This window comes from Pogoniulus pusillus, chromosome 1, assembly GCF_015220805.1.
Source record: "Pogoniulus pusillus isolate bPogPus1 chromosome 1, bPogPus1.pri, whole genome shotgun sequence".
NCBI classification, from domain to species: Eukaryota; Metazoa; Chordata; class Aves; order Piciformes; family Lybiidae; genus Pogoniulus; species Pogoniulus pusillus.
Window position 1 is genome coordinate 21,372,418 of NC_087264.1, and position 50,810 is coordinate 21,423,227.

The window sequence follows — 50,810 nt, forward strand, 5'->3', positions numbered from 1 at the left end:
TCAATGAATTGCTTATAAATCATCTCAATCAAGAACCCCACTTGTATGGATTTACAAATTTGGGGAATAAATACAGTCACCATCCTGTAACAGCAGCATTCCCCTTCCTCTTTTCTGACAACCTATGCCTAAAACCCAGTCCCCTCCTACCTGGGCAGCTGGAGAGTATGAAGAGCACTTAGGAAGGGTGTCGACCTGGCAGTCCACAGGAGAGGTCACATCGATGCATACAAGCACCCTAAAGGAGGGCACAGGGAAGATAAACCCAAGACTCTTGTCAGCACAGCACAGTGGCAGAGCAAGAGGCAGTGGGCACACACTGAAACACAGAAAGCTCCTTCTGAACATTGTTTCACTGTAAGCACTACTGAACACTGGCACAGGCTGCCCAGAGAGGTTGTGGATTCTCCCCGCTTTGAGCTACACAAGAGCCTGGCAAGCTCTGGGCAGCCCTCTTTCAGCAGGAGCTGGTAGATCAGATGATCTCCAGAAATACTTTCCAGCCTTCCCTATTCTGCTTCCAACAGCAACCAAATACTACCTTCCCACCACACAGTGAAGCATTTGACACAACAGCCTCCGTCTGGGGGAGGTGGAGGTCAGCCTTTAGTTACCTGTCTGCATGCTGCTTAAAGCAATTGCAGAGTGAAGCAATCCCTGTAGCCAGGTGGGGTTGGGCTCTTCTGCCAGGCACCCAGCAACAGAACAAGGGGAAACAGTCTCAAGCTGTGCCAGGGGAGGTCTAGGCTGGATGTTAGGAGGAAGTTGTTGTCAGAGAGAGTGATTGGCATTGGAATGGGCTGCCCAGGGAGGTGGTGGAGTCACCGTCCCTGGAGGTGTTGAAGCTTGGCTGGGGCACTTAGTGCCATAGTCTGGTTGTTTGGCTAGGGCTGGGTGATAGGCTGGATGAGCTTGGAGGTCTTTTCCACCCTGGTTGATTCTATGATTCTATTTTAGTTGCACTCAGAGATGGTTCAGGCATACTGTAATGAAGGGATTTATTGTGATCATGTTTAGGTCACTCCCTGGAGCGAGTCCAGGGAAGGGCAACAAAGCTGGTGAAGGATCTGGGGAACAGCTCTGGTGAAGAGCAGCTGAACGAGTTGCTCAGTCTGGAAAAAAGGCAGCTGAAGGAACACTTGGCTTTCAACAACTTAGAACTTAGAATCCCCCAGGCTGGAAAAGACCTCCAAGATCATTCACTCCAACCTAGCACCCAGCCCTGTGCAATCAACCAGACCATGGCACTAAGTGCCCCAGTCAGGCTTTGCTTCAACACCTCCAGGGATGGTGATTCCACCACCTCCCTGAGCAGCCCATTCCAACTCCCTTTCTAGAATTCATTATGGCCCCCTAAAGCAGCCTCTGCCTTATAAGCCACAGAGATTTCCATAGGGATGGAGTGGGGAAAGAGACAGCTTCAGGGCAACACCAACGATGGGAGACAGAAGCTGTCAAATGCTCCTTGGGCAGGGCTGCCAAATCATTTCAGTATTTATCTGTCTAAAACCATTCATACCCATGTCCAAATCAACTTGCTAGGCTGCAGCCCAACCACTCAGTTTCACACTTTGGGCTTTCAGGTGCTCAGACACTGCAAAGGAAAGCAGGAAATACACTTCCAGGATAAGATGAGGTACTGTCTGCACTGCTTGCAGCCCACTAAAGGTTGCCAGCGAGCTGGCAAAAAACCTCGGGCAGTAAATAAAAAGTCAACTCCAAAGCACTGCACCTAGTAAAAATTTAATATAATAAAACAAATTGAAAATGGCAACATTCACAATTAGAGTGGAAAAAAATATAAGGCAGCCATTCATGGAATGATTTTGTGTACAAATGGTTTGGAAAAACAGACATGAAAATTACAGTTCCATAATACATGGAGTCAGGTAAACAGCAATGACCACTCAATGTTTTTCCCTGGAAAGCCAAGGCTGCTAATAAATGTAGTAAAAGGACAGGAAGAAATAAAGAGATCTATTTTTAAGAAGAAGTTAGAGGTGAACAGGAATCTGAAATTAATCATAAAGAATCTGAAATTCATCATAAACTTCACAACCTCCTCCACATCACTCCTCCTCCTTCTGCCCCCAGAAGAATTCAGTTCCCTTCTCTTCCGAGTTGCAGCACAGGGCTGGAAAGGAGCAGCAGAAATATTTATTCCCATGACATCCCTCTTGCATTCTAGAGAGCTGGCATCACATGGACACATCTGCTACAGTCAGAAGCTTCTTGAAGGCTCTGAACTAGTTTATGAGCAACAGAGTAGTTTCCTGGGGCTGCTGGATGTTAGGCCTTTTGCACAATCCGCCTGGACATGGCTCTTGGAAGCCAAGAGTGGGTGTCTAACAGCTGGCCAGCTGACATGCCACCACTAGCAAAACTCCCTCTCTTGGTGTGACAACTCTGCTGTCCTCACTTCAGTTAATGTCAGTGCAGCTTCTGCATCTGTCTTCAGGTACAAAAAGAGAAACATTTTTCCTCTTTATATAATGAAGAGTAAAGGATCAGTAGGGTAAGTACCTGAACACACTGGGATCGATAGAAACAGCTTTTGCCCAATTCCTCTGGTCAGTTAGGAAATCAGTAACTCAAAATGGAGCTGAAGAGAGAAATCATCAATTTCCTAGAGATTTTCTGGACTTCCTAGGCATTTCCTTCCTACAGAAGAAAAGGAGGACATGCCTGGCACGTGGTTGAAGTGTTACTTGCTAGACCTGCTGCCACCCATCCTGCAGTTAAAGTGGCAGAGGTGGCTGTTACAGAGAGAGACAAAGGAATCTGCACCAAGGTCCCCTGAGGAGTAGAAAATGATACCAGATGGCCCTGACTAGATGCACTGCTTGGATTTACTGTGACAGATGGGGAGATAGGTGGGGAAAAAATGCAATGATAAAATGAAGCATTTATTTAAAACTCATTAAAACACTCAGCTTCAAGAAGATAATCCCTCTATGTGGAACTAACAACTTGGAAAGGTTTAAATCATTCACAGTTTTCTGTTTTCCTTACATGTAGCTAAGCACTTCCTTAAGTCACTGCAGTTTCAGCTACAGAAATGAAAACAATGGTTCAGCACAGAAATAAAAGGCAGCCAAAAGAAAATTCTGCTGCTCCCTAAATGCATGGGGGGAAAAAAGCAATCAAATCACAGAGGTCTTCTACCGCTTAAGTGCCAAAAAGTATGTTACCAGGATCTGTGCCAATTTGAAGTTGCCAGTGCTTTCGCTTAAAATCCCTCACCTGCTGGTATTAACTGGGCCTCTACAGCTTAATGAATCATTAAACTGAGCATTACCATTTCTGGTGGCTTTGCTTAGAAATCAGAAACATAATCTGAGGGCCATGAGAAAAGAAAGACAAGATCACCTCTCAGCAGTGACACCCCTGCTGGCAGTGAAAGGCTGGTTGCCACTGTCTCTTGGGTAGGAAACCAGCTCCTCCAGACCTTGAAGCTCTGCTCCATTTTTCTATAACTGGGGGAGGCTTCTCCAAGTCGCTGAATGTATAAATGAGAACTGTCTGGTTTACTTCTCTTCCCAACATGAACGGTGTAAGGAGGCCAGCATGCAGCCAAGAAGCAGGACTGAGATTCAGCTGGGAGTTGCTGAGCATCTAACCAATACCCTTACTTGGATTGAGTGATCCAGCTGCTGAGGCTGGGAGCTGCTGCTGGGGCCAGGTTCCTTTGCAGTGTCCTGTGTGCTGTGCTCTGAAGCTCAGTACGGTGATATGAGTGCTTTGGGGACTGGAGGGCACGGCTGATGAGGAGAGGCTGAGGGAGCTGGGAATTTTTAGTCTGGAGAAGACTGAGAGGGGATCTGATAAATGTTTATAAGTATCTGAGGGCTGGGGGTCAGGAGGGGGGGACAGGCTCTGCTCACTGCTCCCTGGGATAGGACAAGGAGCAATGGGTGTAAGTTGCAGCAAAAGAGATTCCACCTCAACACAAGGGGGAACTTCTTTCCTAGAAGAGTCCCAGAGCACTGGCACAGGCTGCCCAGAGAGGTTGTGGAGTCTCATTCCCTGGAGACACTCAAGGCCTGTCTGGATGTGTTCCTCTGTGATGTGTGCTAAATTGTGTGGTCCTGCTCTGGCAGGGGCATTGGACTCGATGATCTCCTTGGGTCCCTTCCAAACCCTAATACCCTGTGAGCCTTCATACTCATTGACCCAGAGAAGAGGGCACTATGCACAGGCTCCAGCACTGGAACAGAAGGCATGGAATGGGACTTCACCTGTGCACCCCCCTGAACTGTTCCTATTGCTCGAGGCTGAAGCAGTCAGCATGCCAGAGGAACCAGTGGGATGAGGTGGACCTGCAAGTGACTGATGAGAGTTTCAATTAAAAAACCCAATCCAACCCAAATCTTAACAGTTTTACACAATGGAAGAGTCTGGTGTTGCACTAAGCTTGTTCCTGCTTCTGCTGCAGATACTGCAAACCAATCCAGTTTTTGGAAACAGTTGTGGGAAGATTAAACCAGGTAAACCAGTGAGATTATCAAAGAAGGTAGCTAAGGGGAAATCAGGAAGGACACTGGGAGCTCTGGTGTAAACAACTCTGCCTACCACTCACACTAAGTAACTTGTATCACTGTACTAGTTGGTTATGCACATTGCGGGGGGGAAAAAAAGGTGTGTGTAGGAGAGGATCTCACCCACACCACAAATCTTAACCAAAACTTAATTAACTTTTGAAGGTCTAAAGCAAAACAAGCTTGTTTTACCCCGATATGCTAATTTCACCTGCAAAGAACATCCTCAGAAAAGAAGATTTGTATTCATCTTGCATCGATTTGATCTAGTAGAACACAAGTGAAGAAGCAATCCTGGGGATCACCACGAAGTTCAATCCAGAGATACACTTGTATTGTTATAAAGCTAACAGACAAAGTAATCCAAGCTAGTCCAAGAGTCAGGCCCTACCCATTAAGGAACTAGTAAACAAAGAGGATAATGACAAAAGCATAAAGGAGTTAAGAGGCACAACGGCCTGTGTAGCACAAGCAATAAACCCCAGACACACCCATTCAAATCAAAGCAAGGAGCACTTCAGTTAAAAAGATATTTCAAGCCTGGAAAAAAAATGAATCAAAAGGAAAAATATAGTTGGCAATGTTACCTTTAAAAAGTGCTGGCAGAGTACAGCTTTAACATGGGTATAGCACTGAAATATTTTCCCCCTCAAGAAAGGATTCTATGTCAAACATTCCTGACTTTTCAATGCATTACAGCTATCAAATTACATGTCAAATGAAATTACCTTTTGCTTGAGCCAAATGGTGCCTGACAAGAGAAGGAAGTGCCTCTGAAAGGGAGGGATCTGTTAGCACTCTCCCGCAGTGAGAAGCATCAGCAGCCGGCAATAAGTCCTCCAGCAGACTCACCAAAACTAACATTCACCACCGAGAGGCAAATGCACAATTCCCCAATTCCTAAGAAGTCCAAGGGAAGCTCACCAGTTTAGGGTTTTTGGTCGTTGTTGTCATTCAGAACTGCTTTAGAAACACTTTACCTGCAGTACAGATATTTAACTAAATATCTTGTTTTGTTAGCCTTTTATTTAATGGGGAAAAAAAAAACCCAACCGAACACAATCCCAAAAAACCAATTGCATCACTGCTGAGTTCAGAAGTTCAAACGTTTGACAATGAGCTAGTCAAGTTCACTGGTCCCTCAACAGCTTTCTCCATCAGATTTCTACTCCTCAGAGCCCAGCAGAGCTTGATTTCAAAGGACACTATGAGCACCTCGCTCACAGTGTGATCCCAGAACCTGCTAGCTACTGGCTGCTAACATTTTTTTGTGCCTGTGCTTTACTGACCTGGCAGAAGACCACCTCCCAGGAAATACTGCCTTTTAAAAATGTATCTACAACTGCACAAACAACCAAACACTATTTTCCTTGCTTCTACCCTTTGTATTAAACAATGGAATATGCTGCAAAATTCATTTGTACTTTTTTTTCTTACCAGCTGATTTCCTACTCTAATCCTACACTTTGCCTACATCTTTTCTTTCCCATCTGTGACGCTCCTGTAACAATAACAGTGTTGTCCAGAGTTCCAAGTGTAGCCCATTTCTGCAATACAGTTAGAGAGAAACATCACAAGGAGCAGTAGTGTTGTCAGGACAACATAGAACCGATGGGGGAGAGTCCCCTTCTTCATTAGTAAGACTTCAAAAGACTTCAACCTCTCTCAAGGCAGCCATTCTTTGTTCATCTGTGAAAGCTGAATTGCAGGATACTTTGGTGGTTGCTATTTCATGATGAGTCTCTTAAGTTCTTCCCTGCTCACCTTTCTTAAACTCCACATCTCATCTTCCCTGAGAATAGGGCCAGAAGTAACAATTAAAATAGCAAATGTCTTCAGAAAAGAAAGTTACACAGAATTTATGTCTGGCTGTCAAAGCACTAAAAAAAGCTTGCCCAGTATTCCTCATTTTGCAATCAAGGCTTCCTCTGAACTCCATGAAGTGGATGGTGTGGATAATGGTGTAAGAGACAATGATAAAGGGAGCAGCTGGCATTGTACTGCTCATCTCAGACTGAGGAGAAGAGTGAAGTCGGAGCCTTCAGTGATGGTGTCCAATGGACAAAACGAGAGGAATAAGGCATCCTGCTACAAGGGCTGCCACCTCCAGACGACTGAGTCCTTTCCCTCCACTTGATTCAGATCTGTGGCTATGAGCAATTCCTCCTACTTCTGGGAGGACATGAACTGTGGCAACATAAAGAAAAGTCCCAGCAGAAAAGAGCATAGCAACTCCAGTGGCATTGACTTCTGAAAGGGCCTCTTTACTGCTCTGAAATCAAAACAACAAAAAGAAGAAAGCAAAAAAGAATTACAGTAAGAAGTTCTCCAATCAATAGCAGAAATATTCTCTAAGTGTCTGGACACGGCAGGATTTCCAGCAACTCTCCTTCCTTCACAATGACAATGGTTTCATCTGTTGTTTTGTCTTGCACTTTATGTGTAGCAACCGGCGTTCTAAAGTTGATGTTGGGGTCAGAATGGCACCTCTCAATCCTAGTTAGGTCAGTTCAGACCTCTAGGATCTCTTGCAGATGGGAAAATTAAGAGTCTGGACAGAAGCATCTTGTTTGACCATCTCACAGGAACGTACAAGAGGTGAAAATGACAAAAATGTGCTTCAAAAAAAGAGAAGTTCAGATGGCAAAGCAATGAATTTCAGAAAGGACACTCAAGAGTGGTGGGGGTTTTTTAGGGCTGTTCAGTTGGGCACTAGACACTAGTGGTTAGTGTTTGGTTGTAGGGGTTTTTTTTTTGGAGAGAGTGGTGGGTGGTTCCTCCCCCTTTTTCTAAGCAAAGAGTTCAACTACAATGCTAGCCTTTAAATATCTGGTCCCCTGCTAGTCAGGGCAAGATCTACCAAGTAAGTCTCAAACGATTACTCATTCAATATTGTGGGTTGATGATTTGTACGTACAACTCAACACCCAAAACTATTCCAGAATTTCTACCTAAGCTTCATAAAGAAAAGCATCTTCTGGATCAAAAGTGAGCAGCTCTTCACATTCTAGTATTAAGATCATGCTACACATCAAGCATGGTGAAATGAAGACTCTTTCATAGAACTTTCAAAACGTTTCTTGAACAATTTCCAGCTCTGCTGTGGTGTGAGACCTCTGCTGTGGTCATTTTTCAAGAGCAGAGACACACATTCTGCTCCAGAACTACTCCCCCTCGTTGTGACAGCCCTTACACTTTATCAAGTCTCTGCTTTCTCTGAAGTATCAAACGAGCTCTCAGTGAGTCCACACCAAGAGAATGCCCAAACAGCAAACTCTCATTTCTATTTATACACCAAACCCTTTTTTGCTGTCCCCTGCACTGCAATATCAATTTAACTCCTTTCCAGCAAGTAGAGGGATTATTGGCCCTTAGATTTACTTAATCTTCCTTCTCATGCCCTGAGTTTTGTGAGGTTGTATGTTAGAATCTTTACACACTCTTCTAACCCTGTTGATTCTATGATTCTGAGACACTAGTCTGTCACCAGCATGGAGCACAGCAGTTGGAAATCCTGAAGTATCACAAGGCCTTTGAGAAGCAAAACCATTTGATTTGGACAGAGATGATAAATTCATGTGCAGAGGTCCATTTCACAGGCCATTTGTTGTACAGAGGCAAGACAAGGCATGCTTTAACAAGTATGAGAGGCAAAAAGGCTGCTGTAGTCAAGGACTCAAGTTCTGACAGAGTGTGAAAAAGACTCTGAACAGAAAGGATCAATTTTGGGATGGTGGGGAAAACTAAAAACCAGTATTTTTTACCTGCATGTTGAAACAAGAGTGAAACAAAAATTGCTTGGTTACACAGTTGGATACAACCTGGAAGTGAATCGTTCTCAGCGTATGTCATGGAGGGTAGCAAGGCCCTTTAGCAGGCCCCTGTTGTGCATGCTACAGTGTCTCACATTGAACAGCAGAAAGGAGAAAAGACAGAAATCAGCCTTCAAAGAAAGCTAAACTGAACTCTATAGTTGAGGAGTTGTAGATGAGGTTCTGAGGGGCAGCATGGCTCAGGTTTTGTTTCACATAGTCACATATTGCTACCTCTTTTACCAATGCTTTTATGAATCTCCATCCTGCTAAATTTTTCAAGGAGTTTGGAATTATGCCCTATGAAACTCATGTAATACTCCTCTTGCCAAACTCCACCTCTAAGTGGGCACAGGGAAATGAGACACCTACCTTGCTCAGCCCTAAGTATGTCACCATGGACATAACAGGTGCTGCTAATGCAAAGACCAGCAAGTGTTTTCTAATGCGATTCCGCTCCAGCCCAGCGTGCATCAAGAAGGAAACCAGGCCAAAGGCAGCTGGTGCCTGCAAAAAAACAATAGTCATTGGTAATACAATACCTTCTGAAGTCCCCCAGCAATCTGAGATCAAGTTGAAATACAACTTACTACAGTGAAATGCACCAAGCTGGAAGAAATTCAGGGAAAGCACTAATAACAGTTGCAGTTAACCCAGATCAGTAGAGCTCTGCAAGCTGCCCTACCTTAATACCAGTACCTAAAGGAAACTCGTGTTAGAATCATAGAATCAGTCAGGGTTGGAAGGGACCACACGGATCATCTAGTTCCAACCTCCCTGCCATGGGCAGGGACACCCTACCCTAGATCAGGCTGGCCAGAGTTCTGACTTAATAGCCATGTTCTGGCTATCCAGAGTACATGTAACCATTTGTGTAACCATTATAAACATTAACATGTTGATTCTGATAAGAGTCTCTCTCTCCATTAGCTTCTGCAATTCTGGTTTTTGTCACCCTGACAGCATTACATCTCCTTAGGACAGTTTCTTTACCTACAGCAGAAAAATTCTATTGCTAGCACAGAGAGGCTTCTTTGGGGTTTTTGTTTCTGGGTTAATTTTGTTTGTCTGTGGGTTAATTTAACAACAAACAATGCACCACCACACTAGCTTCAGAGAAAGGCAGTGCTCATGTCAATGGCACTACACAGCTCCACACTGCATCATGAAGGAAACCTGAGACCTTCAGTAATCTGCCTGCTTTAATAGCTCTTTAAAGAACAAGACTTTTCTGGATGACAGCTTACCTTGTGCAACATAATTGCAACAAACACTATCAACTGGACGCTGGTCTGAGAAGTAGAAGCGGCTGCACCCAACGCAACACCGTCAGCTGAAAGAGCAGTGCACACTCATGGATTATTCCTCATCACTTCCAGCTGTCCCACCCCTTCAGCAGCTGACCACATGAAAAACACATTGACTGCAAAGTCCCATTACTCAAAATGCCATTAACAATCCCAGACCAAAACACAAGTCACTTCATCACAGAATCACAGAACTGGCCAGGTTGGAAGAGACCTCCAAGCTCATCCAGGCCAACCCAGCACCCAGCCCTAGCCAAACAACCAGACCATGGCACTAAGTGCCCCAGACAGGCTTGGCTTCGACACCTCCAGGGACAGCAACTCCACCACCTCCCTGGGCAGCCCATTCCAATGCCAATCACTCTCTCTGACAACAACTTCCTAACAACATCCAGCCTAGACCTCCCCTGGCACAGCTTGAGACTGTGTCCTCTTGTTCTGTTGCTGGGTGCCTGGCAGAAGAGACCAACCCCACCTGGCTGCAGTCGCCTTTTAGGTAGATGTAGACAGCAATAAGGTCTGCCCTGAGCCTTCTCTTCTGCAGGCTGCACACCCCCAGCTCCCTCAGTCTCTCCTCTTCCTTTTGCTTGTTAAGCCACATCAATTTCAAGATATCAGACGACCCTCAACAGGTCACGTCTCCTACTTCCCAAGATCATAAAAACCAGACAATCTATTCCCTCCTGACACATCCTAATACATTAGAAGCAGGTAACAATATCTCTTATTTTTGACTTCTACAGAAGTGTCTTCTTGCCTAATTTTTAAAACCTGGTTTAGATTCTAAGCACTGAAAATAATGTTTCATTGCAATCCTTTAATTTCCCAATATCAATACCATTGTAAATACTGCTTGTAAATGAAATGGGAAATAGATATTGTATTAACCCTTAGTATACATACACAATTTTAACGAAGGAATATCTTGTAGATAAACATCTTATGGCATACATACAGTAGCCTTTTATAACATATTTATACTACACATACGTAGTGAAAATTACAACACATCACCAACACGTGCATAAATTTCTCAGTCTTCACAAGTTAGTCCAAATGCATTTCACTCAAATCTTTCCCCTTCATCCTATCATGTCCTTCTTTCAGAAGTTCTTAAACAACATATCAGAGGCCAACTAACAAGGAAAATCTAAAGTGTTTCATGCTACTTATTAAATGTATTAGCATTTATTGAACTTTAATAGCTAAAACAGCCAAAAGAACTGAAGAGGCAGGGACTGGTGAGTCTCCTCCTCTACTGCACTCTGCTGAGACCCCACCTGGAGTACTGCATCCAGTTCTGGAGCCTCATTACAAGAGGAATGTGGAGATGCTGAAGCGTGTCCAGAGCAGGGCCAGGAGAATGCTCAAAGGGCTGCAGCAGCTCTGCTGTGAGCACAGACTGAAAGAGTTGGGGCTCTGCAGGCTGGAGCAGAGGAGGCCCCCAGGTGACCTTCTTGTGGCCTTCCAGCATCTGAAGGGGGCCTAATAAAAACCTGGGGAGGGACTTTTTAGGCTGTCAGGGAGTGCCAGGACTGGGGGGAATGGAGCAAAGTTGGAGGTGGGTAGGTTCAGACTGGATGTTAGGAAGAAGTTGAGCATGAGAGTGGTGAGAGGCTGGAATGGGTTGCCCAGGGAGGTGGCTGAGGCCCCATGGCTGGAGGTGTTTAAGGCCAGGCTGGCTGAGGCTGTGTGCAGCCTGCTCTAGGGTAGGGTGTCCCTGCCCATAGCAGGGGAGTTGGAACTGGCTGATCCTTGTGCTCCCTTCTAAGTCTGACTGATTCAGTTATTCTATGGCTGAGCATTGCACTATTCTTCTGATGGGAAAAAAGACTGAAAATGCCCAAATAAAACAGCATGGAACAATCTAAGCACTGCAGTACATATTCCCAGTAACTTCTGGGAAGGATTCTTAATTTCCTTTGTCCTGCCTTTAAAATTTATTTTTTACTCTGTTTAAAAAAACCAACAACCCACGTTCAAACCCAAGCCCAAGTGATTCCAACACCCTGAAAGATCATAGAATGGTTTAGGTTGGAAAGGACTTCAGAACTCATCCAGTTCCAACCCCCCCATCATAGGCAGGGACACCTCCCACTCATCCAACCTGGCTTTGAACAGCTCCAGGGAAGGAGCATCCACAACCTCCCTGGGCAACCTGTGCCAGTGTCTCACCACCCTCACTGGAACCCTCACCTTTCCTAACACCGAGTTTGAAATCTCCCCTCTACTGGTTTAAACCCATTTCCCTCATCCTGTCATTACAAGGCCTTGTCAATAGTCCCTCCCCAGCCTTCCTGGAGGCCCCTTTCAGATACTGGAAGGCCACTCCAAGGTCTCCTCAAAGCCTTCTCTTCTCCAGGCTGAAGAACCCCAGCTCTTACAGCCTGTCCTCAGAGCAGAGCTGCTGCAGCTCTCTCAGCATCTTGGTGGGCTCCTCTGGACTGGCTCCAACACTTCCATGTCCTTCTTGTGCTGGGGGCTCCAGAACTACACACAGGACTGCAGGTGGGGTGTGAGGAGAGCAAAGCCAAGGGGCAGAATCCCCTCCCTTGCCCTGCTGCCCACACTGCTCTTGCTGCAGCTCAGCACAGGGTTGCTGTCTGGGCTGCACTCACACTGAAGGCTCATCTTGAGCTTTTCACCACCCCAGAACTGCAGGGCCCACTCCTCAGCCTGTATCTGTGCTGGGGATTGCCAAGATAAGACACACAGCAAAACAAGTCCTTGTCAGATGCTAATCATAGGTCACACATTACCTGCAGCATGGACTACCAGTCCCAGCGTTGTGGTGATTTTGGAGTTGCCTGATCTTGCAGCTTCTGGATCTGAAACAGTCATAAGGAAAGTCAGGATAAAGAAAACATATTCATAAATCATGCTGGAAGGAAAAAAATCACTGCATGTCTATATCAGCTGCTTAGGCAATTACATCAGAAACTAGCATCTTCTGTATTTCATAGACTCAACCAGGTTGGAAGAGACCTCCAACATCATCCAGTCCAACCTAGCACCCAGCCCTAGCCAAGCAACCAGACCATGGCACTAAGTGCCCCAGACAGGCTTGGCTTCAACACCTCCAGGCACGGCGACTCCACCACCTCCCTGGGCAGCCCATTTCAATGCCAATCACTCTCTCTGACAACAACTTCCTCCTAACATCCATCTTACACCTCCCCTGGTACAGCTTGAGATTCTGACCCCTTCTTCTGTTGCCTGGCAGAAGAGCCCAACCCCACCTGGCTACAGCCTCCCTTCAGGTAGCTGTAGACAGCAATGAGGTCTGCCCTGAGCCTCCTCTTCTGCAGGCTGCACACCCCCAGCTCCCTCAGCCTCTCCTCACAGGGCTCTGCTCCAGGCCCCTCCCTAGCCTTGTTGCCCTTCTCTGGACACCTTCCAGCACCTCAACATCTCACTTGTATTGAGTGGCCCTAGATTTACTGTAAAACAGTTTGATCATAGAATGGTTTAGTTTGGAATGGACCTCAAGGATCTTCCAGTTCCAACATCCTGCCATACACAGAGACACTTCCCACTAGAACAGGTTGCTCAAGGCCTCATCCAACCTGGCCTTGAACACCTCCAGAGAGGGAGCTGATACCTAACACCTTCACATCACCTGAAGTTCTGCCAGCAAACTACTGACATCATCATAAAGAATTCTTTGCAGTTTACAGGATGAGTGATTTAGGCAGAAGCAGTTGCTTTTCTTGGTGTCCTGAAACCAAATGCTCAAGTTCCGTGCTACCTAGGAGAAGAAAATCTCACTTTACACCCCCTGAATCCAGAGCTGCTCCAAGAGTCAGGATGATTTTTTTCCCCACAAAGCTCTGTGCTGGCATTTTCCTTCAGGTGACACTCTGGGGAAGTCTGTGGCATCAGTTGTCTGGCAGTTCCTCATAAACAGTCAATTCTACTTGTCATGGCAGCACTCACAGGGAACTCCCTCCAACATTACACTCCACAGAGGACAAATGCAAGCACTGCTGCCTGAGGTCCAGTGCTTTGACTGCAATGCTTTTGCCAACTGTCTGAGGACAGTTTCAGACTAGCTCATTATACAGAGCATCAGGGTAATATCCACCACTAGGAGCTGTGTAACTGGTAGTGAAGCTGCCACAAAGAATCTCAGCAATGAATAGGGCAGGTGGGCCCTACACAAATATAGAAACACCTTATTTGATATATGAGGAGAGGAAATGGCCTGAAATTGTGCCAGGGGAGGTTTATGGTGGAGATTAGAAGAATCTTCTTGACCAAAAGCATTCTCAAACCCTAGCACAGGCTGCCCAGGGAGTGGTGGAGTCCCCACGCCTGGGGGTGTTCAAGAAATGTGTGGCTAAGGCACTTGGGGATATAGTTTATATGCCATGGTGGTGATGGGTTGAAAATTGGACTGGATGACCTTAAGGGTCTTTTCCAACCCAAACTTTTATATATATATATTTGTATGCATATATCACAGGATATTAGGGGTTAGAAGGGACCCAAGGGGATCATCGAGTCCAACTCCCCTGCCAGAGTAGGATCACACAATTTAGCACAGATCACAGAGGAACAAATCCAGACAGGCCTTGAAAGCCTCCAGGGAAGTAGACTCCACAACATTTTATGTCCATATATATAAACTGTTTAATTCCAAACAGTTGAAGAGACATTATTTAACTATACTAATGGTCAGTAAGCTGACTGAAACTGCACTTAGCCAATTACTTTATATCTGCACTGCCACCAGAACAGAAAGTCAGGTCCTTTGCTTTCCTCCTGCCTGTCTCTCAAGCCTCCAGTCTTTATGCCAAGGCACCCATACAGCTGCCCAGTGGGTCAAATCAGGAAGTGAGCTGGCTAAGACAAAAGTATTTTCTTCTGAATGAAGGGGAGCCTATTTGAGCAATAAGCTGCATAAAGTATATCAGGATGATTGCAATAATACACTAATATCAAACAGAACATCTGAATATATTTGTTTTGGATTGACCAGAACTAAACACACTCAAGGAGAGTTTCACCACACCTGACTTCATACTTCCATTCTGATCTGCAGAATTTTTCTAGTTTAGACATAGCAAAATCGATCCACTTGGGAGATAAAGAAACTACAAGATGTTGGTTCTAATGAAACAGTGTTTTACTTCAGCAGCTTTCAAAAGCATTACAAAAACACTACTACATGTCCTGTAAGAGGTACAGGCCAGATAAAACTGTACTTACTACTCTAAGGTAGAGTATGTACCTTTAACACAGACCATAGTCAATTTCCTCCTGGTATTTGCTCCGATTAGACATAGGAAAGTGTTACAACCTCTGCAGACCAAAGATTCTCCTGGCAGTTGCTCACCTCCATCCCCCTGTCATGTTCACTGTCACAGTTTCCTTTGAACAGCTCTGTAAATCAGTGAGCCACGGCTGTGACACAGTTTATTCTCCTCAAGTGCACACAGGTGACAGTCTCTGCACTGGCCTCACATCTGTCCCTCACACTAACACTATACAAGCATTTATGCAGTTATAGAATGAACTGCCAAGGATCCAGCCAGGGCATATCTCCTCTCCTTTGTATGTGTTTTACTTTTTCTTCATGATCAATTCCTTAATTTTAAGGGCCAGATTCCACCATCAGAGGAGATAACATGGGAGAAAATGAGTAGCCAGAGGCAATAAAACACCTTTTCAGATAATGAAACACCTTTGGTGCATTTCAAGCTAGAATCTGAGCATGCAGATGCAGGCAAGAAATAAAGGCAACTGTAGGCATTTTTAGAGTCTTCTGATTAAACTGAGAAACCTTTGGACTAAGCAGGAAGTGTTTTGAAGTAAGTGAGGTCCTAGACTACTGTGGGAGTCTGGCTGTGCCCTTACAGAAGACCAGAGCTTACACCTAGCAACTTCTGCAGTCTTAAGTTAACTTTCTGTTCTTTACAGATTTTACCTACATGCATGAAAATTAAACAAGAATAACAAAGAAAGACAAGACAAACCTGAATTTTTTTGGAAAGCCAAAGAAATCCCCTATGGGTGATACTGTAAACCAGGTAATAACTCATGTGTCAAGTCACCCTCCACCCCCACACCACAGGTGCTCCTAGTTATTTGGAATCATAGAATCAGTCAGGGTTGGAAGGGACCACAAGGATCATCTAGCTCCAATCCCCCTGCCATGGGCAGGGACACCCTACCCTAGAGCAGGCTGCCCACAGCCTCAGCCAGCCTGGCCTTAAACACCTCCAGCCATGGGGCCTCAACCACCTCTCTGGGCAACCCATTCCAGCCTCTCAGCATTCTCAGGCTGAACAACTTCCTCCTCATGTCCAGCTTGAATCTCCCCACCTTCAGCTTTGCTCCATTCCCCCTGGCCCTGTCACTCCCTGAGAGCCTAAAAAGCCTCTCCCCAGCTTTTTTGTAGTCCCCCTTCAGATACTGAAAGGCCACAGTGAGGTCACCTTAGAGCCTTCTCTTCTGCAGACTGCACAGCCCCAGCTCTTTCAGTCTGTCCTTATAAGAGAGGTGCTCCAGCCTCCTGATCATCCTCATAGCCCAAAGCGACCTCTCAACTTAGGATCAATTCCAGGAGAGATTTCCAACATAAACATTTCACACAGATCCTGCCTTATGTTTGTAAAGCACCTACTGAAACTCTGAACACAACTGGTCAAATTACATCCCAGTAACAACTGAGATTTAAACAACTAATTAAGATTAATTAGCAAACCTGCCTGAAGTGAATACTTACCATCTGTAGAGTGCACATGAGAGCTGCCTATCTGATCCACCAAGAGCATGAAGACAAAGCCAAGGACAAGAGATACACCAATGTAGGCATGCAACCTGGAGTGGTCATGGCCATACTCGGGTACCGCTGGCATTTCTGCTACCTTCTCAGACTCCATCACATGCTGCACCTCACTTGCTGGGTGATGCTTCCCTGCAACACACAAGCAAACAAATCAGGAGACAGAAGACTAGACATGACATGGGCATTTTCCTCTTCAATTCTGTATCTCAAAGCATCAATCACTAATTCATAGAATCAAGCAGGTTGGAAGAAACCTCCAAGCTCATCCAGTCCAACCCAGCACCCAGCCCTACCCAATCAACCAGACCATGGCACTAAGTGCCTCATCCAGGCTTTACTTCAACACCTTCAGGGACGGCAAGTCCACCACTTCCCTGGGCAGCCCATTCCAATGCCAATCACTCTCTCTGCCAACAACTTCAGGTGATTTACTTTACTTGAATCAAGCACATTAATGTTTTAATTATATCAACTACAGGTCAACACAGATTCTTTTTTTCCAAGTCAGCAACAGCATAACTTTCACACAGCTAACTTCATTAAAAACAGGAATGGCAATAAACAAAACAAAGCACAGCAAAACATCAGGACTCAAAACATCACCTGTGGCTCAAATGACAAAAAAGCAACTTTCTGTCATCTTGGGGAGATCTTCTGGTTGGCAACTATTCTTCAGAAGTTTCAGATGTTAGCAGCCTAAACTGGACTCTAGCAAGTCATTTTCTTGCTGAAGTATTCATACACCTTTTTGAATTAGATATAATTGTATATCCATCTCAGTATACAAAATGTGGGCACAATGCCATTACTACAGAATAACCACAGCAGAGTCTACTTGGTGACCCTTGAAAGATTTCACAAACATTGACTGATCAATAAACAACCTCAGGCCATGCAAGACTGTTGCCAGCTACATTCAAAAGTTAACTTTATTTTGGAACATTTCAAGCCATGAAAAAAAAACAACAGTGAGTAATCTTTCTGAAAGTGATTGTCAGTTTCACAAAGAACTGAAGTTGTCAGAGGAATTTAATTTGTTTGCAATTAGAGAATGATAAGGGTTGAAAGGGGCTCTGGAGATTCCCCCCAGTCCTGTCAATCCCTGAGAGCCACCAGCACCCTTGTTCCTGCTGCTCCTTTTTTGCTCTGTGGCCACCCTACCACGTGGTGCAGCAGCTCTGCTATGAGAACAGCCTATGAAGAGTTGGGGCTCTTCAGCCTGGAGAAGAGAAGGCTTGGAGAAGACCTAATAGTAGCCTTCCAGTATCTGAAGGGGGCCTCCAGGAAGGCTGGGGAGGGACTACTGACAAGGTCTTGTCATGACAGGATGAGGAGGAATGGGTTTAAGTGGCAGGGGGGAGATTTAGACCAGATGTTAGGAGGAAACTCTTTCCAGTGAGGGTGGTGAGACACTGGCACAGGTTGTCCAAGGAGGCTGTGGCTGCTTCCTCCCTGGAGATGTTTAAGGCCAGTTTGTATGAGGCCTTCAGCAACCTGCTCTAGTGGGAGGTGTCCCTGCATACAGTGGGGGTTTGGAGCTGGCTGATCCTTGAGGTGCCTTCCAACCTAGACCATTCTGTGATTAGAAGGGGTAGGTGATAGGTTGGACTCGATGATCCCAGAGGTCTTTTCCAACCTGGATAACTCTGTGATTCTGTGACGTTCTCCAGAGCAGAAAGGAACCAATTTTTGCTATCTGTGTTTCCTAATTGAACTTACCCTGCAAGTTGTTGCAAATGATTTGAATTTTTTAAAGTATGCTTCACAGCTCTCTGGAGTTTGCTGTGCTTGCAGTGAGAGAAAGCAAAGCCCTCCCTCAGGCACTGGATTCTGCAAGCAGCCAAACCCACCTGGTGCTGCCTGGAACTCAGGGTGAGCTGCACAGGCTGCCTCAGCTGCCACCCTGACTGTGGGGCAGTTTGCCTGTGCTGGTCTCCTTGTGGTGCTAACTATGCCAGCAACTGCCCTGCAGCTGGGGTGCACACTTGCACATCCTGCCTTGCCTGCCCAGCCAGGCAGGGGGACAAGGATGGGAGTGTTGCTTTGCTCAGTCCGGGAGTTCAGCTATCCTCTTCACTCACTTTTGATTTGCTTCTTTCTGGTCTTAAACCAGACTTTATGAGTGAGGAGAGGGAACAGAGAATCATTTTTCTTAGCAGAAATTGATGTGGGTTTTCTTCTGACTGTGGCATTCTCCCCTTTTGGCAGGGCGTGTGCGTGGGGGTGTCTATGCTTCAGTGTGCACCATTTGGGATACAGACTCACTCTAAATCATTTTTTCCTGCTTGGATTACATTTCTGGATGGGAATTTGGATTTCGTGGGCTTTAAGAAATGTGAGTGGCTTGCAGACTGTTGCCAGACAGCCTTTGCTGGCTTCACAGCAGAAGCAGCAACAGAAAGCTGGCCCAAGGCAGGTGAGACTGAGGGCTAGCAGGGAGCTCAGGGCCTCTGGAGATTCTTCTGGGGGGAATGGAGCAAAGCTGGAGGTGAGGAGATTCAGCCTGGGGGTGAGGAGGAAGTTGTTGAGCATGAGAGTGGTGAGAGGCTGGACTGGGTCGCCCAGGAAGGTGGTTGAGGCCCCATGGCTGGAGGTGTTTAAGGGCAGGCTGGCTGAGGCTGTGGGCAGCCTGCTCTAGGGTAGGGTGTCCCAGGGCATGGCAAGGGGGTTGGAACTAGATGATCCTTGTGGTCCCTTCCAACCCTGACTGATTCTATGATGTAATCCACACCCCCTGCTAACATATCTGGTTGCACAGGCATGTATCCAGACAGGTTTTGAAAGTCTCCAGAGAAAGAGACCCCACAGTCACTTTGGGCAGTCAGTTCTCCAGTAACCTCAAAGAAGTCTCTCCTTGGCAACACTCAGATCAAGGTTCCACAACATGTATACATAGGTTATGATCAATTAATAATGAAAATCATGACATGCTACTTGTTCTCAGCCTACAAAAATAAAAAACTACAAGTTAGTTATTCTGTGGCTTGTGGGAAAATACAGAAGTAAAATGGCTTTTGTACCTATGACAAATACCTATTCTCTAACAACCAGGCTCAGAGTTAAATTATACTCCAAAGTGTGAAAACAAAGACCTCTCACTTGTTGTTTGTTTTACAAATATACCTCAATGTTCCCTTAGGCACCTTCCTAGGTTTGATTACCTAAATGGATGAATTTTTAAAACAAAGAAACTCATCCCAAAAATCAAGCAAACCCAACCACCAGCTAGGCACTAAAAGCTGTTATGTTATTATCATCTAAAACTTCACTCTGAATATCCTACTTCTCTACAAAAACAACACCAATTAGAATCATAGAAGCAGTCAGGGTTGGAAGGGATCACAAGGATCACCTAGTGCCAACCCCCCTGCCATGCCCAGGGACACCCTACCCTAGAGCAGGCTGCCCACAGCCTCATCCAGCCTGCCCTTAAACACCTCCAGCCATGGGGCCTCAACCACCTCCCCTGGGCAACCCAGTTCAGCCTCTCACCACTCTCAGGCTCAACAACTTCTTCCTAACATCCAGTCTGAACCTACCTACCTCCAGCTTTGCTCCATTCCCTCCAGTCCTCTCACTCCCTGACAGCCTCAAAAGTCCCTCCCCAGTTTTTTTGTAGGCCCCCTTCAGATCCTGGAAGGCCACAAGAAGGTCACCTGGGAGCCTCCTCTTCCGCAGCCTGCAGAGCCCCAACTCTTTTAGTCTGTCCTCATAGGAGACTCCATATTGTGAGTTCAGGAATGAAATGATTCACAGAAAATTCTTTTTTTCCTAAATAAATACTTCTGATTATTACTACTGCAGTAATGAGAATTGCCTTTTTCTCTCCACATAGTAAACTTCAGAGTTATATGCTCCATAACTTAAAGAGAGCACAGTAGATTTCCTGTGATCAAGCCCTGGTTTGTTGAAAAAGGCAAATGTCCACAGTAATTGTCTTTACTGCCAGCCATATCATTACAAGAAAAATTTAGTCTACTCAGAATTAAAACGGAAAGCAACCCACAACTACAGCTCATTAGAGTGCAAAAATTACAGTACAGTACAAAAGCCTAATCAGAGGTTCTTTCACTTCTTGATAAAGGATGATTTTATATATTATCTTCTGTTAACTTTAAATCTAAGCAGAGTAATACAAATATAGTGGCAACTAAAGCAGGGAAAATTAAAGCATATTACCAAAACAACATTTATCTTCTGTTAACTTTAAATCTACGCAGAGTAGCATAAATACAGGGGAAATAAAACCAGGGAAAATTAAAGCATATTACCAAAACAACATTTATCTTCTGTAAATTTTAAATCTAAGCAGAGTATAAATATAGTGGCAATTAAAGCACAGAAAATTAAAGCATATTACCAAAACAACATTTAAAACAGTGAAGACACAGGGGGGGAAATGGTAGCCTAAGAAAAGTATTGTAGTTATTTCTCGATATCCCAGATTACCAACAACAGTACATCAGACACTTGCTAAGTTCTCTAGAACCTCAACTTTATATTTGTCTCTGCTGCAACCAGAAAGCAGTTGCTGTTGACCTTCAGACAAATCTCTGATTCTGAGCATCCTGGAAAAATGCATACATGGAATGGCAAAAACATCACTCCAAACAGAGGCAACGGGCCCTGACTGCTTAAAGCTCCAACTGAGGTTTACTAAGGCTTTTAAGATGTACTCGACAGCCATGTCCCTACAGAACACATGATTGCTGTTAGCTTTGAGCTATTCATTAGAGGGTGTGAAGTTTTGAGCATCAGCAACAGCAGTGGATGCTTGCATCTGGAACCGCAAGCTGGAATGTAGGTGTAATGGACACCATCACCCAAGAAATCCTTCCTACTCTGTGAATTATCCCTGTACAACCATAATTTTCTGGTAACTTAATTCCAAGACACTCTTCAGTCTACAAGGAATAAATTCTTATAAGAAAAAGTATAGGTCTATAAAACACCTTCTGCAATTGCTTCAATGAGAAGCAATCTACTCAGCAGCAAATAGCTCACAATTCCATTCTCTGCCAAAGGCATTCTTACACCTCCTTTGAAGTGCCAGTAGAAGTTAAACTAACTCTTGCCAGAAAAAGGAACACTAGGCATGACTGAGGTCTCATGCACAGTGAAGCACCTGGGCCCACAAATGACTGGATCACCCAGGAAGAGTCATTGATGCACAGCCTGATCAGTCCTCTGTCACATCACCATAAACATGCAGTACCATGCCTATGGAAGCTTTGTGTCATGATGCTGTGAAACCTCTCCACCAATCTCATGTTAAAAGCCCTAGAAACAAGCCTCAGTACATGACCCAAGTTATCTTGAGCAAAGCCATCTGGGTTTGGTTCTTACCCTCCAAAACATCTTCATAAAGTGCATGTACTCCTTCTGGCACAATGACAGCTAACGCAGTTCCACACAGCAGCCCAGCACCCAGGACAGTCACCAACTTTAACTTCTCCTGCAAGCAAGCACAAAACAAACATCATCTTTAAGAATCCAAAGGCTTTCTTGACTCTCCTTCATTAACAGAAGCTGGAGGAAGGAGGAAACAGAGAACAAGCCACAAAAGCTCTTGCTGCTTTTCACTCAAGAGCCTCATTTGCACAGTCCTGTATTTCTAATGATTAACTTCCTGAAAGGTGAACATATCCAGTGTCTGATGCAACCAACTGAGGTAGGAAATTTAAAACAAACAATTTGACTATTAACACCACAGAAGAAATGACACGTGGCATGCTTGGCAACAGCAAAAATTGCTGAAGTGAGCACTACTGATTATTGGGGTCTAATTCATCATCTAGAACTTCATACTTTAAAGTCTGCAGAGGTAGACAGATACTGGAAATGCCTGGACTTTGAAACATGTTTGAAACTCTATGTTTTAGCTATGATCTAAGTTTGTATTCAAATCAATCTTTCCTTTCACACTTAAAACTTGCAAGCTCCCTAAACTCTCTGCTAGGTACAGCAGAGCACAAGACAATTACCTGTTCTCCAAACCTGCTGATCTAAACAACAAAAGGTAAAGAAAGAAAACTAAATTACCAAGGCAACACCAGAAAGATAAGAGAAACAATCACAAAGGTGCTTATCCTTAGGGCTGCCATACTTTCATGGCCTTGGATTTATTAGGGCATCACTGGAAACCAGCCTTGCTTAAAGAAAAAACATAAAACTGCACCAAGAAGTAATGTAAGAGAAAGATACTTTTGTACCCAAAAGATCTGATGATGTATTTTAAAACAATAAATATATAAGGTGTTGAGTAAAGTTCTAGAACTACACTATTGCAGGCCCTGCAGCTCTAGGGTAGCTGCACTATATGGCTGAAGGGACTAAATACCCTAACTAGATCACAGAATCATAGAACCAGCCAGGTTGGAAGGAGACCTCCAAGATCATCCAGTCCAACCTAGCACCCAGCCCTAGCCAATCAACCAGACCATGGCACTAAGTGCCCCAGACAGGCTTAGCTTTAACACTTCCAGGCATGGTGACTCCACCACCTCCCTGGGCAGCCCATTCCAATGCCAATCACTCTCTCTGACAACAACTTCCTCCTAATATCCATCTTATACCTCCCCTGGCACAACTTGAGACTCTGACCCCTTCTTCTGTTGCCTGGCAGAAGAGACCAACCCCACCTGGCTACAGCCTCCCTTCAGGTAGCTGTAGACAGCAATGAGGTCACACCTGAGCCTCCTCTTCTGCAGGCTGCACACCCCCAGCTCCCTCAGCCTCTCCTCACAGGGCTGTGCTCCAGGCCTTGTCTGGGAATCCTGGATATCCCAAATTCCTCTCATTCTGTGGTCCGAATGGGAGAGGAAAAGTGTGAAAATCCTGTTTCCAACCCCTGCCCTGCAGGCTTGAAGGGAGGGGAGCAAAGGGTCCTTCTGGCATGAGGGGTGATGAAAAAAGATTAATACATGATTAATAATACAAACCCAAAATAATTATCAAAGGCTAACTCAAAAGTTTTGAGTGAGGGAACTGCACCAAAACACAGCCTTTTTTCCTTCTCAATTTGATTAGGAGATGCATAAATACAGAACAGTGCTTACTGGTTTTGTTTGGTTGTTTGGGGTTTTTTTTTTACAAACATTTATAAACCTTCCAGAAGTATTTCAAAAGGTGTTAAGAACTTTAAAAGGCATTTACAGCAATTAAAAGGAAAAAAAAAATTCACCTTCCATGTAATTACTGACCATGATGATACCATTTCCACTCTGCAAAAACAGACTTCAAAATATATTTGCTACACATGTATTACAAATGTGTAATTAAAAGCCTTAAAAAAAGACTAAATACATGAACAATATTTTTATAGTATAGAATCAAGCAGGTTGGAAGAGACCTCCAAGCTCAGCCACTCCAACCTAGCACCCAGCCTTACCCAATCAACCAGACCATGGCACTAAGTGCCTCATCCAGGCTTTGCTTCAACACCTCCAGCCACAGAGACTCCATCACCTCCCTGGGCAGCCCATTCCAATGCCAATCATTCTCTCTGACAACAACTTCCTCCTAACATCCATCTTACACCTCCCCTGGCACAACTTGAGACTGTGTCCAACTTGTTCTGTTGCTGGTTGCCTGGAAGAAGAGCCCAACCTGGCTATAGCCTCCCTTCAGGTAGTCATAGACAGTAAAGAACAATAGTTTAACTCATGTTTCAGGAACTATTTCTGAGAGGTTAAAACACACAATGAAGAGTTTACAAAGTGCTTGCTACTATTAGTAAAGTTTATCTTTCCAGTTAAATTCTAATTTGGGACAAAACACTTAGAACTCTTGCCTCACCCCCAAATTAACTCAACACTGTTTTACTATTAGATGAACAATATACTATGGCTTTTTGTCTGCTGGTAACTACAATATTGACAGGTCAACATCAAAGCCATGTCCTGAAAATCCAACTACATAAACATCTGTCTCCTTTTCTGGAGCCTTTTAAGGCCTGTCTGGATATGTTCCTGTGTGATCTGTGTTAGATAGTATTGTCTGGCTGTGGCAGGGGGGTTGGACTGGATGATCTCCTTGGGTGCCTTCCAACCCCTACCATCCTGTGAGCCTGTGATCTGACTGACTCTAAAACACCACAGCATGCACAGCCTGTCTCTCATCATTTCTCTAAGAGCCCTTAGCATAGGTCAGATAGCAGCCACAGGATTTCAGATCCTCTTAACTACTCTGTGGCATGCATTTTTTTTGTGGCAGAACCCTCATCTTCCACGCACAGTGAGATGTTTTGAGAGGTACCAAAATACTAACATTAATTCCTGAGGACCTGCAGACAGAGATCAATGTTTGACTAAAGGGAAACCGCTTGCTGGGTGTCATTATGATGCCATCGGTTCTCCTTCATGCACCACAATGACACCAACATAGGCAGTACCTGCATAGCATAGGAGGTTGTCAAGAGATCATAGAATCAGTTAGGGTTGGAAGGGACCACAAGGATCAGCCAGTCCCAACCCCCCTGCCATGCCCAGGGACACCCTACCCTAGAGCAGGCTGCACACAGCCTCAGCCAGCCTGGCCTTAAGCACCTCCAGGCATGGAGCCTCAACCACCTCCCTGGGCAACCCATTCCAGCCTCTCACCACTCTCGTGGTGAAGAGCTTACTCCCAGGTGTACAATTAGCTTTCTGAAAACAGGCCAAATGTTACCATAAGGAAACAATTACAACATTACTGGGGAAAAATCAAGAGATGAATACACCTATAAAGTTTCCACAAGCACACACTTTATCATGGCAGACACAGCAGCTCTAGTTGGTAAATCTTTATACAGGGGGAATCTACATGAAAAGAACATCTTCAATACCATTGAAGCAGTTCTGCAAAAACAGAGTCTTACAAGGAAAAACAAGATTATTCTTGTACTGCAGTGTTGTAATCTCTTCTACACACACAAATGAATAATACTATTCTATTACTGCTGTAAAATCAGAGCACTCTTTGCTTTCATGCAGCAATCTGTCAATTTGAAAGACCCATAAAAATAACACACACTAAGAAGTTACTATTTCAAGAGAAGTCTCCTGTCCTGAGACACTGAGAACAGCAGTAAGTGAGGGCAAAAGTCACAGAATTATAGAATCAAGCAGGTTGGAAGAGATGCCCAAGCTCACCCAGTCGTAGCCAATCAAGGCTCTAAGTGCCTCAGCCGGACTTGGCTTCAACACCTCCAGGGACAGCAACTCCACCACCTCCCTGGGCAGCCCATTCCAATGCCAATCGCTCTCACTGGCAACAACTTCCTCCTAACATTCAGTCTAGACCTCCCCTGGCACAACTTGAGGCTGTGTCCCCTTGTTCTGTTGCTGGATGCCTGGCAGAAGAGCCCAACCCCACCTGGCTACAGCCTCCCTTCAGGTAGTTGTAGAGAGCAATGAGGTTTGCCCTGAGCCTCCTCTTTTCCAGGCTAAACAACCCCAGATAAATGCTCATGCTTCAAACCATTTAGTTAACAAAATAAACAGTCTCTTCTTCCATGCTGCTCACAGCCTCCTGCTCCCAAAGCTTCCCAGCAATGATGAGACCAAAGGAGAGGTACAACCAAATCTGTGACTTGAGGGAACAAGTCACATCTCTCTTCCAGCACTCTGATTTCCAAAAGAAGCACTGCTCCCAGCAGGAAGAGGAAACCTAAGAGAGCTATTACCTCAGAACAATTAAACTCATACTACTCCACATCTGATACAAGAATGGTAACTTAGAAAGAGAAAAATCCTTCAGGCATCAGAGGTTATTGGCAGACATCCAGAGACTGGAACAATCATGACGTCTTCACCAGTCATTTGTTAGAAGTACTCAAATGTTTACTTCTGAACTCCTTCACCACTTGGAAACTCATTAAATCTACAGAAGTCTCACTCTCGCATAACAGTCACAGAACCACACAATGATTTGGGTTGAAAAAGGGACCCTAAATATCATCTAGTTCTCAACCCCTGGAACACTTCGTGCTAAATCACATTGCTCAAAGACCCATCGAACCTGTCCTTCAACCTGCCCCTTCCAGGGGGGCAATAACCACTCTGGACAGCTTGTTCCAGTGTCTCACAACCTTCACGGTCAGAGCTTCTTTCCATTACTTAATCTAAATTCATTCTCAGCACAAAACCATTGCCACTTGTCCTAGCATTACATGCTCTTACAAAAAGCTCCTCAGCTTTTCTGTAGGTCCCCTCTAAGTACTGGAAGGCCACTATAAGGTCTCTCTGGACCATTCACTTCTCCAGGCTGACCAACCCAAACTCTCAGCTTGTCTTCATTGGAGAGGTGTTCCAGCTTCCTCATCATGTCCAACAGGTCTATATTCTCTCTATATCAGGGGCCCCAGAGCTGAATGCAGTACTCCAGATGTGGTCTCACCAGAAGAGTGGAATACCTTTATGTACCCAAGACATTTTTCTTAACAAACGAGTTACATGGAACAGTAGCAGAACCTGAAGCTGCATTGTAACCAAAGAGCTAAGGTTTAGTTTTCGGCATCGCATGCTAACAAAATCGGGAGCCAGAGTTTTCTGGGTACATGTGTGGAACTGTTTATAAAAGCCCTCGTTTGAGTAGCCCATTGGCATGTAACAGAAGTTAAACTCTTGACTTCAGCAGTTTCTGACATGAGCTTGTATGAATAACCATATCCAGTTCACATCACGGCCTCCCCCTACATGCAGAGACTTTACTTCCTCTGTAGCCAGGATGCTCGCTTAAAATCTAAGCTGTTTAAATGGCTTTTACACACACCGCAGGATAAGCATAATTTTACACCACGACTTTGAGTGAAAACTAGTACGACATTCACAACTTCCTTCTAAATTGGTTAAATTTCGACATCACCTTTAACAGCACTGTCGTACTCGCAAGAGGACAGCCCCAACTCCTCCTGGCACAGTTCTCCACCTAGTTTCTCCCTTCGCAACCAACCAGTAGTTTGTCGAAGCTGTCTTACCTCGGAAAAATTAACTGCCAAGGGGATAATTCCTGCCACATAGCAGGCGACCAGCATGGCCAAAGACAGCAGGAAGATGGAGCGGAAGTCATCCATTTTGCTGCTTTCTGTCCGGTCCCTTAAAGTGAAATTCGACAGCAACTTTTCCACCTCGCCCCGCACGCCTTAACCCGTGCACACACCAAGCTGCCAGGAAAGGCCTTCGGCCATGTCTCTCGCCTGGCGGCTCGGGCCGGCTCAGCCCCCAGTGGTAGCCCCTCTGGGCCTGGCGTGTGTCAGCCGCTGTTGCGCCGGGGCTGCCCGACACCGTTGCAAAGGGCGGGCAGGGTGACACCTGCACGGCTGGGAGTCGGGAACGGCCCGGCCCCAGGGCCGGCAGGCCCGGCCCTCACCTGACAACGGCACCTTCCCCTGCACCCCACCGACCCCGAGGAGAGGAAGGTGGGAAGCGGCGGCAGCCCAGACAGCTCTTTACAGAGGGGCAGCAAGCAGCGGCCGCGGCAAACAGGCGCGAGGAGACTGCCAGACCGGTTCGCACCTCCCCTCAGCCCACTCCGCCCCCGCCGCTGCCTCGGCAGCCAAGTGGCACCTCCGCCGCACTGCGCTTCCCGTTCCGGGTCACACCGCGCCCCAGCCTCGCTGGCGCGTCCCACGCTGGCTCCCGGCTTCAAGATGGCGCTGGGGGCGCCGCGCTGCTGGCCCGCGCCGGGCGGGAGCGGCTGCCCTCAGCAAAGATGGCCGCGCCCCCGCCCGCTCCCGGCGTCCTCAGCACGCTGCTGGCGGCGGTCGGGCCTGGGCCTGGTGCTTGTGCGCAGGCGCGGGCGGCGCTCTGGCGCGGGCGCTCTATGGTCGGCCGTTGGCGCGGCGCTTCCGGCGGGCGCGGTGGCCTGTGGGTGGTCGTGGCGCGCCTCTTCTCCGCGGCAGGGCTGAGGAGCGGGAGCCGAGATGGTGAGCGGGGCGAGCGGCCGGCCGGGCCCGCGCCTCACCCGCGCCTCTCGGCGGCCAGGGGCGGGCGCCGCCCGGGCTGCTGCCTCTTACTCTCCTGGGCCGAAGGGCGGGGCGGGCGCGGCGGGCGGGAAGAGGCGGCGGGGAGCGGGGAAGGCCGCGGGCGCCGTTCCGGCCTCTGGCGAGCGCCAACACGTGCTGGTGGCGCAGCGGCCTGCGTGAGGCCCACGCCGCCGCCGGAGCCTCCCCTGCACGCAGCGGGGCGCTCTGGGGGAGGGAGAGAGGCGGGAGTTTTTCTGGGGATCCTGGCGCGGGGCGGCCTTGCCCGGAGTCTTCGCCCCATTTTTAGGGCGCTTCTGGAAGCGCAGCTCTTGCCGCCTAGCGATCCGTCGATTTCGCCTAGCTTAAATGATTGATTCGCTTTAACTGAAACAGTCACGGCATGATCATGGAGGTCCCTTCCAACCTGGTTGATTCTGTAGTTCTACTTCTCCCCAGCACTTGAAGTAGAGCAAGGCGGTAGATCGCCCTGCTGGGCTGTTTGAACGGCACAGCAAAGCACAATGGCCTGCCAATCGTAGCAGTTTGTTGCATTCATCGAACAGATTCGAACATACTGAAGCAAGTCGTCCTGCAGTAGGAGGACAGCCGCTTCTGGCTTTGCAGGAAAGTTATACATCTGTGTGGCACTCGCTCTAAAGCAGTCAAGAGGAGCAGTCCCTTTTGTCCGAAGTGAAAGGTGGCACTTCAGACAGATTATCTGCCTAAGGGAAGTAACTGAAAATCACTTAGGTGTGTGTTGTATGCTACTTGCAGTTACATCACTGCACATCTATTCTTCCAATTCTTGTTTACCTTCTTTTTAAGGAAGGATTTTTTTTTTTTAACGTTGAGTGGATTACAATTGAAGGAAGCCTCCTTGGACAGATGCTGCCCAGTTCCCAAGTCCTGCTGTCAGCACCGGTGCAGCCTTTTTAACACTGTGATGTTTTTAGCAAATGGTGTGCTTTCTAAAGGTCTCTCTAGCAGTTTAAAATTGCTGTCATATAAACCAGTATCTCATTCAATGTCCTGCTTAACAGCACCCAGTACAGCTGATGAAAATGCAAACCAACTCAACATAGGCAGCACAGAATCATTTTGAGTAGACAATACCTTTAAGATCATAAAATCTAACCATTAACTCAGCACTGGCAAGTCTAAACCAGATCAAAAGAGGTTCTTTTCCCCTTCCACTCTGCCCTGGTCAGACACCATCTTGAATACTGTGTTCAGTTTTGGGCTCTGCAGTTAAAGAGGGACAGGGATCTGCTGGAGAGAGTCCAGCAGAGGGCTACAAGGATGATTAGAGGACTGGAAGGCATGGCTTATGAGGAGAGGCTGAGAGACTTGGGACTTTTTAGTCTGGAAAGGAGAAGAATTAGGATTTGATAAATGTTTATAAGTATCTGAGGGCTGGCCAGGAGTGGGGGGACAGGCTCTGCTCACTGCTCCCTGGGATAGGACAAGGAGCAATGGGTGTAAGTTGCAGCAAAAGAGGTTCTGCCTCAACACAAGGGGGAACTTCTTTCCTGGAAGGGTCCCAGACCACTGGAATAGGCTCCCCAGAGAGGTTATGGAGTCTCTTCTGGAGCCTATCAAGGCCTGTCTGGATGTGTTCCTCTGTGATCTGTATTAGATAGTATTGTCCTGCTCCAGCAGGGGGGTTGGACTGGATGATCTCCTTGGGTCCCTTCCAACTCCTAACGTCCTGTGATCCTGTTATGTCTCTAAGCACCACGTTTGCAAGAGTCCATATTGGGCTTTTCCAAATAACCTGACCCTGGCTCCCTGACTTTTCTTTTTTCTTTCTGTAACCTAATAATTGGGATAGTTTCAGGATGTACACATTAATTTAGTTGGAGAAATAGCCTGGGTGTTTATAGGCTAAAAAGCCTAAAATGTTTCTGAGAGACCAAATAGAGAATTGAGTTCTGTAACTGCTGGCCAGTTCAGGCACCTGTGCTGTCCTGGGTTTTGTCAAACACACACAAATTCTTTTAATTCTGACTGTAGTTGAAAGACATAAATGGGTGTATGTAATCAGTCACCACAGATGTAGTTTGCAAGACATTCTGGTGCTGAAGTAACACAGCTGGTTTTGGAACACCCTGACCAAACTAGCCAATACAACTCTACTGTTGTCATTACGATGAGATCTTTAGGTGCTCCTAGGAAGCCAGAGCTGTAGGCCCTGGAATCAAGCCACTGACTGGCAAATAATAGCACTGGGAAAAATGTTTTATCATAAAGTTTGGCAATCATTTGGACTCTTAGGTAAGAGAGGCTTGATCAAGTACAATGCACTTGGGAACAGCCAGATACCAGACCCCCTTGGGAAATTCCTTTCCAATCTAGTATTCTTTGGTATACATCAAAGTGGATTTCAACAGTCTAGTATATTTTATATGATTTTTTTTTGCAGTGTGTATCTAAATTCCCACCTTTTGCCACTTCTAATTGGGAAAGCCCTTGCTGCCTCTGTTCTTCTGTGTAGCTTTTCCCTGGGTTCTCAGAATCTTCTTCTACCACATTACTCGAGACAGAATTTAAAGAACTGAAAACTATCCCAGGCACATGAACAACATCAGCCATGGTGGAAAAAATGTCTTATTTTTTAATACCTTCCTTGGAAATTCTAATGGTTAGCATTTCAACCTGTCCCTGTATTTGGTGAAGACTGAACCTGCTATCTTCACTGATATATCCAAAGTGTCGGACAAAGTGGTATTTTTTGTCAGCAGTTAATTCATTTGAACCAAATAATACACTTTGGTGTTTGTTTTCAGTATCTCATTCTGCAGTTGCCTCAATGAATATTACATGTTGTCTGCTCACCTCATGTATTAGCTTTGAAAATGATGGATCCCATTAGCAGCACTGGAAATGGTGCTTTGTAAGTGTGCTTGCAAACTTTCTTTGCTGTGTAAGCTGTTAATTAGATCACAGATTGTGTACACTTCAAAGTCTTGCTTGCTGTAGCCAAGTAAAAAGTAGGACAGAAATCACCCAAACCACAGATTGCAGTCATCTTCAGTCTTCCCTTCAGAAGAACAAGCACACAGACTCTGACATTTGCAACAGTTCTCTGTGCCATAATCACTGCTTCAGAAGACTCTCCAAAGTGCCAGTAATCTGTTTATCAAGAAGTGATCTGCAGTATTAAGTGCACATTTGTTGTATATTTTGTGTTGCCTTTAAGTTCAATGAACTGTTGGGCTGTTTCAGTTAACATCTTTTAAGGGGAGACCTACAGCAAATTGAAATTTGACTCTTTAGTCAGCCTATTTAAAATCTCACTAGCAAGTTGCATTTTATTCCAAATGAGTGAATGCAGCAATGGCATAGATGCTATGCCTTGACTTCACTGGTTTGCTTTTATGTTTAAATAGAAACCACTATTTCCACAGTATCATAGAATCAACCAGTTTGGAAGAGAACTCCAAGTTCATCCAGTCCAACCTAGCACCCAGCCCTAGCCAAGCAACCAGACCATGGCACTAAGTGCCCCAGCCAGGCTTTCTTCAACACCTCCAGGGATGACGACTCCATCACCTCCCTGAATTTTTCATCACTCTGCCAGTTTTGCACATTTTGAAGTTAAGTGAGGATTGATAGGGTGGATTGAAAACAAAAGTTACTAACACATCCTATATGAACAGTAAGTGCTGTTTGGAAAAATGCCTGTGTCCTTCATTGATTGCGTGGGGTTTTAATGCTACTCTTCTTTTTAAGGCTTCATTCGGATACATCTAGCAATAAAAGGATTAAAATTTTGCAAGTAAACTGTTTTCTTGGCTTTGTTTTTGCTTTCCAGTCTCACACAATTCTACTTGTCCAGCCTACCAAGAGGCCAGAAGGCAGAACATATGCTGACTATGAATCGGTGAATGAGTGCATGGAAGGTGGGTGCAGACATGGTAGTCAAAAATTGTAGGTCAAACCCCATTTTTAATGTTTCCAAACACTACAGCTGTAGGATTTAGACATGGAACTTCACTTAACATCAAAAATTCTAACCCCAAGAGATGTTGTGAGGCTGAAAAAGCATAGTAAAGACCATGTTAAGCCTCTCTGCTCACTTAAATATACCTCTTAATATTCCTCTTAAATATACCTGAATTATTTAGGAACTAGCTTAAATAAAACTGGTTTCAATTCATACACAGGCTTGTGCTGTCACTGTTACCTCAGTAGCCCTGTTTAATCAAGAACAATCTCTCTCATGAGATTTGAGTAGCTCTACTTGACACTAACTCTTCCTCAGGTGTTTCTGTGGTAGGAATATATGCTGCAACTGCTGGCTTAAAATTGTTAGAAAGAATTTCATGTTTCTGTTGCAGCTTACTGCATGGAAAGCTACATCTTTGACAAAGCTAGAAAGCTTTTTCCTCTAGGTGATCATAGTGCTTCCCTCCATGCATCTCATCTGATTTTATAGTACCACCTTTCAGTGCAAATAACTAGAGCAGAAGTATTTCAACTCTGCAGCAGCTGAGTGAAGAAGTTTATGCCTGTTTTCATTCTAGCCATCTCTAAACTCTCCTCGTGTCTGTGATTCAGTAGCTGAAGAAGTTTCAGTAGACACAGTTGTTGGGTTTTTAATACCACTTTCTTCATCTCACTTCTCCACAGGAGTCTGTAAAATGTATGAGGAGCATCTGAAGAGAATGAATCCCAACAGTCCATCCATTACGTACGACATCAGCCAGTTGTTTGACTTCATTGATGACTTGGCAGACCTCAGCTGTCTTGTGTAAGTTCAGTTGTAAAAGTCCTTCTCACCTACTTAGAGAAGTCCAACTAACTGAATTGAAAGTATCTCTACACAAACCTTAGAAACTGATGGTTCAACTCAGATTGGTCACATAGAAGCTCACAGCGTTTCAGGTCTTGAAGTCCAGCAACATATTTCATTAATGTTAGCACTTGTTTAAATGGGATCCATATCTGCTCTGCCTTTGTGCAGTCAGTCTGATTCTTAAGGAGACAGAATGATTACAGCATATTACTCAGTAGAGACCTGTGCTAGTAGAGTAGAAGCCTGCAGAAGTGCATTGCAGTCAGCTGTTCATTTGATCAAGATACAGCAAGATGGAAGTTTATGTAAGTCTTAATGAAGTGACTGAGGAACAGATCAGTCCTCCAGAGAGCCCTGCAAAAATAAGTGTTGTGATTGCTTGCCTGCAGCATAATGCACAGATGACAGCTGGAGACAGTATAAAGGTGATCTTGTGTGCTTTCCCTTCTGGCTGCACTGGGAAATCCCATGTTCAGTTTCATTATTTAGGATATAACATTGTCACTTAATCATTTCCTGCAGATAATGAGTACTTTCCATCCCCGGAATTTCAAGGTAATGGTTTGATACAGCAGTGGTACCAATTTTGCAGACGTTTGGTGTGAATAAGGTTAGAAATCTCATAGTCAGACATAACATTTGGCTTTTCAATCTCAACATTCAAGAAACTTTAACCCAATGAGCATCTGCTGCGGCTGCTACTTCAGCTGTCTGAAATCCCAGTGCACAGTAGCTGCAGAGTGAACATCAGCCTTTGCCAGTTAACTTCAGTTTAAAAGTAAAAAGCTCTTTTAAAAAGCCTCTGTACCTCGGATTGCTTTCCTTTGCATTTTGATGTACGTACAGAACCTGTGTTACAAATGGTGGCTTAATTACAACTGCCATTTAACACGATTCAGTAGAAGTGAAACAAGATTGTAATTTCTGCAGTTCCCTTGTCCTTAGGCATTCTGCCATATTTTGTCTTCAGGTGTCACAGTGCTGGGCTGGTGAAGTGAAACATACTCTTGGTTGTCCTTTGTCTAACGGACTGAGGCAACTCGCTTTAGGTAGTGGCAACTGTTTTCTGGGAGTCTTTCTTAACGAAGCTTTTAAACTTGGTGTTAAGCTGTACTTCAGCTCAAAGTTTTCCACCAGATGGCACACGTAGCACATGGTGTCCCAGACACATCTTGTGCTCGTGGAGATTCCTGAGGTACTTGCTATCTGCTCTTGCATTGCTGCATTAGGAACGGCCTGGGGTGAGGACAGAAAGCAGTCATTTGTCCTGAAACTGGCTTTTCTTACTACTGCACTGGAGCTACCATTAACTCTGACTGTGTCAGTGTGCACTGCTGGGTTATAACAAGACTTTGCTGAAACAACACTGTTGAAATAACAAGACTTTGATAGAAACATCCCTTCTTTTTTGCCCTCTAGTTACCGTGCTGATACTCAGACATACCAACCATACAACAAAGACTGGATAAAGGAGAAGATCTATGTCCTCCTCCGCAGGCAGGCCCAGCAAGCAAGCAAATAATGGAGGCACCATCACTATGTGGGTTTGGGGGAGGGCTTGGACAACAGGTGTGTACAGAGTGTAGTAGTGAACGTTTTGTATTATAGTCATCCTGTTGCCATCTTGTTAAACTCTTTAGCCAGGACTGAATGTATTGTTAGAGATGCAAGGATTTCATTGGGTTTGACTTTTTTCTTCAGTGTAAATGGTGGGAAAAAAATGCAACATCTTCAGAGTTTTGGGTTTTTTTTTCCCCTCTGGTTAGCTAATGGTCCTCCTTTCTTTGAATCCCTGGGGCTGTTCACATTGTACTTCACCACATTCATTCTATGTGCCCTCGAGGGATTTTCAACCTTTGGTTATGTCCTTGAGACTCTCTTAATGGGGAATAAAAATCTACCCTTTAGTTAAACTCGAGTGCTGAATTCTGTGGGTTTTAACAAACAAAAGAAGTGTTTCTTGCCTGTTTGCCAGGGAACAGAGCTCAAAAGTTTATGTGGACTGAGCCAGCAGTCATTTGCTGTATTACAGAATGGCTCCAAGTCTGGCCTGCCAAGTTAACTCTGCTGACCTAGTCTTGAGTGTCTGGAGATCTTTGGGAAGCAGTTACCCAGTTGCACTTACAGAATCATACAATCGGCCAAGTTGGAAGATACCTCCAAGATATCCAGTCCAACTTATGCAGGGCACCAGAATGACACAGCCTCACCACTATGGTGGGTAAAGTTGATTCCTTTTGGTGAAGGTAAGAGTGATGCTTATGTAATGGTTCAGTCCAACGTGTGTGATTCTGATAGGTCACATAGCAGAACATGGGCTGTCCACACACAGAGGCGGACCTGACCAGCTAGCCCCCTTCAAGGGGCACAGCTAGCTACAGACAACAGCCTCTCCAGTAGCCTTCCTCAAGGCCATTTTCCTGCAGCTGTTCTCCTTATCAGAATGACCTAACATTACCCTGCCTGTTCTCCTTATTTTCAGACTGCTCAATTCTGCTCAAACCCTGACAGTAAGGGTGTCTGCTCTAGAAAAGGTGATGGTAAGAGCAGGCTGAAAGTATCACATCACAGACCTCACAAATTTAGTGTACTTCCAACCTTCCCCCGAAGGAATAGTCCAGAAAAATTGTTTTGATGGTGATCTGTCTCAAACTGCATATTCTCTTTACAAAGGATAAGGACTTAACTGTTAGCATGCACCATGGGGTTATGTCTGCCCCTGGATATCCTGAATGCTAATCTCTGTTATTTTACTCTACTGAGAAAGTTTGGATTGGAGGACACATTAGACCAAAACTTATACTGGTAGGAAAGAAAGGCTGGCCTGGTACTTGGTGCCTTTGCATTAGTCCAGAGTTTGCCTACTGTAAGTACAAATTTGAGTCTTGGACTAGAATCATAGAATCAACCAGGTTGGAAGAGACCTCCAAGATCATCCAGTCCAACCTGGCACCCAGCCCTGTTATAGATGTGCTCAGTCACAAGCTGTTCCAAGCGTAACAGAGGAATGCAATTCTCTCCAGTGCACTTAACTTCCCAAAACATCAATAATTTCTGATGGACCTTGCTGCAAATGGATTGGCTTGAAAGAATCTGAGGGCTAATTGACTGTCTGTAGTAAAAATTTAATGTAAATAGCTGAAGTGATAAGTAATAGCTGCTGAAAACTTGGAAGCAAATTACTTAGGCAGAAATCCTTAAAGATCCTGGGAGGGATCAACACAAATGGGAAATTAAACCTATTAGTGCTGCAGTTGTGGTGACCATGAATCAATTCAATCTACTGACATCAAAATGTGCTTTCTTCATATTAAAGATCCGTTTTCAAAACACAGTAAGACAGAAATATCCACTTAAAGTTACCTAGATCTCTAAATACTTCTGTATGGAAGTTCTACCTCCAACTGCAGCTTGACACAGTCAGTAAAAGCTTTAAAAGTTCACTGTTGCCCTACGTGAGGACTTTCCTGTCCTAGGTAAGCAATGATCAACAGCTCATGTATAGCAAGCAGTAAAATAACATGCTCTCTCCTTACCTGTGAGAGGTTAATCTCTGGCAAACATTTTAAATGTTTTGGGTAAAGATTCCAATATTCTCATAGTGGATCATTCAAGGTCCTAAGTGGGATGTGGTTTTTGTCTTCAAAATGAAGCCAAACATCCGTTCTGATTTCCTGTTGAGTTAAAAATAGTGATTTAATGCTTTTCTCCTTAGAGTCAACCAGGTTGGAAGAGACCTCCTAGCCCATCCAGCCCAACCTAGCACCCAGCCTTGTCCAGTCAACCAGACCATGGCACTAAGTGCTCCAGCCAGGCCTTGCTTCAACACCTCTAGGGACGGTGACTCCACCACCTCCCTGGGCAGCCCATTCCAATGCCAATCACTCTCTCTGCCTGGAACTTCCTCCTAACATCCAGCCTATACTTCCCCTGGTACAACTTGAGGCTGTGTCTCCTTGTTCTGTTGCTGCTTGTCTGTCAGAAAATCCCAACCCCAGCTGGCTAGAGCCTCCCTTCAGGGAGTCGCAGACAGCAATGAGGTCTGCCCTGAGCCTCCTCTTCTGCAGGCTGCACACCTGCAGCTCCCTCAGCCTCTCCTCACAGGGCTTGTGCCCTTGGGTTTGCATAGTACAGGACAATTCTCTACTCCCACCCATTAATAAATGCTCCATCTTCACTGTCTGAAAAAGATTAAAGTTAAAGCAAGCCCCAGCTGGATTCATTACAGGGAAATGTTGGATTACAGCAATTAATTCCCTCGTTACTGTAACCTGTGCTGTGCCTGTGTGAACAGTTTATCCAGATGAAGTTTGGGCACAGCTCCAGTTCATAGGCTTTTTTCCTGCTATTTGTGCTGAGTCTGCATGTGACACACAAGTAAAACCAGGGTGCTGTATGTGCCAGGTGAGTGCCATTCCCAGTGGAGCACTAGCAAGGGTTTTGCTAGTGATTTTGTACACCCTTTAACTGATCTGCTGCCACAGCCCCTTCAGGCTCTCCATAATCATTCCAACCAAGACTGTTACTATGCACTCCTAACCTCCATCAGTAACACACACAGAGCTTCTGGAGCTCTGTGTACCTGCTGCAGGCTCCATGTTTGTGCCATACAAGCCAACAAGGCCTGCAGAAGAGGAAAAAAACGGGTTGTGCACTTAGATGCTGTGTTTCTGGAGCCTAGCACTGGCTAAACATGACATTTGAATGACCCATATCTCTAAGGCACTAGCAAGTCCATCCAGTGCGTTTAATCCCTGTTCAGCTTTCTGCATTGCTATAGTGACTGTGCAGGAAACAGCTTAAACTTAGGAGCTTGTTATCTTCTCAGTTACCTGAGGAATTGGATTTCACATACTCCATTTCACATGCTCTCAACACAAAGCTGTTGCTCTGAGAGGTTGGGGAATATCTGCTCTTGGGGATGTTCGAGACCCGACTGGATGCAGCACTGAGCAAACTGATCTGGCTAAACCTACTCTGAGCAGGATTCAACGTAGTAACTTCTGAATCTTTCTCCCAAGTACATTATCAGTCATTCGATTGGACTCACTACCAGAGCACCCCATAGCTTAGATATGGGAAACCTAAGCTTTGAGTTCCTACTCTGACCAGTTTTCATGCGAGCAGTTGACCTCAGTTTTCCCAGGCCACATAATAATGGTGCTGCAAATGGCAAACTACAAAGTCCTTTTGCAGCTTTACTTGGCAACAGTAGCATTCAGTAGGCACAACTAATCCCCAGTGACAAAACCAGGGTGCAGAACGGTCTGACGTGATCTTGTTCTCTTGGAACAAATGAAGGTTCATCTGGTGCACTGGGAACAGTGCCTTGTCAGAGAGGCTTCATCCCCAAAGGCCATCACCACCATGCAACCACTATGTGCACCTCAGAATTGTTTCCAGCCCTTAACAAATTAAAAAACAAACTATGTAATAGAGATCTGAGATGCACTGGTAGGGAAAGTTCAAAGACACTGTAAAATATCAGGGGAAGCCGAGAAACAGGCATGCTGGAGAGAAATGCAGGCACCCTACCTCCCTCAACACCCTCTGCTAATTTCACTGGGCGGCAAAGGCATCCTAATGCATTCTCCAGTGAATGGACTTGCAGGGAGGAGAGGAGAGTCAGTGCTACTAGGACTAGAAATGAGCCTTGCTTCCCATTTGATTTTCAGAGTCACAGAGTTTCTTAGATTGGCAAAGCCCTTCAAGGCCACCGAGTCCAATCATTAGTTTCACAGTGACAAGTCCTTGACTCAACCAAAGCCCTCAGCACATCTCATCACTGTGGCTGGAAAGGAGCACCAGCATCAGCCAGTCCAACCTTCATCCCAGCAGCCTTCAGCAGCAGACCACAGCCTCAAGCTCCACATCCACTCTCCTTTTAAACACCTCCAGGGATGGTGACTCCACCACCTCCCTGGGCAGCCTGTGCCAGTGCCTGACCACCTGCTCAGGAAAGAACTTCCTCCCAACAGCCAACCTAAACCTGCCCTGATGCAACTTGAGGCCATTTCCTCTTGTCCTAGCATTAGTAACCGGGGAGAAGAGACCAGCTCCAGCCTCACTACAGCCTCCTTTTAGGTAGCTGTAGAGGGCAATAAGGTCCCCTCTCAGCCTCCTCTTCTCCACACTAAACACCCCCAGCTCCCTCAGCCGCTCCTCACAGGCCATGTTTGCCAGACCTCTCCCCAGCCTCGTTGCCCTTCTGTGCACCTGCTCCAGCACCTCAATGTCTCTCCTGTACTGTGGTGTGACCAACACTGGACACAGTACTCGAGGTGTGGGCTCATGAGTGCTGAGTACAGGGACATGAGCACCTCCCTACTCCTGCTGGTCACACCACTGCTGATAAAGGCCAGGATGCTGTTGGGCATCACCTGGGCACACTGCTGGCTCACACCCAGCCAGCTGCCCACCAACAGCCCCAGGTCCCTTTCCCCCAGGCAGCTCTCCAGCCACTCCTCCCCCAGCCTGTAGGGCTGCTGGGGGTTCTTGTGGCCAAAGTGCATGACCTGGCACTTGGCCTTGTTAAACCTCATGCAATTGGCCTCAGCCCATGGCTCCAGCCTGTCCAAATCCCTCTGCAGGGCCTTCCTACCCTCCAGCAGGTTGACACTTCTGTTTCATTTGTTGTCATTTGCAAACTTGCTGAGGGTGCATTCAATTCAGATGATTTTCAGTTGTGTGGACTCTTGGGTCCTGAGCAGGAAGGAAATAGCATAGTGGGAAAAAGAAATCAATCTCTCCTCTCTCAATGCCTCAACTTAATATCTGAGGGAATTGCTGGTTGGTACATCTCTATTGCAACCCTGGAATGCAGCAGGAGCACTGGAACACACCTGGAGTGTAGCAAGCAGAGTCAGCATTCAGGTTTTCTATTCTAAGAGGTGCATTTCTCAGATCCAGAATTGTTTCTTCTCCATCCTCATCCTCTCCAGGAGTTCAGAGCACCCCAAGAATATGCTGTTTTCCATGGCTGGCTTCTCATGCTCTTCCAGAATGCATTTCTCAGCTCATTAGTATTCTTCCACAAGTCTGGCCCAAGTGAGTTTAGTTTCACTTTCTATCCACTTTGCACTAGTAGCATCTTCTTGTGTTGTTTCTCTCCCCTCCTCTCCCAGGCAAACTAATCATTCCTTGTCTTAGTTTCGCTAGATTAGTGGCACACAGGCTCACAAGATGTCAGGGATTGGAAGGGACCCACAGAGATCATCCAGTCAGTATCACAGTATCACAGTCCAACCCCCCTGCCACAGCAGGACAATCCTATCTAACACAGATCACAGAGGAACACATCCAGACAGGCCTTGAAAGGCTCCAGGCAAGGAGACTCCACAACCTCTCTGGGCAGCCTGTGCCAGTGCTCTGGGACCCTTACAGGAAAGAAATTCCCCCTTGTGTTAAGGCAGAGCCTCCTGTGCTGCAGCTTCCATCCATTGTTCCTTGTCCTATCCCAGGGTGCAGTGAGCAGAGCCTGTCCCCCCCTCCTGGCAGCCCTCAGATACTTATAAACATTTATTAAATCCCCTCTCAGTCTTCTCTTCTCCAGACTAAGCAGCCCCAGGTCCCTCAGCCTCTCCTCATCAGGCAGTGCTCCAGTCCCCTCTTCACCCTTGTAGCCCTCCACTGGATTCTGTGCAGCAGATCCCTGTCCTTCTTCAACTGTGGAGCCCAAAACTGAACACAGTATTCAACAGATGACTGGAAGATGGGTTTTCCCCCACCTTCTACAATGAGTTGCTTTGTCTCCTGTTCATCCTAGTAGCTTTCTACAGCTTTCCCTGTTTGATGGAACATAGTTAGCATTCTGGGCACCTGCAGCTCTCAATGAAGTTTCCCAGCCTTTCACGTTGTGGTAATGGCATCTCCTCAGCCCTAACCACAAATGAATCATTTAATGCCTCCTAAAAATTGCATTATGCGTTACTTTCACATTTACAATAGAGTTGTCCTCTCTGTGCACCCTTTCCCCCTATCATCTATGATTTCTATGATCTCCAAGTGAAAGCCTTCATTATTCATACAAAAGGAAACAACTTCAGCTAAAACCCTTCAGAAAGAGGCAGGCAAGAATAACCAAGCTTCTGATCTTAATAAGGACACTCACCTTGGGTATTTTGGAGAGCCCAAAGCCTGCCTGAAACAAGCAGAGCAGAGGCTACACTAACCACAAACCTCTGCTGCTCTGTTTCCTGGCAGAAAGGCACCCAGGTCAGGCATAGCTCCAGGAAGGAGTCCTCTTCTGAGAACCCCCAGGAAAAACAGGCACCTCCCTCCAGCTTTTAACTAATGGCCTAATCACCTTGTTAGCACATTGCATAGTCTAGGCAGCATTCGGCTCACCTGGCTTCTGCCTTGGTCCTCAAACCCCCTCCTGCCTTGGCATCTCACTTGGAGACCTAAACTTCTCCTGCGAGGGTATACAGCCATCAGCAGAAGTTTTATTAACATCCTCCTGCCCCCCCCCCCCCCCCAAAAAAAAAAAAAGACATCTCTAATAAAACATTTCAAGCTCTATAAATCTGACTTCTCCATTTAAACTGTTTCTGTAGAAAATTTATGACTACCTCCAGGCACACTGCCACTAGGAGTTAGACATCCCTTAAATCTAGCTGCAGGGGGAGTGGAGGTCCAGCCTCAAAGGTGTCTGACACACATTTCAGATTGAAAAAAAACAACAGCTCCCAACCCAAAACCTACTGCTGTGACTTTACAAGGGGCAATGGCCTCAAGCTGAGGCCATAGATTGGACATTAGGAATAAGTTTTTCATGGAGAGAGTGGTCAGGAACTGGAAGGAGCTGCCCAGGGAGGTGGTGGAGCCACCCAGCCTGGCTGTGTTGTGGTTTGGATGTGGTGCTTAGGGCCATGGTTTAAGGTGAAGGTTAAGGTTGTACAGTAGGGTTGTATGTTGAACTTGGTGATCCTGAAGGGCTTTGCCAACCTGTATGTTGCTGTGATTCTGTGACCTGTTCAGGCTCTCTTCTGTCTCCTGGAGTAATGTAAGAGGTCCTAGCACAGCCCCAGCCACACAACATAATGCTGAGCACTTCGATCCAGTACTGCATCCAGTTCTGGAGCCCCCATTACAAGAAGGATGTGGAGATGCTGGAGTGTGTCCAGAGCAGGGCCAGGAGGATGCTCAGAGAGCTGCAGCAGCTCTGCTGTGAGCACAGACTGAAAGAGTTGGGGCTGTGCAGGCTGCAGAAGAGGAGGCTCCCAGGGGACCTTCTTGTGGCCTTCCAGGATCTGAAAGGGGAACTACAAAAAAGCTGGGGAGGGACCTTTTAGGCTGTGAGGGAGTGCCAGGACTGGAGGGAATGGAGCAAAGCTGGAGGAAGGGAGAATCAGCCTCGATGTAAGGAGAAAGTTCCTCAGCACGAGAGTGGTGAGAGGCTGGAATGGGTTTCCCAGGGAGGTGGTTGAGGCCCCATGGCTGGAGGTGTTTAAGGCCAGGCTGGATGAGGCTGTGAGCAGCCTGCTCTAGGGTAGGGTGTCCCAGGGCATGGCAAGGGGGTTGGAACTGGCTGATCCTTGTGGTCCCTTCCAACCCTGACTGATTCTATGTTTCTGTGATCCTATTCTATGATCCAACTCCCCTTTTCCCTCCTCACACATCCATTAACCTAACTGCTATGTCTTGCCCCTACTTTCCAGCAAAAACTGATGTTCACCCTCACAAATACATTTTTTTTTGTAAGCTTAAATGCAATTAATAATCCTGATTTAGACACATTCATGTTTCTTTGGAGTCTAATGCCTCAGCACTCTTACGATTACATCTCCAGATGAGTTCTAGGGACCCTGGCAATTGCTTGCTGCTGCTATTCTGATCCTATGCCCTAGGAGTATAAACTCAGTTATAGAAATGCCATCTGAGTTCATTTAATGAAGTGCATGAATCAGAGCCTGGCATTAAAACCCGGTCAGAAATGAGAGCACAGAGAATATTGATCCCCTTAAAGCCTTTTACAGCTTTCAAGCTCTGCTTGGTCACTCAGCGCTGCGGCAGGCACTGAGCCTTTCCTGTCAGTCCCCTTTCATCAGCTTGCTTGGGATTATGGTCACATTAAGGCATGATGGAACAGATCAGCTGATGGGAGCCCTGCAGCGTAATGGAGAGCCCCCACATAACCTTTCTCACACATGCTCAGGGTCCTCTGGATTGGCTTTTATAGCTCTCTAATTCAGAGGAAATTCCTCCAGCTGCCTGCTGTCCCTCTGAGCAACACCAAAAACCCCTTTGGGAGGCTGTAATCTGGTTTATTACTGGTTGTGGTGCCCGGGGGCTCTGAGTTCACACCTCAACAGCACAGCCAAGAAAGGGAGAAGAGGAGGCTCGGGACAAACCTCATTACTCTCTACAGCTACCTGAAGGGAGGTTGTAGCTGAGTGGGGTTGGTCTCTTCTGCCAGGCAACCAGCAACAGAACAAGGGGACACAGCCTCAAGCTGTTCCAGGGCAGGTTTAGGATGGATGTTAGGAAGAGATTCTACATGGAAAGAGTGATTGACATTGGAATGGGCTGCCTGGGGAGGTGGTGGTGTCTCCATCCCCGGAGGTGTTTAAAAGGAGGCACTTAGTGCCATGGGTTAGTTAATGAGAAGGGTTAGGCGATAGGTTGGACTCGGTGATCCTAGAGGTCTTTTCCAACTTGGTTGGTTCTGTGCTATAGGTCCCATGAACACCACTAACTCAACAACTGCAGCCTTGTTTGCAATATCTTCACAGGATAAAGAGGAGCTGTGGCAGTGAAGCACACATCATTCAAATGAGACCTTGGGGTGAGAACTTTGGGAAGTGTGTGTCAGGATGGATGTGTGGTATCCTAGCCAAAACACAGGGCTCAAAGCCAAGCTATTGCAGACTCTTTGCTAAATTGCACCCTAGATGGTGCATAGTGTCCAAGAGCCCAGATCCAAAGGGTGTAGGTAGCATTTGAATCATCAGCTCTCACTGGAAGCCAATCTCTTCAGCTCTTGTCCAAAGCTGTATTCACTTCAGACGTTTGCATCTTGGACAGGCTGAGAGTTGGTGAGGGAGAAGTGTAATGAAGTTCAACAGGGGCAAGTGTGGAGTCGTGCACCTGGGAAAGAACAACCCCATGGATTGAATAGGTTGGGAACTGACCTGCTGGAGAGCAGTGAAGGGGAGAAGGACTTGGGAGTCCTGGTGGATGGAAGGGTGGCCATGAGCCAGCAGTGTGCTCTGGTGGCCAGCAAGGCCAGTGCCATTCTGGGGTGGATTAGAAGGGCTGTGGTTAGTAGGTGGAGGGAGGTTCCCCTGCCCCTCTACTCTGCCCTAGAGATGCAACATCTGGAGTATTGTGGCCAGTTCTGGCCCTCCCAGTTCAAGAACAGAGAGCTGCTTGAGAGAGTCCAGCACAGAGCTACAAAGGTGATTAAGGAAGTTGAGCATCTTCCTTATGAGGAGAGCCTGAGGGAGATGAGGCTTGGAGAGGAGGAGGCTAAGAGATGACCTCCAATATGTAAGGGGTGAGTGCCAGGAGGCTGGAGCCAGGCTCTGCCAGGTGATGCCCAGTGACAGCACAAGGGGCAGTGGGTGGGAGCTGAGGCAGAGGAAGTTTCATGTGAGCCTGAGGAAGCCTTTTTTCCCTGTGAAGGTAACAGAGCACTGGAACAGGCTGCCCAGGGAGGTTGTGAAGACTCCCTCTCTGGAGATACTCAAGAACCCTCTGGATGCATTCCAGTGTGATCTGCTCTGGATGATCCTGCCCTGGCAGGGAGGCTGGACCAGATGAGCTTTGGAGGTCCCTTCCAGCTCCTGACATTCTATGTTTCTACCCACCCCAAGTTGATTTATCCCAGCTGTGTTCAGACCATCTCTGTAAGTGCTAAGAGATCATAAGCAAGCTACTCCTTCATTGCCTCTTCTTTGGTAAAGCCTTCTCAGAGACTTTGTGCTCCATGAAGCATTGGTGCAAAGCTGAAAGAACAGTCACTGAGCTTGTGCAGGAATGTCTGGGGCTGACAGGAGGGGTTGGAGAGCAAAACACCAAACATTTCACAGTGAGGCTCTTTTGAAATCCTTGATATGGACTACCTAAGGACAACCTTAGGGCTGCAGCAGCTCTGCTGTGAGGACATGCTGAGAAAGTTGTGGCTCTGCAGCCTGGAGAAGAGAAGGCCTGGAGGAGACCCTTGGAGTGGCCTTCCAGTATCCGAAGGGGGCTCCAGGAGGGCTGGGGAGGGACTGTTGACAAGGTCTTGTATGAGGAGGAATGGGTTTAAACTGGAAGAGGAGAGATTGAAACTGGATGTTAGGAAGAAGTTGTTTGCAGTGAGGGTGGTGAGAGACTGGCACAGGTTGCCCAGGGGGATTGTGGCTGCTCCCTCCCTGGAGGTGTTCAGGACCAGGCTGGATGAGGCCTTGAGCAACCTGTTCTAGTGGGAGGGGTCTCTGCCTACGACAGGGGGTTGGAATTGGATGAGCTATTGAGGTCCCTTCCAACCTAAACCATTCTATGATTGCATGATTCTATGACCTGCATCAGATGGGAATTGCCATTTCCTAGCAGCAGCTGGGGCACTTGCCTGGCAGAAAGCTCCTGCATTCCAGGCACTGCTTCAGAGGCTGAATAAAATATTGGAATTCAGTGGTCACAGAATTAAAACAGGAAGTAAATCCTGAAGCAATTTCAGGCTCCATGCCTTGCTCCAGAGGCAGAAAGACTGTGAATCACTAGGCTGGAATCACACATAATTCATCCAAATCAAGTGTTATTGTCATGCAAGGTGGACAGTAGAGCAGCCTCAGCAGGCAGAGCTAAGGATGTCAAACAGCCCTGGATTCCTACAGGGTTTGATGCTTTCATTTTTTTCCTGCTCAGAATCAAAGACCTCCAAGCTCATCCAGTCCAACCCAGCACCCAGCCCCAGCCCCATCCAATCAACCAGACCATGGCACTAAGTGCCCCAGACAGGCTTGGCTTCAACACCTCCAGCCACAGCAACTCCACCACCTCCCTGAGCAGCCCATTCCAATGCCAATCACTGTCTCTGACAACAACTTCCTAACAACATCCAGACCAGACCTCCCCTGGCACAGCTTGAGACTGTGTCCCCTTGTTCTGTTGCTGAGTGCCTGGCAGAAGAGACCAACCCCACTGGCTACAACCTCCCTTCAGGTAGCTGCAGACAGCAATGAGCTCTGCCCTGAGCCTCCTCTTCTGCAGGCTGCACACCCCCAGTTCCTTCAGCCTCTCCTCACAGGGCTGTGCTCCAGGCCCCTCAACAGCCTTGCTGCCCTTCTCCAAACACCTTCCAGCACCTCAACATCTCTCTTGAATTGAGGAGCCCGGAACTGGACACAGCACTCAAGGTGTGACCAACCCCACTGGCCTGAGCAGTGCTGAGCACAGGGGCAGAAGATCCTCCCTTGTCCTGCTGTGCACACTGCTCCTGAGTCAGCCCAGGATGCCATTTGCTCACCTACCCACATGGGCACACTGCTGCCTCATCTTCAGCTACTCTCTACCAGCACCCCCAGGTCCCTTTCTTCCTGACTGCTCTCAGCCACTCTGTCCCCAGCCTGTAGCTTGCACAGGTACAAGGGTGGGAGTGAGTCCTCACAGCAAGCAGCCCCCTCCTATGAATTCTTTCAGCAGGAGGCTCCACTTGCCACAGGAAAGCCACTGTGATAGTCCTGCTGCAGCAGCCCTGTGGGGGTGGAGATAAAGCACCTTAAAGCTCCTCCCAACCTATACCCTTCTATGATTTTGCAGTAGTTCAGCGTCTGCTACAGATGTTCCTGGCCAAAGCAGCTGCAGGCAGCTGCTGGCCCTGCCAAGGCTCTTGGATGCTTCAAGCCATCACCAGTGAGCCATCTCTGTCCTCTGCTGACCTGCGAAAGAGGAGCTGCAGAGGCAGATTAAAGGCAGCTGTTCAATCATCCTGCCCCTCGGTGCTGAGCTCATCTCTGATTTGGGTACCCAGCTTAGGCTGAGGGAGCTGAGGGTGTGCAGCCTGCAGAAGAGGAGGCTCAGGGGAGAGCTCATTGCTGTCTGCAGCTCCCTGAAGGGAGGCTGTAGCCAGGTGGGGTTGGGCTCTGCTCCCAGGCAATCAGCAACAGAACAAGGGGACAGAGTCACAAGCTGTGCCAGGGGAGGTCTAGGCTGGATGTTAGGAGGAAGTTGTTGTCAGAGAGAGTGATTGGCATTGGAATGGGCTGCCCAGGGAGGTGGTGGAGTTGCCATGCCTGGAGGTGTTGAAGCCAAGCCTGGTTGGGGCACTTAGTGCCATGGTCTGGTTGCTTGGCTAGGGCTGGGTGCTAGGTTGGGCTGGCTGAGCTTGGAGTTCTCTTCCAACCTGGCTGATTCTATGATCTTCACTGACACTATTTACTAGGATCAAATTTAGTCAAGGAGGGGGAAAGAAGGAAAAGTTTTGCCGAAATCCAGATCCCTCCTCTCTCTCTCTCTCAAGAAATTGTTTGTGCTCAAGAGGCTTCCCTAAGCTCCTCGGCATAGGCTCAGCACTTGCAGAGAGCTGACAAACTCCTGCCAAAAAGGTTTGACCAGAAGTGATGTGTGACATGTTAAATATGGCTAATGAGCATCAGGTGCTGGCAGGGGGAATGGCTCTCGTCTTCGAGATGCTAATTATCTTAAAGATCTATTTAGCATTTAGATTGCTTAGGGGGAAAGAGCTGGGAGCAGCTGATTGCCTTGGAAGATGCTTAGGTATTGAGTGGGTCTCTTTGAACTTTGCTTTCATGTGCTCCAACTGTAAGCAGAGGTGACACTTCAGCTTGGGATAATTAGAGGGACTTTGACATTATTTGGTTGTCCTTGTCAACAACATCATAAAGCTGTAGCCTCTGGATTACTGGAGGAAAAAAAACACACAACCAGTATCATACAGTAGAATGTAAGAGTTAAAACACAAAGAGATTGAATGTGGGACACTGAAGCCTTGAGAGGAGCCATGAAAGAACCAGCCTGGACATTTGCACACCATAATTTCACCCCAAGCAGCAGTTCCTTTGCTATGTTTTTAGGCTCAGCTCCACCTGACACATTTTTAATGCCCTCTTTTCAGCAACAGCCATTTACAGCTGCAGCATCCTCACCTCTCCCAGGCTGAGTGATTTAGACTAAACACAACACTTGGAGGTGAAGGCTTCCATGACAATCCCAGATGTGGCAGGAGGTGAGAGCAGTTGCTGAGGGCAGGGACCAAGCTTTCATGGGACCACAGGATATTAGGGGTTGGAAGGGACCAAAGGAGATCATCCAGTTCAACTCCTTGCCAGGGCAGGACAATCCTATGTAACGCAGATCACAGAGGAACACTTCCAGGGACGGCGACTCCACCACCTCCCTGGGCAGCCCATTCCAATGCCAATCACTCTCTCTGACAACAACTTCCTCCTAACATCCAGCCTAGACCTCCCCTGGTACAACTTGAGGCTATGTCCCCTTGTTCTATTGCTGGTAGAGATTTTAACATTTAAATGCTATGTTACCAGCTTCCCTCTGTGTGTTGCTGAAGAAAATACAAGCAGGATGATCACTGAGCTCCCTGCTAGCCCTCAGTCTCACCTGCCTTGGGCCAGCTTTCTGTTCCTGCTTCTGCTATGAAGCCAGCAAAGGCTGTCTGGCAACAGTCTGCAAGCCACTCACATTTCTTAAAGCCCACGAAATCCAAATTCCCATCCAGAAATGTAATCCAAGCAGGAAAAAATGATTTAGAGTGAGTCTGTATCCCAAATGGTGCACACTGAAGCATAGACACCCCCACGCACACGCCCTGCCAAAAGGGGAGAATGCCACAGTCAGAAGAAAACCCACATCAATTTCTGCTAAGAAAAATGATTCTCTGTTCCCTCTCCTCACTCATAAAGTCTGGTTTAAGACCAGAAAGAAGCAAATCAAAAGTGAGTGAAGAGGATAGCTGAACTCCCGGACTGAGCAAAGCAACACTCCCATCCTTGTCCCCCTGCCTGGCTGGGCAGGCAAGGCAGGATGTGCAAGTGTGCACCCCAGCTGCAGGGCAGTTGCTGGCATAGTTAGCACCACAAGGAGACCAGCACAGGCAAACTGCCCCACAGTCAGGGTGGCAGCTGAGGCAGCCTGTGCAGCTCACCCTGAGTTCCAGGCAGCACCAGGTGGGTTTGGCTGCTTGCAGAATCCAGTGCCTGAGGGAGGGCTTTGCTTTCTCTCACTGCAAGCACAGCAAACTCCAGAGAGCTGTGAAGCATACTTTAAAAAATTCAAATCATTTGCAACAACTTGCAGGGTAAGTTCAATTAGGAAACACAGATAGAAAAAATTGGTTCCTTTCTGCTCTGGAGAATGTCACAGAATCACAGAGTTACCCAGGTTGGAAAAGACCTCTGGGATCATCGAGTCCAACCTATCACCTACCCCTTCTAATCACAGAATGGTCTAGGTTGGAAGGCACCTCAAGGATCAGCCAGCTCCAAACCCCCACTGTATGCAGGGACACCTCCCACTAGAGCAGGTTGCTGAAGGCCTCATACAAACTGGCCTTAAACATCTCCAGGGAGGAAGCAGCCACAGCCTCCTTGGACAACCTGTGCCAGTGTCTCACCACCCTCACTGGAAAGAGTTTCCTCCTAACATCTGGTCTAAATCTCCCCCCTGCCACTTAAACCCATTCCTCCTCATCCTGTCATGACAAGACCTTGTCAGTAGTCCCTCCCCAGCCTTCCTGCAGGCCCCCTTCAGATACTGGAAGGCTACTATTAGGTCTCCTCCAAGCCTTCTCTTCTCCAGGCTGAAGAGCCCCAACTCTTCATAGGCTGTTCTCATAGCAGAGCTGCTGCACCACGTGGTAGGGTGGCCAAAGAGCAAAAAAGGAGCAGCAGGAACAAGGGTGCTGGTGGCAGGCAGGGAGAGCAAGAAGAGAAAGAAAGAGGCAGTTTCTCTGTTTTTATAGGGGCCCTTGAGAGGAAGTGGGAGTGGACTAACCACTACACCTGGGGTCAGGTTCAGACCACCCCCAGGAGGGTTAACCCTTTACAGCAGGAACCTGTGCAAAGGACCAGAGTATGCATGCTTGGGTGGATGTTATGGAGGGGTCATTAATTAATTGCAAGATGCTATTTAGCCAAAGTGAATAGTGTTTATTAATTTTGACATTCAGAACTCTCACCACCCTCGACCACTAATTTTAATAATAATCATCTCTTGGCATGGTCAGGGAAACATTTTACAGGTAATAACTAGACCTACAAATAACTTGCAAAAAAAAAAACCCCAACATTAATTGAACTGGAAGAGAAGGTGATAGAATCATAGAATCATAAAGTTACAGACTCATAGAATCAGTCAGGGTTGGAAGGGACCACAAGGATCAGCCAGTTCCAACCCCCCTGCCATGCCCAGGGACACCCTACCCTAGAGCAGGCTGCCCACAGCCTCATCCAGCCTGGCCTGAAACACCTCCAGCCATGGGGCCTCAACCACCTCCCTGGGCAACCCATTCCAGCCTCTCACCACTCTCACTCTGAAGAGCTTCCTCCTCACGTCCAATCTGAACCTACCCACCTCTGGCTGTGCTCCATGTTCTTGCAGCCAAATGCCACTTGTGGTCAGTACACCACTTGCCCACCTGAAGGACTCAAAGAGCT

General features: G+C 46.6%; 2 protein-coding genes and 1 long non-coding RNA gene across 5 annotated transcripts; 1 reads left to right on the forward strand and 2 right to left on the reverse strand.

Moving 5' to 3' along the window:
• Positions 1-5,546: 5,546 nt before the first annotated feature.
• On the reverse strand, positions 5,547-28,202 carry SLC39A9 (solute carrier family 39 member 9). Of its 2 annotated transcripts, XM_064143499.1 has the most exons (8): positions 27,997-28,202; positions 27,408-27,525; positions 21,797-21,905; positions 16,388-16,579; positions 12,417-12,485; positions 9,598-9,683; positions 8,723-8,857; positions 5,547-6,810 (listed from the first exon to the last, which is right to left on the reverse strand). In XM_064143499.1, exons 2-8 carry the CDS (start codon positions 27,501-27,503, stop codon positions 6,580-6,582), a joined length of 918 nt encoding a protein of 305 aa, XP_063999569.1. In that variant the 5' UTR covers positions 27,504-27,525; positions 27,997-28,202; the 3' UTR covers positions 5,547-6,579. The 2 variants fall into 2 exon arrangements, with proteins under 2 accessions (XP_063999569.1, XP_063999578.1); XM_064143508.1 differs by lacking the exon at positions 27,408-27,525 and having other exon boundaries at positions 27,946-28,198.
• A 44-nt stretch (positions 28,203-28,246) lies between these two features.
• ERH (ERH mRNA splicing and mitosis factor) lies at positions 28,247-35,105 on the forward strand. The gene is made up of 4 exons (XM_064143518.1): positions 28,247-28,355; positions 32,209-32,296; positions 33,027-33,147; positions 34,612-35,105. Exons 1-4 carry the CDS (start codon positions 28,353-28,355, stop codon positions 34,712-34,714), a joined length of 315 nt encoding a protein of 104 aa, XP_063999588.1. The 5' UTR covers positions 28,247-28,352; the 3' UTR covers positions 34,715-35,105.
• On the reverse strand, positions 32,003-41,502 carry LOC135175426 (uncharacterized). 2 transcript variants are annotated; one of them, XR_010302358.1, is made up of 3 exons: positions 41,303-41,502; positions 36,729-36,866; positions 32,003-34,428 (listed from the first exon to the last, which is right to left on the reverse strand). It is a non-coding gene; the product is annotated as an uncharacterized LOC135175426 (long non-coding RNA). The 2 variants fall into 2 exon arrangements; XR_010302357.1 differs by lacking the exon at positions 41,303-41,502 and adding an exon at positions 40,035-40,372.
• Positions 41,503-50,810: the final 9,308 nt, after the last annotated feature.

What these genes read in the sequence shown, in the direction of transcription:
- SLC39A9 (XM_064143499.1), bottom strand. Translation starts at nt 27,503, where the DNA reads ATGGATGACTTCCGCTCCATCTTCCTGCTGTCTTTGGCCATGCTGGTC. An exon ending in TTATGAAGATGTTTTGGAGG is followed by an intron (nt 16,580 to 21,796) that starts GTAAGAACCAAA and finishes TGTGTGTTGCAG; the next exon opens with GGAAGCATCACCCAGCAAGT. An exon ending in ACTGGTAGTCCATGCTGCAG is followed by an intron (nt 9,684 to 12,416) that starts GTAATGTGTGAC and finishes CTGCTCTTTCAG; the next exon opens with CTGACGGTGTTGCGTTGGGT.
- ERH (XM_064143518.1), top strand. An exon ending in GGTGAATGAGTGCATGGAAG is followed by an intron (nt 32,297 to 33,026) that starts GTGGGTGCAGAC and finishes ACTTCTCCACAG; the next exon opens with GAGTCTGTAAAATGTATGAG. An exon ending in GCAGACCTCAGCTGTCTTGT is followed by an intron (nt 33,148 to 34,611) that starts GTAAGTTCAGTT and finishes TTTGCCCTCTAG; the next exon opens with TTACCGTGCTGATACTCAGA.